This window comes from Megalobrama amblycephala, linkage group LG24 (genome assembly GCF_018812025.1).
Source record: "Megalobrama amblycephala isolate DHTTF-2021 linkage group LG24, ASM1881202v1, whole genome shotgun sequence".
NCBI lineage: Eukaryota > Metazoa > Chordata > Actinopteri > Cypriniformes > Xenocyprididae > Megalobrama > Megalobrama amblycephala.
In genome coordinates, this window is record NC_063067.1 from 15,108,588 (window position 1) to 15,165,781 (window position 57,194).

At 37.9% G+C, this 57,194-nt stretch overlaps 4 protein-coding genes and 1 pseudogene across 8 annotated transcripts; all 5 read left to right on the top strand.

Annotated features, from left to right (window-relative positions):
- The first annotated feature begins 23,938 nt into the window (after nt 1-23,938).
- On the top strand, nt 23,939-33,630 carry lemd1 (LEM domain containing 1). 5 transcript variants are annotated; one of them, XM_048177684.1, is made up of 10 exons: nt 23,939-24,049; nt 27,643-27,748; nt 27,830-27,985; nt 28,960-29,021; nt 30,372-30,440; nt 30,745-30,846; nt 30,956-31,051; nt 31,123-31,209; nt 32,715-32,779; nt 32,906-33,630. In XM_048177684.1, the coding sequence occupies exons 2-10, from the start codon at nt 27,667-27,669 to the stop codon at nt 33,198-33,200; spliced, it is 1,014 nt and encodes a 337-aa protein (XP_048033641.1). In that variant the 5' UTR covers nt 23,939-24,049; nt 27,643-27,666; the 3' UTR covers nt 33,201-33,630. The 5 variants fall into 5 exon arrangements, with proteins under 5 accessions (XP_048033641.1, XP_048033640.1, XP_048033639.1 ...); XM_048177681.1 differs by lacking the exon at nt 23,939-24,049 and adding an exon at nt 24,381-24,748 and having other exon boundaries at nt 31,123-31,203; XM_048177680.1 differs by lacking the exon at nt 23,939-24,049 and adding an exon at nt 24,387-24,748.
- A 251-nt stretch (nt 33,631-33,881) lies between these two features.
- On the top strand, nt 33,882-40,229 carry LOC125259763 (N-fatty-acyl-amino acid synthase/hydrolase PM20D1.1-like). Its single transcript, XM_048177679.1, has 13 exons — nt 33,882-34,354; nt 34,829-34,915; nt 35,443-35,678; nt 35,772-35,858; nt 35,949-36,082; nt 36,167-36,286; nt 37,503-37,578; nt 37,669-37,730; nt 37,817-37,895; nt 37,996-38,067; nt 39,058-39,223; nt 39,376-39,475; nt 39,553-40,229. The coding sequence occupies exons 1-13, from the start codon at nt 34,141-34,143 to the stop codon at nt 39,665-39,667; spliced, it is 1,548 nt and encodes a 515-aa protein (XP_048033636.1). The 5' UTR covers nt 33,882-34,140; the 3' UTR covers nt 39,668-40,229.
- A 6,344-nt stretch (nt 40,230-46,573) lies between these two features.
- Nucleotides 46,574-47,036, top strand: LOC125259765 (N-fatty-acyl-amino acid synthase/hydrolase PM20D1.2-like). The gene is made up of 2 exons (XM_048177685.1): nt 46,574-46,801; nt 46,897-47,036. Exons 1-2 carry the CDS (start codon nt 46,598-46,600, stop codon nt 46,996-46,998), a joined length of 306 nt encoding a protein of 101 aa, XP_048033642.1. The 5' UTR covers nt 46,574-46,597; the 3' UTR covers nt 46,999-47,036.
- On the top strand, nt 46,969-47,542 carry LOC125260742 (annotated as a pseudogene).
- Nucleotides 47,543-48,230: 688 nt separating this feature from the next.
- On the top strand, nt 48,231-54,165 carry LOC125259767 (N-fatty-acyl-amino acid synthase/hydrolase PM20D1.2-like). The gene is made up of 3 exons (XM_048177686.1): nt 48,231-48,276; nt 53,779-53,944; nt 54,041-54,165. The coding sequence occupies exons 2-3, from the start codon at nt 53,782-53,784 to the stop codon at nt 54,142-54,144; spliced, it is 267 nt and encodes an 88-aa protein (XP_048033643.1). The 5' UTR covers nt 48,231-48,276; nt 53,779-53,781; the 3' UTR covers nt 54,145-54,165.
- The last annotated feature ends 3,029 nt before the right edge of the window (nt 54,166-57,194 follow it).

Here is a 57,194-nt window from a genome sequence, read left to right on the forward strand (position 1 = left end):
ATAATATATAGTTTCATATATATTATTTTGATATTACATTTATATTAAATGTATACATGTATATTTAATTTTTTTTTTATATAATTTTTAATATAAGTCAGGATAACTACATTTAAGAATGATATTTAACATTTTTGGGGGGGGGGAAAGAAAGAAACGGTATAAGAAATGTATATTATATTCATATTATTTACATTATATTTAAATAAATTGATATTAGATTGCTATTTATACACACACACTCAAACACGGAGACTCTTGTCCTTCTAGACAAGTTCATCCAGACATGTCTGCTGATATTTGGTATGGGTGCCACGTCAGTGGCGTGCAGCTGGCATGAGCCTCCTCCCCTGCCTGACATTTAGCAACACTTTCACTCCCAGCAAATCCACTAATGTGTACACACACATAAACTGGGGATAATTAGAAATCTGTATACAGAATAATTGTTTGACTCTTCCACAGTGAATTTTTAATGATCTCACACAGTGAATCTTTAACTTCTATCTCCTCTCATCCACACACAGACACATACACAGAAATACTCTGCAGGTTTGTAATTAAAGCTGCACAGTTACAGCAGGGGTAGCATGGACCTGACATTATCCCAGTCTGGGGGATTTCCCAAAGGACAGGCTGACACTACTAAACACTCAAAGGGTACTTCATGTATGCTAGGCTGTACATTGGCATGACCTTGATATTATCTGTGCTCCATTCCAACCAAAGACCAAAATAAAGAATGAAACATCCAAATCTGAGGTTCAGTTTAAACAATATCACATTAGCAACAGCGCTGTTTTGCAGTCACTTAATTACATAATGAAAGAAGAACAATCAAGAAAACCAGAATTAATGCCTATTGGTGAAATGTAGCTCCATACTGAAGTTCACCAAATGCTCTCCAGTGTACAATACAAGCCACAAAAAGGCCTTCCCAAGGCTTTAAAGGCAATAAAAATCGAAACGAGATTTCCAACATCCATTGCGCAGGCCTCAACCACAACAAATCAATCTATTCCACCTTGACACACCAAGGTAGACTATCTATCCCACCGCCTTGAGGCAGGAGCAGGACCATATCCTATGCTTTATCTGAAACCCAATTCCCCTCCTCCAAACAAGATAAATGAGAGGCATGAGATGAGGCTTCGGTGGGGCTGTTTGCAGGCTGGTTACAGGCAGACTGTTCTGTCATAATTAGAGCTCTATAGACTTTACTGTGTTCTGACTGAGATTGAATGGAGTCCTGGAACAGAAATGCATCCTTACTGATGTATCTTTTAGTATGCACCCTAATATTGCTCCATCATGTTTTAGTATGAACGTTTTTGCCTCAGTATGCATCCTGTATCATGTTTTAATAGCCTATTTAAACTATTAGTACTGGGACTATATCATACTTCAGTTAAGTTCAGTATACATCCTTAATCACACTTCATTATACAAACTATTAGCGCTGTATCGTGCTTTAGTATACAAATTATTAGCACAATATCATGCTTTAGTATGCAACCTTTATATTGCTTTAATATAGAAACTATTAGCACTGTCTTATACTTTAGTATAGAAACTAATAGGATCATACTTTAGTATATAACCTTTATCATAACCATTAGCGCTATATCACGTTTTAGTATAGAAAAACTATTAGCGCTGTATCATGCTTCAATATGCACCATTTATCATGCTTTGGGATACAAACCTAAATCATGCTTTAAATATACAAACAATTAGCATTGCATCATAATTTAGTATGCGTCCAGTATCATGTTTTAGTACAAACCATTAGTACTACATGCTAGTATACAAACTAATAACACTATCCTTTAGTATATTCAAATTATAAGCACTATATTATGCTTTAGTATACAATCTGTTAGCACTATATCATGCTTTAGTATACAACCTTTTAGTACTATATAATGCTTTAGTATGCAAATGATCACTATCATGCTTTAGTATACAAACTATTAGCATTGCGTAATAATTTAGTATGCATCCAGTATCATACTTTAGTATACAAACTATTAGCGTTGCTTAATATTTTAGTATGCATCCAGTATCATGCTTTAGTATACAAACTATTAGCGTTGCCTAATACTTTAGTATGCATCCAGTATCATGCTTTAGTATACAAACTATTAGCGTTGCTTAATGCTTTAGTGAACAAACTATAAGCACTACATCATGCTTTAGTATACAAACTATTAGCATTGCATAATACTTTATTATGCATCCAGTATCATGCTTTAGTATACAAACTATTAGCGTTGCCTAATACTTTAGTATGCATCCAGTATCATGCTTTAGTATACAAACTATTAGCGTTGTGTAATAATTTAGTATGCATCCAGTATCATGCTTTAGTATACAAACTATTAGCATTGCCTAATACTTTAGTATGCATCCAGTATCATGCTTTAGTATACAAACTATTAGCGTTGCCTAATACTTTAGTATGCATCCAGTATCATGCTTTAGTATACAAACTTAATTGCTTAATATTTTAGTATGCATCCAGTATCATGCTTTAGTATACAAACTATTAGCACTATATAATGCTTTAGTATGCAAATGATCACTATCATGCTTTAGTATACAAACTATTAGCATTGTGTAATAATTTAGTATGCATCCAGTATCATGCTTTAGTATACAAACTATTAGCATTGCCTAATACTTTAGTATGTATCCAGTATCATGCTTTAGTATACAAACTATTAGCGTTGCCTAATACTTTAGTATGCATCCAGTATCATGCTTTAGTATACAAACTATTAGCATTGCCTAATACTTTAGTATGCATCCAATATCATGCTTTAGTATACAAACTATTAGCATTGCATAATACTTTAGTAGGTATTTGGTATCATGCTTTAGTATACAAACTATTAGCACTATATAATGCTTTAGTATCCAAATAAAACTATATCATTATTTAGTATGCAAATTATTAGCACTATATAATGCTTTAGTACGCAAATTACCACTATCATGCTTTAATATACAAACTATTAGCAGTATATCATTATTTAGTATACAAATTATTAGCATTGCATAATACTTTAGTATGCATCCAGTATCATGCTTCAGTATACAGACTATTAGCACTATATATTCCTTTTAGTATACAAACTATTAGAAGGCCTACTATATTATGGTTTAGTATACAAATAAAACTATATCATTATTTAGTATGCAAATTATTAGCACTATATAATATTTTAGTATGCATCCAGTATCATGCTTAAGTATACAAACTATTAGCGCTATATATTGCTTTGATTTTACAAAACATTAGCACTATATCATGCTTTTAGTATACAAACTATTAGTCGGCCTACTATATTATCCTTTAGTATACAAGCTATAAGCAATGTATCATGTTTTAGTATATGTGCAAACTATTAGCATTATATCATGTTTTACTATACATGCTATTAGCACTAACATGCTGTAGTATTAAAAATAACGCTACATTACACTATAATGTTCAACTGCTGTAACATACTTTAGTATGCACATTATTACTTACTGCATCATGCTTTAGTATTCATCCTATTAATTTAGCAGACTGTTGTGGAAGAAGAGCAGAAGTTGAGGTCTCACATTGGTAAAATCCTTTGGTTTTAGTATGTGAAAGTATTTGTCTTTAGAAACAGATTGTATGCGAGTATGTCGTTTTGTATTTGATATGTAAAGACTCATGAAAGGCGTGCTGGGCGAAAAATGAAAGTAAATCATCTTTGCTGTTCAGCAGTTGTTCAGACTGAAGGAAAACATCTGTGAAGATCTGAGACAAAACCAGGCTTCGTTGCACACAAGAGCAGGTCTGTGTGATGATCACAACGCTGAATACCATCTGAATATGCAGATTAAAAGGAAGATCCTATGAAGGTTTCCGAGAGGTTCAGACTGTCCTCAAACACAGCAGTCTGGCTGAGAGAAGATAAGATGGCCATAATTCTGATGAGACAGCTCTTGTTTTTGGCATCCACAACAGCCACAATTTGTTTTGAGCCTTGCCTTTTAGGACCACATGAAAAACACAGCCTCAATCAGGCTGCCAAATGCCCCACAAAACCAGATTTGCTCATAAACAATCTAGCCAGCCATTTGTAATAGATCTAAAGCATTCAGAAATGTACTTCCATAATGCTTCAAAACACTTTTTATATGCAAGCAGGGTGACTTTAATGATCATCATTTCCAAATAACCTTGAGCAGCGAGTCTATCATAAAGCCATGACCAGATTACCAGCACCTCTGATGGATAATGAATAATTATAGCTTCAGGCCTGGTTAATTATTGACGGTTTTGATATGTGAGGTGAGTGTCAATGGACGGATATGAAAATCTACATGCTGCTTGATCTCATAGACTGTCTGGACGGGTGTTCTGGCCTGCTGATAAGTCTTTCATTACAACACCCTTTCGCCCCTGGAGCCTTCATCCTCCCCTGCTCCTCCTCCCCTCCCCCCGGCTGTGTCCTCGCTTAAAATAGAGCTACAAACAGACTGGACCTGACCAGACTGACAGCTGAGGAAGAGGGAGAGCGGGAGAAGAGAGAGAGAGAGAGAGGAGAAATGAACTCCCACTTTATAAGTGCACAAAGCATCACACATCCCTCTATACTTAAAGGATTAGTTCACTTTCAAATAAAAATTTCCTGATAATTTACTCACCCCCATGTCATCCAAGATGTTCATGTCTTTCCTTCTTCAGTCGAAAAGAAATTAAGGTTTTTGATGAAAACATTCCAGGATTATTCTTATAGTGGACTTCAGTGACCTCCAAACGGTTGAAGGTCAAAATTACAGTTTCAGTGCAGCTTCAAAGGGCTTTAAATGATACCAGACGAGGAATAAGGGTCTTATCTAGTGAAACGATCGGTCATTTTCGAAAAAAAATACAACTGTATATGCTTTATATAAACAAATGATCGCCTTGCATGTGCTTCCGCCAAAACCGCACTTCTGTATTCTTCAAAAAGCTTACGCTGTATGTCCTACGCGTTCCCTATTCTACTTACGGAAAAAACAGAACTGGCACTGCGTTTGTTCCGTAAGTAGAATAGGGAAGGCACTAAAACTGTAATGTTGACCTTCAACCATTTGGAAGCCATTGAAGTCCACGATAAGGAGAATAATCCTGGAATGTTTTCATCAAAAACCTTAATTTCTTTTCGATTGAAGAAGGACATGGACATCTTGGATGACATGGGGGTGAGTAAATTATCAGGAATTTTTTTTTTGAAAGTGGACTAATCCTTTAAAGATCTGTAAAGAGTTCAATTAATGTGGTTTTAAGGTCATCAATATGATAGTGTACTCCTAAATATATTGTCAAAATTCACTTTTAGCAGATAAAAAATATATAGTTTTTATTTTCTCGACAAACAGGCCAAAAAATCGTACAATAACAGGCGTCGCCAAATCTTTGTCCAATCAAATGTGCTCCAGAATGAAAATCTCCCGCCCCCAATACCACCTAACAATAGAACATAATACTGTTTTAAAATCTATTTTAACAAATTAAAGCTTTTCTGTTAAAGTACGAATCTTCACTTCCTCTTTAGGCAATCTAATTTGTGGTGTACCTCAGGGTTCTATTTTAGCACCCACTCTTTTCTCTCTATATCTACTTACTTTTCTCAGTGCTCTTATTACTCTATCAGTGTGTCTGGAAAATGTTAAATCATGGCTTTCCAAAAATTCCCTTTTCTTGAACACAGATAAAACTGAAGTAATTTGTCTTCAGACCTTCTGACTCCAGAACACAAAATCAAATTAATCTTGAGTCTTTAAACTCTTTTATTTCTCCCCACGTGCAGAATCTGGGTGTGGTAATTGACAACTGCTTGAAATTTGACAAACAAATCAGCACTGTTGTAGGTTCAAGTTTATTCTATTTTTGTTCTCTTTCTAAAATCAAATCGTTCCTTCAGAGGGCCTTTTAGAGGTTGCAAATCCATGCCTTCATTACATCTCAGCTGTACTATTGCAACTCCCATTATTATGGCATCTCAAAGACCATCTCAAAGTTAGATTTCTGAAGGGATGTAAAAATTCGACCACATTACACACCTCCTGTGATCCCTACACTGGTTGCCTACCCATTACAGAATTGAGTATAAAAACTTACTAATTGTTTATCAATCTTTAAATAATCTAGCAACTTCTTATCTGACAAACCTACTTCACCCCTACACTCCTGTGAGAGGACTAAGATCAGATGGCAAATTCCTCCTTAAGATCCCCAGAACCTGTCTAAAGACAAGGGGTAATACAGCTTTTGAAGTGGCGGGCCACACTCTTTGGAACAATCTTCCTAATTTTATTAGAATGGCTTCTACTTTATCTGAGTTCAAATCTTGCCTTAAAGGTGCCCTCGAATGAAAAATTGAATTTATCTTGGCATAATCAAATAACAAGAGTTCAGTACATGGAAATGACATACAGTGAGTCTCAAACTCCATTGTTTCCTCCTTCTTATATAAATCTCATTTGTTTAAAAGACCTCCGAAGAACAGGCGAATCTCAACATAACACCGACTGTTACGTAAAAGTCAGGGTGTACGCCCCAATATTTGCATATGCCAGCCCATGTTCCCAACATTATGAAAGGCATTAGACAAGGGCAGCCAGTATTAACGTCTGGATGTGCACAGCCGAATCATCAGACTAGGTAAGCAAGCAAGAACAACAGCGAAAAATGGCAGATGGAGCAATAATAACTGACATGATTCATGATATCATGATAATTTTAGTGATATTTGTAAACTCTCTTTCTAAATGTTTCGTTAGCATGTTGCTAATGTACTGTTAAATGTGGTTAAAGTTACCATCATTTCTTACTGTATTCACGGAGACAAGAGCCGTCGCTATTTTCATTTTTAAACACTTGCAGTCTGTATAATTCATAAACACAACTTCATTCTTTATAAATCTCTCCAACAGTGTAGAATTAGCCGTTAGCCACAGAGCACAGCCTCAAATTCATTCAGAATCAAATGTAAACAATATAACAGTATACAATACTCACATAATCCGACGCATGCATGACGAACACTTTGTAAAGATCCATTTGAGGGTTATATTAGCTGTGTGAACTTTGTTTATGCACTGTTCAAGGCAAGCGCGAGCTCGGTGGGCGTGGAGCAGGAGAATTAAAGGGCCAGTAGCCCTGAATCGGCTCATTTATAATGATGCCCCAAAATAGGCAGTTAAAAAAATTAATTTAAAAAAATCTATGGGGTATTTTGAAACTTCACAGACACATTCAAGGGACAATTACATCTTTTTTTAAAAAAGTTCTAGGGCACCTTTAAAATTTTTTCTTTGGCTTTTAGTATGTAATTTTGTCATTTTTTCCCTCTTTTTTTCCCTTTTCTGTTGTTGTCCCTTAACTGTTTTTTGTTTAATTTATGTTTATTCTTATTTTTTATTGTTGTACAGCAATTTGGTCAGCCTGCGGCCGTTTTTAAACACGCTCTAGAAATAAACCGAACTTGAACTTGAATTTGAATATACCAAATAATAGTTCATCCCTTAGAATATGCCAACTTCCTAACTATAGGTGAAAAACAGTATGTTAGACAAGTAGTATGTCTGAATTCATAGCATTAAAAAAAGGGTGGGCAAAAAGTGACAAAACGTTTTTAACGATCGCAAAGACAGTTTCAAACCAAATGTACTACAGTTTGTGATTGTGGATGCAGCTCATGACAGTGATGTGAAGTAAAGGCTAATGACTATTAAAAAAGGGGGATTTACACTTCTTGTTTCAACAAGAAATACATCAACACAGAAAGTAGTGCTCGTCTATGAAGCTTTAGTCATTTTTATAGCTTTTTATACAACTGATGGAATGCATATTTCTTGGTTTAATTATTAAGTTAGACCTTTAAATTAGATGTTAAAGGGATGTTAAGGACATTTTTGAAGGGATATTATACTCGGATAATCAGATTTTTATTAAAATTGCCACCAAAGATGAGTATGAATATCATTGCAATAAATGATTTCCTTGCCCTCATTTGTTCCAAACTTTTATGACTTTCTTTATTCTTTTGTGTAGAAAAGAATGATTTGTTCAGACATCGCTACTCCTCTCATAAACTCTTATGAACTTGCCAAGCAGAGCTAGGACAGATGTCAAGATTTTCAGTGAATAATGACTTAAATTTCCATCTTATACTTACACAATAATTTTTATATGTCTTCGGAAGAGTTGTAATAAGTCATATGAACCACTTTTTGATGCTTTCATAGTGCCTTTTTGTCTTATTTGCTTGTATTGTATTGAAAAGAGTGGCCATGACATCTTACAAAATTCACTTTTTGGGGCTCCATAGAAGAACATATGTTATACAAGTTTAGACCGATATAAGAGTGAGTAAATAATGACATTTATTTACATTAAAGTTGCAATGTTATGGAAGTAGAGATGCCAGAAAGCTGCTTTTCTTCCATATTGTGACATACATCCAAGTTAAATGGATTATAGGGGAAAAAAAATGAAGGGTGGGGATTTGGTTTGCAACAGTTGTTGATTGGATGGAGGCAGATCTGAATGTGAGCTTGTAGTTGATTGTAAGAAAGGGGTGGGGTTTAAGTGAACTAAATGATTGGAGAAGTCCAGCATACATCACCAGAGAGAAGTCTGATGTTTCTCCGGAAGATCCAGGTTTGATGCCAATTTTTTGTTAAAAAATTCTAAGGTCAAAAAAATTAAACATGAGCATGCATGAATCATTCATAATACGATCATAGGTGCCGTAGAATGGAAAATTGAATTTACCTTGGCATAGTTGAATAACATGAGTTCAGTACATGGAAATGACATACAGTGAGTCTCAAACACCATTTTTTCCTCCTTCTTTTGTAAATCTCATTTGTTTAAAAGACCTCCGAAAAACAGGCGAATCTCAACATAACACTGACTGTTACGTCATTAATATGTATGACCCCAATATTTGCATATGCCAGCCCATGTTCAAGGCATTACACAAGGCAGGCAGTATTAACGTCTGGATGTGCACAGCTGAATCATCAGACTAGGTAAACAAGCAAGAACAATAGCGAAAAATGGCAGATGGAGCGATAATAACTGACATGATCCATGATTACGTGATATTTTTAGTGATATTTGTAAATTGCCTTTCTAAATGTTTCGTTAGCATGTTGCTAATGTACTGTTAAATGTGGTTAAAGTTACCATAGTTTCTTACTGTATTCACGGAGACAAGAGCCGTCGCTATTTTCATTTTTAAACACTTGCAGTCTGTATAATTCATAAACACAACTTCATTCTTTATAAATCTCTCCAACAGTGTGTAATGTTAGCTTTAGCCACAGAGCACTATCAAACTCGTTCAGAATCAAATGTAAACATCCAAATAAATACTATATTCACATGATCCAAAGCATGCATGCAGTATGCATGACGAACGTTTTGAAAAGATCCATTTGAGGGTTATATTAGCTGAGTGAACTTTGTTTATGCACTGTATTATAGTCGAGAGCTCGGGGGCGGGGAGAGCGAGGATTTAAAGGGGTCGCAGCCTGATTTGGTGCATAGTTAATGATGCCCCAAAATAGGCAGTTAAAAAAATCTATGGGGTATTTTGAGCTGAAACTTCACAGACACATTCAGGGGACACCTTAGACTTATATTACATTTTGTGAAAGAACGTTCTAGGGCACCTTTAAGACACATTAACAATAAAGATAAGGTAAATTTCCACTGTACTCAGGACTTTTTTAGTAGTAACCTAATGGAATTAGGCCACTCATACCAACAGATGCAAGTTTAAAAAGCCATTCAACCCCAAGCAAGAAAGGCCGTCCGGAGATCTTACAATTAGTTTGCTGTAAGAAGCTTAACATAAACCAAAAATGACAAGTAACCAAGTACAAAAATACAGCAGAAAAGTGTTACTAACCAAGCCTAACAGACCAGATCATGTGTAAAAGGATTTTCTCTCTCATTTCACTTCTCAGTCAACAACATGAGGCGGGGTGGCGGGAGAGGAGGAAAAACTGCAGGAAAGGTAATTCGCAAAGAGTGCCGTCCTTGCCAGGAATTTGGCACGCACGAACAAAGAAATACCTCCAAGAATTTGCAAACACAACTGTACACATTCTCTGCATCGACCCACACAAGCAGACAGAAAAGGCATCCAATGACACTCTATCATGTAGTTTTCTTTCCATGCATTTCACTCTATCTGTCAAATTCCATCAAAAGCTTTGCATCAAAAAAAAGTTCTTTAACTTGATGAGAGTGAGTGCAGAGAGGCACGCGGCTCCTCAGGGGAAGCGGCTGGTGAAGTTGAGTGTGCTGGAGGACTCACATGGCTAACCTCAGTGTACTCGCTCTCTCTCCTCACCTCAGCCCTGCTGCCAGCTCTCTAGCCAAGCGAGACAGATCACTCCCCAGCAAACGCTAGTAGAGGGAAAATGGTAGAAAAACAAAGATCGGGGGTAACACAAGAGGGATTCGCTGAATGGGATAAGACGGTGTTTTAAGATGGTGGGAGAGGAACTTTGAGATAAGATTCGAGACAAATTCAGCACATAACTGTATCACGAGCAACAAAAAGGACAGACAAAGGAATATATTACATTGCTGCTTATTGCGTCACAGTTTTTGGACGAGGGGAGGTGGAAGAATGTTTTGGATATTTCAGAATGGACGAAGCTTTAGAGACAATCCATTTCAGATTAGATGCAACAAGCCTGTTTTTTCCCCTCGCTCTCTCCCTCTCTTAGTAGGGTAGCGTTGCGTGTCTTAGGAAGACTTGGTGAATAGTAATGAACTAAGCTTGTGTGTCTATTTGACAGAGCAGAAGAAAGGGGGAAAGAGGTGGGGGCTGTGCAGCATGTGTGTGTGTGTGTGTGTTGCAAGGAGAGCTGTGAGAATAAGGCAGAGGGATGCAGAGGAGAATGGAGACAGCCTTCCCATTCCTCCACTCCTCCCCTCTCACTTCTGCTTTTCCCTGTCAGAGGGAAAGGAGTTCTGAAGATGTACTACTGAATTCTTATGTAATCTTATTTTGGGTTTTTTTTTTTTGTCCTCTTTCCCTTCAGTTTCTTGACAGGCGTCTACTGGGCTTCTGTGAAAAGAGGCATTGAGAGAAGAAGAGTTGTGAAGATATACTACTGAATTCTTTGTTGAATATTTATATCTCCTTTCCACTAGTTTCTCAGCTAAAATATGCTGGATATGTTTTTCTGTAAAAAGAGATATTTCAAAGAAAGAGAAAAAAAAGAGACTGAATTCACCTCAAAGATGCAGAGCACCTGCACGGAGACCCTCGCTGTTCTGTGTTCCTCTATCCGCCTAAAGGGGCACCAGAAAGATAAAGATATATGGAGGAAAACATTAGTAGGTAAGAAATATTTTTTATCAATTTATCTATAAAAAGATTTACTATATATTTATATAGTTATATTGTTGACTTAATATGTAAACTATATATAATACTTTATATATAGATAGAGAGATAGAAATATAAATCGATGTTGTTATATATAAATTGATTTTTTTGATCAATTTCTCAATAAGATTCACTATATAATATTTATAATGTTATATATATAGTATAAAATTTATTATATTTTTTCTTAATAAAAGTTTCACTATATATAGTATAGTATAATATTTAATATGTTTTTATACAGTGTATATTTATAGTTATATTGTTTACTTAATACGCTTGATATAAATTGATATAAATTGATGTTGTAATATATAAATTGAAATAAACTGATATAAATAGATTTTTTATATAAATTTCTCAAAAGATTCACTATATATAAAGTAAAATATTTACTATATTTTTATACAATCTATATTTATTGTTATATTGTATTCTGAATTTATTATTATATATTATAAAATTTATTATATAAATATCTATATCTAATTTACATTTATTACAACAATTGAATATTACATGTATTATTTATTATATTTTTATGATTATTATTCATATAATTTTCAATAAATATATTTTTTAAATATTTTTCTAATCTACATTTCCAGTATAGTTTTGTCCTAATTAAAATTTTGTTGTAATTAAAATTACAACATTCTCAACAGTTGGTAGAACATTTTTAATCAATTTTAAGATTTATTGTATATGGTATAATATGCATTAATCATTATATATTTACATTATGTATTAATATTTATGTTTTTGTTTATATATATATATATATATATATATATAATATATAAATATATTATATTATATTATATAATTATATATAAATATAAATATAATTATATAAATATATATATTTATATAATTATTAATTAAGAATTATATAAATATATATATACTGTATATTATTTAATATTATTTATTATTTAATAAATTTAAAAAATGTAATTATTTATAAATATTTATAATAAATATATATGATAAATATCCAGTATAGTTTTGTTGCAAGTAAAATGCAAGTCATTAAAATGTGTGGGGAGATTGCAATGGCTTGTTCTCAACAGTTGGGAGAATGACGGAGAAAATGCCCTCCGCATTAAATGCCACCTTATCAATCTTGCTTTTTAACGTCCCAGCCCTAGACATAGATGTTGTGCCCTTGAACAGGGCACTTAACCCTGAATGGCTCCAGTGGGAACCCTCTGCTGAACGTTGATAAACGCATTTGTGTTCAGATGAGAAAATTCACCTAAATGGGGATTCTGATGCTCCTTTCTGGAGCAGATCAAACCGCTGGAGTATGAAGAGTGCAGCATCCGGTGTCTGTGTAACTCAAACAGCAGTTGTAGTGTTGAGACGAGGGGGACACATACAATAGCTCTCCCCCTCCCTCTGCTTGCTCTTCATCTAAGAGGCACCGGCTCAGTGCCAAAACAGAAGCACAAGGACTCATTGAAGAAAGTAAGAAAGAGGCTTGGTTAAAGATGGGGCCCATCCTTACCCTTGTTTCATATTGTAGCCTTTAAAAATGATTGAATGTATTTTTTCATGTCACTTTTTGCTTTAAAGAAAAGAAACATATGACCGGATTGAAACCAATTTGTTTTTTCAGACTCTCTTGGTCTCTTTTTTCTAGCTTCATATCCAGTCGGTTGTCCGTTCCCACATCCTCAGTCTGGTGAGCAACTCATTTCTTCCTGTTTAATGTTTTCTTAAGTCTTAAGCATCCTTCATTATGTCTTTTTAATACATACACAAACAATGAGTGTGCTTTTATGTTACATTAACAACTTCCATTTGACCAAGCACTGTAATGTTTTTGTCTAATTAGCTTTCATGGGATGTGACTTCTATAGTGATTTGGCAGCGAATCAGAGTTAACAGCCAATCAGAACGATCGTAAGAGCCTCTAAACGGACTGTTTTGCTGTGTTGCACTGGCTTGGCATAATGATCATTAGTGCATGCGTCTGTGATAATGTGAGTAATTAGAGTTATGTCTAACGCATAAACCTGAATCACTTCATTTAACTCTGTGTTGTCTCACTGGCCTGAGCAAGATGCAAATCTTTCCTTATCCCTTTCCTGAGGCTGAATTATAATGCTTGTGAAACCAGCCTGTCAGATTACATTTATGGACAGATTTTATATTTATATTCCGGTCACACAAGTTATTCTTGACAACATTTTAATTGGCTATGTTTGCTGTTTGTGATTAAAGCTGTCACCTAAAATATATAAAAATGGTAACAGAGTTATGGTACTGTGATTTATTGCAGTTGTTATTGTTGCTAGTTATTCTATGTGAATTATTGTCCCCGAATAATCATCAGAAATAGGGAGAAACAGCCTTGACTTCCAGAGACTTAATGAGCAACATACATACGCTGGAGTACCCTAATGACTAAGAATGACAACTTTTCAGGTTTGCTTTAATAGCCTTATTTCTGACCTTATTTCTATTTGCATTGAAAAGATGAATATGATTATTTTCAGTATGGAACAGTGTTATATATTATTTAGCTATATACTATAATATCAATTCTTATATAAATATTTCCAGTTTTAATTTTAGTTTTATGTGCTTTTGTCCTTTTTATTATTTTTTAAAAAATATTTCTATTTAATTAGTTTTCATTTATTTTTATTTCAGTTTTAGTTTAAGTGATTTTAGTACATAAACTTATTTTATTTATAAACTTAACTTATTTAATTCTAGTTATTTGCCAAGGTCACATTCCTAATTTTCGTTTACGTTTTTTGAAATCAAAATTGATTTTTTTTATTTTTTTTTTTTATTGCAGTATTTATTATACATGATTTACAAGCACGTTTTTTTTTCATGTGCCCTTTTAATCATTCAAAAAAACTCTTGCAGTGACAACTCACATGACATTACAGCATAGCAAACCACAACCATCCAGCGATCCAATCAATTCCCTATGGACAAAATCAAGCCTCGGCCTACATTTTTTCTTGTTTGAGAAGCCATTTAATTCAGTTAGGGTATATATAGGCTAGTTTACAGTAGGGAAGAAAAACTTTAAGTTGTAAGTTAAAACTTTAAGTTTTTCATCTTCTGTTATTTTATTTCTGCAATTAATAAAAAAAACAACATTTAAATAGTTTTCAACCAAAAACGGAAATCTTTTTATGCATTTTAGCTGTTCCTTTACACGACAATGCCGTTTTGGTGGCCTGAAAACGCAAACTTTTGAAAACGGGTTTCAAAGTGCAAGTTTTTGAAAAAGGTCTCCGTGTAAACACCGAAAAACGTGAATCTGTGATTACGATGACGTCATGCACATGCGCATTACACGTTCAGTCTACAGTGATTCATCGCCATCTAATGGCCTGTCAGCAGAATACAGCGTTTTTAGTCATTTCTGGCCCTGCATTCCATTCGGAAGGGCTCATCCCTATGCCCTAATCCCTTCAAAGGGTTTACCCTCCGGAGTGAGAGCTTCGAAGGGTGTAGGGGTCAAAAAAACTATTTTTTGGAACGCACTTCACGTCATCTTAACGAGACAATCAAGGAGATGCCTTCATCTTTTTTCGCCTGGTTTACTGTATTAATACGCATTCATTTACTGTAGTAACATTATAAGCTACTGCCGGTCTTTTACTTTAAATATAATGTATATTGTGTCTGTGTATTTGAAACATTTGAATGGACTGATAAATGGAGCTGTAAAGTATTTTTGTTGAAGTACAATGTCATTTTGACCATAATAATGTACCAAATCTAACTCGTATAAATAAATATTGCAGTATGGAAAATATATACACATTTATAGGTAAAATCTCCTAACCTCCTGTACCTATTCTGTGATGTTAAACAACTTCCCTGTGCAAAGGATCAATCTTTCATTCCGAAGGGCCCTTTGAAGTGTTTTAAGCACTTCGGTTTGGAACGACCCTTCAATATGGCGGCCCTTATCCCGTTTGGAACGCACCGATAGATTTGTATGAATGGGGATCGTTTTACAAATAGTGTCATCTGTACGCAGAAAACAAAGGGAAAACTTCACCATTTTAAGCACATCGTTGTCGTGTAAACGTACCCTTAAGTGGGAAAATGTAAACCCAGCCATACAAATTCCCACAGGAGAATAATGGGAATATGCATGGTTGGGTTTACACATACCCACTATCACCCAATGTCATTAAACCTTATTTTTCAGCAAAAGCAATGTATAGCTAATATGATCCATATAACATGCTGTTCATAATATAAAGAAAAATTTGTGTTTCTTTGCAGCAAAAACTTCTTTTTTTTGCCCCCTTTCCCTTGTTCACAGAAACCATTAATAAACCAACAAGCAGGCATCACTTTTGCTCAAGGCCTATTCCTCAGATTATAAATCTATTCTTGCCTATTTGGAGAGACATGTTGATTACATCCAGAGAGGGATTTCATTGCTAAGTGTAATGTCTGAACCGAACATGCTCAGATAACAGGGTAGGAAGATTTTAAAAAGCACAATGTAAATATTTTTTGTGATGTGTTGTCATGAAACACGCACAGGTAGTGTCTCTTTCCCATTCTGGCAAGCAATATGTTGTCAGAATACATTATGCTATGAATATAAATGTTAATCAAATATTAATCAGCTCTGATAAACAGCGGAATTGATGACATGTACACACACACACACACACACACACACACACACACACACACATTCTCTCTCTCTCTCTCTCTCTCTCTCTCTCTCTCTCTAATCAGCTCTTTGCCAGATATTTATGAGGATGAATGGTCAGAGACGACCAATGCATTATTATTGCCAGAGAGAGAGAGAGAGAGAGAGAGAGAGAGAGAGCTGTCAAAACCGACAATCTTGGCACAGTGAACACTGACTCATGCAAAACAACTGTTTATTTTGATTGGGAAGTAATAAATAGGCCTAACTAAAATTTTGTGAAAATATTATGCTAGCATTCATATATTTGATTTGCCAAAGCCTTTGTGTCTTGTTTGCATCTTTAGTGTTTGTGAGAGCTAATTATCCTATCTGTCGCAAATATTGATGTGCTGATTTTCAGAGCAAATTGATTTTATACAGCAGTTCAGTAAACAAGAAAATATTGAATAACTTACAGTAAAGTCACGCGCTGTGATGTTCGGCATCGCGCAGTAGTGACGTTGCTGAATTTACGGCTGCATCCAAAAACTTAGGCAGCTGATTTGTTGCCTCGCTGACTTTGCAGGCAGCGTTAAAACAATGGTCAAATATGTAGCCTACATTTACACACAAACTGACCACCAACCCAAAATTTCGGACGCCATCTTTATTTTTTAGCTCAACAGTCACAGATTGGAAAGAATCAGATGAAGGCATCTCATGAAACAGGAAGTACAGATAACTTTAGATTCAGACATACCTTGATGCCTTCCTACCTTGGAATGCGTCCTCCAAAGGCAGCATTTTTCAGTTTTTGGATGCAGCCAATGAATCATTAGTGTTTTTGATGAATAATTCAATGACTCGCTGATAAAGAGTCACTTGTTTTGTTCTTTAATGAATCAGTGTTTTGAAGGAATCGGTTGAGTGAATGATTTAAAGACTCACTCATAAAGTGCCACTAACCCTGTGTTCCATTCAGAAGGGCTTCATCCCTATGCCCTAATCCCTTCAAAGGGTTTACCCTCCGGAGTGAGAGCTTTGAAGGGATAAAGGGTGTAGGGGTCAAAAAAACTCTTTTTTTGGAATGCACTTCTGCGTCATCTTAACGAGACAATCAAGGAGGAGTAGACTTGTGCAAGCTGCGGCCTTTGTTCAACGTTAGTTTATTTAATTATTTAGGTTTATTGCACCATATTGTATATTTTGTCTATGTATTTGAAACATTTGAATGGACTGATAAAGGGAGCTGTAAAGTAATTTTGTTGAAGTACAATGTCGTTTTGACCATAATAATGTGCCAAATCTAACTCGTATAAATATTACAGTAGTACAGAAAAATATTATACATACATTTATAGGTAAAATCGAACTCCGAGCCTCCTGTACCCATTCTGTGATGTCAAACAACTTCCTTGTGCAAAGGATCATGGGGGCCCGAAGTGTCCATCAGTTGTACCCTTCGAAATCCTTCATTCCGAAGGGCCCTTTGACGTGTCCGGTTTTGAGCACTTTGGTTTGAAACGACCCTTTAATATGTCGGCCATGATCATTTTCACTCCGAAGTGCCCTTCGAAGGGCAATATATCCCACTTGGAATGCACCGTTATTTCATTCCTGAATGAATCAGTGTTTTTGAAAGAATCAATTGATTGAGTGACTCATTGACTCACTCATAAAGAATCAATTGTTTTGTTTCTGAATGAATCAGAGGCTGCTTCTGAATCGCATACTCTCTATTTTGAATAAAAAAGTATGTAATAGTATGAATGTGTGTAGTATGAATGATTGCAATCTGGATGTATACATTCGCCATATTGTCATTATCATGTGACCAAAGTCCCTTTAAGACAAGTAATTTCACTCGGCGGCCATTTTTGAAACGCCTCTCGGGCATCCTGGGCATCATGCAATCTCTTTGAATGGGGAAACATCAAATTCTCCAAAACTGTTCGCCAACCTTACGATTAAATTTCATATTTGAAATCACCAATGAAATCTAACAACAACCGGCTCATAAATTTAGTTTCTAAACGCTCGAATCATGACAAAAAAATGTATTTTTCAGGCTGGATCAAGCTAATGCGCATGCACAGACCTAAATGCGCGTCTCTTCGGAGGCGCGAGTCTGATTGTTTCTATAGAAACCGGTGCTTCTAACGGCCGCTGAAGTGACGCGATGACTTTACCAGTCGGCGATTGCCTCTTATTTAGAAGGCGGGACTTATTCCGCCATATTGCGCGTCACACTTTCTCCCATTCAAAACAATACGAGTGACACGTTTTGTGTTATTCTATAGTCTTTGATGTGACCTATCTGTTGCATTACTTCACTGCCATTCACAAATCCTCTCCTGTGGCTTCATGGGATACTAAAGCATCCATTGAATGCACACTTCAGAATCTTGCAGGAGGTCATCCGAGTATAGCCTACTTTTTGCCTAATCTATTATGAGGACTGTGAATTTGGACATACTTATTTTGTCACATTGCCTACTGTTTTTCACCTACTATGTAGTAGGGAATTCTTCTAGGATTCTAAAAACACCTAGTTATGTGAATAAATCACAGCACCAACCACAGACCTCAAAACAAAACTCAGATTATAATGTGCCATTTTCATTAGGCATTTCATTAGCGTCTGAACGGCAAGTTTGTTTAACTGTTTACGCGTAGATTGTGTTCATTAATCAGATCTGCTAAACTCCCTTGAGCTGTGATGTAAAAAAAAACAAAAAAAACGTCTTTTGTCAGAGGCAGAAAGTCAGCTAGACTTCTGGAGTCTAATTGTAAATTGAATGTTTGCATAATCCCCTCAGCATTCACCAAGGCCACAGTGGAAATCACAAAAGCCTTTTGATTAGTGCTGTACCTTTTTATTTTTTGGCATCGTTACAGCGTCTCATCAAAGACTGTTTGGAATGTTCTGAGAGACTGATGGACTAAAAAAACACATCTCATACTGAAGATGAGGAACTCATAGAAGGTTTAGTGCAAGAAATGAAAAAGTAACCCATAAATAAATCAAGAGAAAATCCCAGAATTTCCCCAAGGAGGAACTTTAAAAAGAACAATGAGATACAAACACTTTAATCCTCCCAGGCCAGAAAAACTGAATAATAGTCTCTCTTTTGTTTAATTATTCATGATGATGTGAGTTTTTTTCTCTCTTTAATCTTCTGTGCAGACTGCAGCTTGGCTCAAGTGGTTTAAATAGAATCTGTTTAGCTGTGAAAAAGATGTAATAAAAGGACAAAAACACAGAGGGTCTCATGGTGGTTTCACCTCAGAACTCAACACTACTGTGCTTTATGGCTTTCTATTCCTATGTGATTTTGATATGGTGTATCATGTAGGGTTCAAAGCCATTAGGTACAGAGTGGCTTATCAGCAGTGGATGTAATCAATCAATCTAATATATATTCATTAGAGGTTTTGCTACTACACATTTGTTGTAGTTTATGCAAAATTGTCTGTTGAATGGACTACAATGGGCTCTAAAATATGACGAGAGCTGAGACGTTTCATTTACAAGAAATACGCCGCAACATAATAATGCCTAAATAGATAGCAGTTTTATTGTTTAACCGAGTGTCAGTTTTGAATGTTAAACATGCAATTTGCGGCACCAGTCTCGGGCTGGCTGGGTGAGCGTTGGGGTGATGGTATATTCACATTTGCCCTCCCTTGCATCATGGTTTCCTGGGAGAAGAGATGCATTCATTTGAGAATGAAAGGAGAAAAAATTAAACAAAAAAGATGAGAAGAGAAACACAGAAAGACGGGGAGAGGAGAGGAACGTGGGTTATGCATGTTGATGAGTGAATGAATGCCACACTAATCTGGGCAACAGGCAAAGCGTTGCATTTCTAGAATAGACAAGCAGAGTGAATCAGAGTTCATCCACTAGGAATGCACCTTAGTGGTGAAACACACAGCATCTGTGCCTGCGCCCGCCACTGACATGAGGGAGACAGAGCGCAGTTGTGATGCACAGCACGTTTACTGTTGGCAGATCCTTCTGGACTCTTGAAGCTTATTAAAGTGGCTTGTAGTACACGATAATCCTTTTGCTAGGAGCCCTATGGAGTAATGTATCAGCCTGGTGAATAACCAAGATGCAGTTTATAGCCAGCGTTCAATTGAAAACCTGCAGTCTGTGAAGAATAAGAACATTTTTTGCAGTTACTTGTGTTGCCAACTGTGTTGCCAACTGCTTTCAATTGAAAGTAGCTAAAACTGTTGCTAAATGTCGCTAGATGACGTCATAATGGCGAGTTCACTGATCTATATATGGATCAGTGGACAAGATAATAATCCAAATAAGGTTTGTCCAAGAAGTAGTTAGATTTGTTGCTAGGCTTTTATATCTTTCAAATATTTTGCCTTGCATTAAGAGCAGCTCTAGTAAACTGGTCATTGTGCAGCAGATGTCATTAAATTAATCTTTATTGTTACAAAACTTCATTATATTGATCTCTAGGATACTTTATTAATATTAGTCAGTTGCAACACTGAAGGATCAATTAATTTTGCATGACCGCTAAACTGGATATTTCACAATGGCAACATACCAGAGGTCGTAAGATTCTGCGGCCTCTCTCTTTTCATAAAGTTAGCATTTTAGCACTCTGATTCCATCATCCCAAAGGATTTTGGTTAAAAGCCTGAAATAAGGTCTGTGGTGAACACAAGCTCAAGTAAGACACATCAGTAATACCCAGCTCATGTTTTTTTTGTTTTTGTTTTTTTAAGCTTTTACGTGTCTTGAAAAAGACGGTTGCTAACAGGTTGCAAGACATTGTTGAGGACATTAAACTTCATCCGGCCGAACAGCAAAACTCATAATTTCGCTCGTTTATAATTGTGCTCTTGCAAACTATATAGACTGAAAGAGATTAGTGGTGGTGATGTTGAAGTCGAGTGACCGTGTGTTGTTCGTTTATAGCCTAAAGTTAGCTTTTTTCTGGCACTTGGTAGGGTGCACACTTGGTAGGGTGCACACTTGGTAGGGTGCACACTTGGTAGGGTGCACACTTGGTAGGGTGCACACTTGGTAGGGTGCACACTTGGTAGGGTGCACACTTGGTAGGGTGCACACTTGGTAGGGTGCACACTTGGTAGGGTGCACACTTGGTAGGGTGCACACTTGGTAGGGTGCACACTTGGTAGGGTGCACACTTGGTAGGGTGCACACTTGGTAGGGTGCACACTTGGTAGGGTGCACACTTGGTAGGGTGCACACTTGGTAGGGTGCACACTTGGTAGGGTGCACACTTGGTAGGGTGCACACTTGGTAGGGTGCACACTTGGTAGGGTGCACACTTGGTAGGGTGCACACTTGGTAGGGTGCACACTTGGTAGGGTGCACACTTGGTAGGGTGCACACTTGGTAGGGTGCACACTTGGTAGGGTGCACACTTGGTAGGGTGCACACTTGGTAGGGTGCAATAAGCTAACGATATCTAACCCTTCCAAGTGTGCACCCTTGGAAGGCTCTGAAAGATCAACTTGGACATGACAAGGTTCTTCCTCTGCATATCCAACAGTGAACATAGAACCACTCAATAATAAAGCCCATTCAATTGTTTCATCTAATGTCCCAAAATAGAGTTGTTTTTCAAAGGCTCATTCAGACTGCCAGAAGATCTTGAGTATGGTCTTCTATAAAACGGTTACCTTGGTGTAACAGAAGTTGTTGAGCTCCAAGAGGAAAAACTGCTGCTAGATCCATCTCAAATGGGTCGGTTATTCTGCAATGTCTGCCGTGTTGTCTCAAAGGAAGAAGGGCGATGATCTAAATGCAAGCAGTTTATTCCACACTAAAACAGTCACATGAATACAAACTTGGTTCCAGGCATGACAAAGTAATCCACAGATTAGCAAGGAATAAAACCAGGCATGGCAATAACATGAACTCCAGAAAAGACAAGGAATGAACTCCAGAAAAGACAAGAAATGAACACCATGGGAGAACACACAAACACTAAGTTAAGGAAAGTTAAGTTAACTCAAACAATAACCACCAAACTTAGACAGAATCAGGGATCTATTTATACAGAGGCAGACTAACAAGATAAGGAGGAAATGAGGGGCGTGGATAATTGTCAGTAAAATTAACAAGGGTAACTATGGCAATAAATAAGGCAGTTAAAGCAGGCACATGGTGAAGCAAGACATGACATGACAATGAACTTCAACATAAAAGTCCATGCAGAGTTCCTTACAGTGAGATGATAATAGATATATTAGTAGGCCTATATTATAATTGAATAAACATTTAAACATTACCGCTTTATTATATATATATATATATATATATATATATATATATATATATATATATATAAGTATAATATTGTATATATAACTGCAACTATATAACAAATTTAGTTACATTAATATAACTATATTAATTATATAACACGCATCTGAATATCTCTTAAGCAAACTAACCTTGGAACATAACCTTCTCCGGAGCAGGTTATGTTCAGAGAGCAAGTTGCTATGGCTACTTACATACCCTGAAAGACAGTTACCTCTGTTTTTGGAACCGAAAGTTGAGGTTATCCGCTTACTTACTCTTAAACATACCCAGGTATGTCACATAACCTTCTTTCTGGAATACCCCCCAGGAATTGATTGGATGGTTGTGGTTTGCTATTGCTGTGATCTCATGTGAGTGAGAGGATGTCCCGCCCTCACGCCGGAAAACACGTCATCAGAGAAGATATGTTGAGAGGGAGGGGAAGTTATTTTCTTAAAGATTATGAGAGCACATGAACTTAAAATCATTCATAATAAATTCTGCAATATTCCATACAAAATAAGAATTTTCAATTTTGCTTTCATGGTGACTTTCAGGTAAGTAAGAAATAATAAAAAATCAAATCAGTTTATTATTTCTTCCTGTAGGCCTGTTTATTAAAGGTGCAATATGTAAGATTTCTGTCCACTAGAGGCCCATTCAAAACAAAGGCGTAGCTTGATGAAGGCAAGATTGAGCGCGGAATCTTAGGACATGTGGTCTTCACATCACAGCTGGTGGAAAGAGTCAGGATAGGACTCAGGAAGAAATCATGTTCATGGATGAGATCATTAATGTTACTGTAGTATGAAGCAGAGCAGGACTGAGTGTTGTAGGAGCTGAATGAGGACGCTGGAACGATTGCGCAACACACGCCTCACAAGCAGCGGGACTTTTATTATGACACAGTCGCCGGCGCCGCTTCCTCTTTTCCGGTAATGAGTACGAGGTAACACAGCTCTGTTTATCATATTAGATAAATTTGAGTGTTTTGAAAATTATGTTATAACAAAATTCTGTATGGCATGGTAAAGCATTGTACTCACAAAAAATCAAGAAAATTTGATTTAAACAATAAGACTAAACGTGTTGAGCTATATAACAACAATTAGTTTTCTGTTTATAAATATATCAAAACAGTTGTTCCACTGCCTAAAACATGTAAATATTAAAGCGTCATTGGTGTTTCCATGGTTTTTACAAAATAAAACCAGAAACCGAGGGTAACGCGGGTATGACGCAATTGACAGGCGACTCCTCACACATCCCGGAGCCTTGGTTGAAATTGTAATTTCTCACGATTTACAAATGGATGGAAACATTTGGGATATTATAAGTATTCAAGTGAACAAAATATATAACACTAATCTCAACACACTATTTTTGTATATTTTACTGCAAAAAATCTTACATATTGCACCTTTAATTTGATCATTATCACATTCTCACGAAAATGGTCATCTAACACACTATCCCCTTACATAACAGGTTTGATTTTTATGTATTTTTAATAGCTAAAATACATAAACACTAACGATAAACTTATATCTTTTGCAGCTGACATTACGTTGTAGAAATGGCGGGAAAACATCCAACGTGTGACGTTGCCATTAATCATCAGAGGACGTCACGTCAGCGCGCGGACATTAAAATACTATCCAGGTAAGGTGGCGTCATTAAGGCTTGTTTAAAACACCAATGGTCAGGAGTGAATAGCTTTACAGCTTCTAGCGAGGTGAGTTTGCAAATATGCTCGTTTTCAGTTTTTCCCCCACGTTAAACAGGTCAAACGCGCAAACAATGACCAAAAATACTAATTTACCATTTATTACCTGCAAGAAGCTACTCACATTATTGACCTTGTGAATTAATATCCGCGCGTTTCTGGTCTCTTGTGACTTATGTGTTGATTTAAACTTGTACAGTAGTGTTTTAAATAGTTTGCCTGAACAGGCCGCATGAATGAATGAATTGATAGGCGTTTCACACGCAGAGCATATAAGGAGACCCCGGCGAGCAGCTGCTGGTGGTGTGACACGGTTGTTTGGACTCTCAAAACTCGCTGAGCTTCCAGTTCTTTTGTAATACAAAGCCGACGTTTCATTCGAGCATCGGAAATCATTTCCTCAGGGCTTGGGTTTTCAGATGCATTAGCTTTCCACACCTGACATGCCGGTGTTTGTGGAAGACCCCTCTCAGTTCTCCAAAGAGAGGCTGAAGTCGGAGCTCATAGCGCATAATGTGGATCTTCCCCCACCGGAGAGCAAGAAACACGCTTATGTTGAGCTTTATCTGAAACATGTGAGGACAAACGGCACAGATTTCTCTAGTGATGAAGAGGAGGATCATTTTAATGCCAACGTGAGTTAAAAACGCCGGTTTAGCAGCTGTAGAGGTCACGTTATTAATCTTCATATCTGAAGACTGTCTTTCTGCTCTTGACTCGCAATATATGTGTTGCATCTTGCAGACAGGTTTGTAGGATTCCCCAAACTGTTTCCATATCCACACGTGTCTCTCCAATAGTTTGACGCAAGGTGGCGTGATTTAAATAGATTTGATTTGTGCTGTGAATATTCATACCCATATGTTCTTTGCTTTCAAGCTGTTGACGAGTTTGTAGGTCATTGCCTGTCAGCTCCCAACTGCAGTGAAATACAGTTAAAGCATGCATGCATCTCAAAACATCAAAGACTGTTCTGTCAAAATGGGGAATTATTATTTTTTTCTCCCTTGAGTGAGGCTGAAACATGATTCCTCAAAGTTGTCGAATAGGGCTCCAGCTGTCTCATGCACTCTCTCTGGCTGTGTGTAAGACCACTGCAGGTGTGTGTGTGTGTGTGTGTGTGTGTGTGTGTGTGTGGGTCGGTCAGGGGCCCACAAAGGGGGCTGGGGAATCTGGGTTAGAGCCATCTTAGACTCTGGTGTCAAATTCTCAGTTTATGATTAGAAGTGTTCAATGTGTGATGACCAAAGTGGTTTTACCCTGGAAAGTAGCATGGTTCAGGGTTCACGAGTTGGCTATTTATTTTTTTTATATTTTATGTTAACAAACCTTTTAAATTACAAACCCTTTTGAATTGTATCTCTTACTGCAGGGGTGGGGAATGTTGATCCTGGAGCGCCATTGTCCTGCAGAGTTTTGATCCAACCCTGAAAAAAAACACTCACCTGCCTGTAACTTTAGTAATCCTGAAGACCTTGATTAACTTCAGGTATGTTTAAATAGGGTTGGAGCTAAGCTCTGCAGCACAATGGCCCTCCAGGATCAATGTTCCCCACCCCTGTATTACTGCCTCAAATTTAGTTAATTGTAAGAAAATGTTAAGAACTTTTTTTGAAGAGTGAGCAACTGTTGAAAAACCGGCAATATATTTTGTGACTATTTTTAGTATTATTAAATAAAACTATTAAATCATTTTGGTAATTGAAATAAAGCTTAAAATATAAAAATTGGAAAAGTTGCATTGGCAATTAACTGAAATAAAATAAGTTTAAGTTAAAGCATTAAAATTACAATTAAAAAAAAAAAAAAATCTGAATAAAAATACTACTAAATGGTATAAAGCACAAAATTAATAAATTTAATTAAAATGAAAACTGAAAATATAAAAATATAGGCTAATTCAAAGTATTAAAGGTGTAATATGTAAGAATTTTGCAGTAAAATATCCAAAAACCACTAGGCCAGTGTTATATATTTTGTTCACTTGAGTACTTACAATATCCCAAATGTATTCAACTATTTGTAAATCGTGAGAATTGCACTTTTAACCAAGGCTCCGGGACGTGTGAGGAGTCGCCTGTCAATTGCGTCATACCCGCGTTACCCGCGTTACCGGTTTTATTTTGTAGAAACCATGGAAACACCAAAGATGCTTTAATATTTACATTTTTTAATAGACAAGGGAACAACCGTTTGGTTACATTTATAGACTGAAAACTAAATGTTATGTAGCTGCACCGGGACTGAGCAGCCACCGAGCAAACGCACAGAGTAACGGTATAACATTTTCAACACACTCAGATGTATCTAATATGATAAACAGAGCTGCGTTACCTCATACTCATGATGAAAAAGCGGAAGTGGCGCTGGTGACACAACACTCGGTCCTGCTCTGCTTCATACTACAGTAACGTTAACAATAGCATCCATGAACATGATTTCTTCCCGAGTCCTATCCCAATTATTTGCCATATTATTTATATATATATATATATATATATATATATATATATATATATATATATATCCCATATTATTTTTTATAGTAATATATACAGTATATATATATATATATATATATATATATATATATATATATATATATATATATATATATATATTACTGTACACACACATACACACATTATACACTCCCAATGACTTCTTTTTAAGTGTTTCTCTTGTCTCACTTGAATAATGTAAGTGTTTTGGTCTAATGTCTTAGCTAGCAAACAGTCAGCTCATTTAGGGTCATTAGCTGAAAGTAGCCTTCTGATAAATTCCAATTAAATAAGCACAAAACTGCTGTCGAGCTTTTTTGCTAGAAAAAATATGGATATTATTGGTAGCTCAAGGCAGGATCAGTGAAGACTAAGAAATGAGACTATTAGTGGTCTGCAATTTTTGTTTTATTGTTGAAGTGGTCTGCCACCTAAAAAGTTTCAGAAACAGTGCTAGAGGGTTTTCTGACTAAACGCTACATTGAAACGGCTCAGATAAACGTCATCTGTTCTGATCTATTAGCACTGCTTTGCATTTCTGCTGTTTTTACATAACAGTGCAAACCTCAAATATCTGTAACACTGGTTTTTTTTTTTTTTACTTTTTGTTTTACTAAATATGTCACAAATGTGTTGACTTTTTGTCTGGACTCACTTTATTTGGCTCTTTTCTCTGCACCTTATTTTGTGAACATGGAAAGCATGCTTAATTCTGCTAAAACGTGAAGAAGTTTCTTCAGCCTGAGGTTGGTATGTGTTGGGAAACTGCTACAGCAGCTAATATTGGATGTGACCCCTTTTCAGAATGTGTCAGTGCAAGATGCAAAGGCGAGAAAGCCTCAAAACAAGAGTCTATTGAGGATTGCGTGAGCCAAGGTTCACCCTTTGGCAAGCTAGTGTCAGCATATGTTTATTAGATTATGCTAAAATGTGCTGATTCCTCACTCTACCATGATGAATCGCTATAATTTCACTGCCTCCAGAGGATTTGATTAAATAGTTTGTTGTGTGTTTATTTCACTGTACAGGCCGAGAAAGAAGAAGCGGCAGACATGGTAGACCTGAGCTTACTGACTGATGATCAGCTGAAAGCCAAACTGCTCCAGTATGGGGTTAAAGCCGGACCCATTGTAGGTCAGTCTGAGTCACGTTTCAAAACCGATTAGGCTATAAATTCAAGTTCTTATGGTGTCTGTGTGTGTGTTCTCTGAGCAGCCTCCACTAGAGGTTTATATGAAAAGAAGCTGAAAAAGCTGCTGGATTCTTCAGCACAGACCTCACAGCACAGAATCAACGGCACAGGGGATGCAGGCCTCTACTCGGACAGTGAGGAAGAGGCTGAGAGGGAGGAAGACGAGGACAAGGACTCTGGTAGGGAGCAGCATTGATTCTCGAATATTCATTGAGTTGTCTGAATGATTAGTCGATTTATCGGTTTAACAAAGCCAAGAATAAATAAGCTGAACCCAATTAGAGGACTTCAAAACTTCATATAGGATGTGTTCTTGTTCAAAAGCACCTTGACGGAAGGGCACAAAACGCTTGAGACATGTTTGCATGCTAACTAAAGCTGTGTCTACATTAATGCGTGTACATTTGAAAACAGCATTTTCCTTTCAAAACGCTCTCTGTCCACACTAGAGCTTTTTCAAGTTTCTCATTCACACTGAAACATCAGATAATGCTAAAATCATCTTACTGTGCATGCTTAAAATGTAATAAAAGCTCACTGAAATGATACAGAGAGACCAGACATAATACAGTTCTTACAATATTTTTCTGGCATGATCATTTTATTAGCATAATATCTTACCATTTACTGGTGTCTTTTATTTATTTATTTATCTTTTTTTCTCCTGTCATCTTTGCAGGAATGTAATATGAAAATTGTACAAAGTAGTAGCATTTATCTTTAGCAACACTGTGAAAGTGAATAGCTCATAGCAGGCAGACACAAACTGGTATAAACATAGATATCTATCGGTACAATGTGCGTCACATGACTAAACATGCATGTTGTAGTCCACACTACAACATGAAAACTGTTTTCAAATGTACCCACTTGGGAGAGCGTCTTCAAAAGCTCAATTTTCGACGGACAAGTCTGGATGAAAGGCCGAAACTGAGAGAAAAATATGCATTTTCAAAGGTATCCAGATTAATGGAGATGTAGCCAGAAGAACTGGCACTAAAAACATGACTTCTAAGAATTGGACATCTTGTCAACCATTGTGACCCATCACTAATTTATAGTAAATGTTTTTTTTATTGTCTGTATTGCGTTTCTCAAAGACTCTTGTTATTGTTCTTGCTGCTAATACCTTTTTATTTTGCATGTATTCTAGACTCAGAGCAGCTTCGGTCTGAAACGGTGTCCCGTACAGAGACCAGCAAAACAGGAAGCAGAGTAAGTGGCTCTACATGCACCTGAATCCGTCCTTTGTTTCCCCCTGAGACTGAAACATGATTCATCCATTATCTCGACTGGCTCTCCATATTCTGCTATGAGTGTTTTTCTTTTTTTCTTTTTTCATTAACATGGACAACATGTTGCTTGAGTCTTTCTGTGTAAAGAGGCAAGGCAAACCAGCTGTCCATCAGTTTAGTTGTGTAAGGCTATAAATTATGTATGTGAGACTGACACTTTTGATGTAGCAAAGAGGCCCTTGATGGTAACTCAAGCTCACTTGGTGGTATGATGGAGTTTAAAGCTGAAGTGTGTAATTTCAATGCCACCAGCATCATAACATGGTGTTATAAATAATGACAAACAGATAATCCTGCCCTAAAGAGCCAATGTTGCAGTATTTGGCTGCTCGGGACATTCCAGGGTTCTCTAGGTCCTTAAAAAGAGTCTTAAATTCAGTTTTTGTCAAATTTAAGACCATAAAAAGTCTTAAATATCCTATAAAAAGGAAGTTCACTCTATTTTCTAAATGCATGATATAGATGTTATTGTGAACAATTTATCTGTGGTTATGTTGGTGACTGTATTAATATATAAGTACATAAAACATTTTCGATACATATTGTATAAAATGCGCATTGAGTATTTTAAACATGCAGTTACCCTGTTTTGCTGATAAGCAGTTTTAAGTTCCCCTTTGAATGTGTGCCATAGCCTGTTCAATTGAGCAAAAGATTCTGAGATGCATTATTGATTTTGACATTGTATCGATTTCTTCTTAATGGACATACAGTATTTTTGTATTTGTGCAGGTCTTAAAAAGCCTTAAATTTGATTTTTTTTGTTTTTTGTTTTTTGTTTTTGCTGATACTCTGTACTGAGCAGAACTTCAGTTGTTGCTGTGCATTTAAACCCAACTAAGTAGAAAAGCCATTGGAATATATTGGTATTTTTTTGTCATTATTGTTAAGAAAATAGCTTTAGCTTGATAAATGTCAATTTTGAGCCTTTTTCCTTCCACATCCAGCTCTCTTATATGGGCTTTATTCAATTTCTGGAGCTTGCATCTAACCCAGTTGCACCCACATACTAAAGAGAGGCAAGCACCAAACGGCTAAACAATGTTTAGCACCACAGAGCTTTGTTTCAACCTACAGAAACAACCTACTAATAGTTGTTTCTGCATATTAAGCTGGACAGGATAAATATTTTAACATAAAAAATGACGCACTGCAGCTTTAATGTCTCAATGTGGTTTTCAGTAGTGTGAACAATGGTACCACTCTGTGGTTAAAGTTAGTATGGCATTAAATTGTGACGTATGTTGTATTGCATTTTTCACATCCACAGGTGGGCGTGTTCAGTAACAGCAGAGATTTTTACCCACGCTGCTTTGTGCCCTCAACTGGATTTGTAAATGTACAGTATGAACCATTCTTATTGGGCACAATTTTAAAGTGTCCATCCTGATCTTTTCTGCAGGGGGATAAAGGGGTCAACGGCACTATAATTTGTTTCTTCCACAGATTTTGTGGTGTCAAAGATTTAAGAGAGTAGTTATTTTTTGCCATATGCACTTTGTTTTTTGTTTTTTTTAGAAATGTTTAATTCCATTGCACTTGGAATTATGGGCTTTTGGTGCTACATCTGATTGACTGTTCCAGATGTTGTACTGCTTTGCATACATCCTACTTGTGCATTATTCAGTTTGGTTCTCTTGCAGGGAAAGATTCAGCACAAGTCTTTAAACTCCACCCAGAATGGGTCTTTGGGTCAAAGTGGGTCCCAGTGCAGATCCTTCAGCATCACTCAGATGGTGGAAGAGGGGAGTGTGTGTTTGAGAGAGTCAATAATTGTGGGATGATTGGCAGCTATTTTGTTTTGATTGGTTGTAGTTTTGAGTCTTGGTGTGATTGTATTTGTTTTGTCTGCAGATGGAGAACAGATTCAGTTCTCAGTCAAAACAATCAGAGATTGAGAGGAGATCTGGTCAGAGAAGCAAGCAGACGGTGGACAGCAGGGACCTGCGGGTTTGTGCTACAGATAATGTTTTCTTTAACAGCAGCGCTCAAGTCTGACAAAAGCTCTTATTTCTCATCAGGACTACATGAGGCTGGATAAAGACACCATGACCGGCAGATCTCTTTGTTTAACATCTCCATCAACCCATAAGAAAAAAACTGTCAGAGTAACTGCTTTTTCCCTCTCAGCCTTGCTCCTCTCTCCTCCTCAGGGTCTGCCTCTTTGTTTGTCCTCACTCTTTCGGTGGATGGTTAATTCAGCAGACATACTGCATTGCCAGACATCTAATGGGCTTTTACACTCCCTCTGTCCTTCGGGAAATCCCTCTGAGTTCTCTTTTGTTTCTTCATTTTCTCACTTTATTGCACTGACTTCACATACCTGAGAGCTTTAACCTCTGTTAAATGTAAAAAGGAAAAACCAAGGAAAATGCTTCTTTTCAATTTAATTTTAGTATATTTTTAGTACTCCTTTCTTTCTCCTGATTTAAAGGTTAAAATGTACTGTGAAGTGCAGTCACTGCATTGATGTTTGGTAGGTCAGAGAGAGGAAAGCGCTCATGAGTTCTATCAAAGGCCTGGCTTTCTTGTTTCTGTATCTTAGATCTTAATGCTGTGCGCATGAATGCAGCTCACATGATTCTTAAACCCTGTATGGCTGAGCTACACTGTTACACTCTTAATCACCTGTTTTAACCCGAAAGCTTTAGGAAAAAATGTATTGTACTTTACAAATGTACCAATCATTGTGATAAGAATGGGAATGTTTTTCCCCTTTATAGTAAGCTTCTGAGAATTTGAGGAAATATACTTTAAAATCACACAAAAATGAAAGTTCTGTCATTTATTACTCACCCTCATGTCGTTCCACACCTGTAAGACCTTCATCTTTGGAACACAAATTAAGATATTTTTGATGAAATCCAAGAGGTATATGAGCAATATAATCAACACTTTAAAGGTCCAGAAAGGTACTAAAGACATCATTAAAACAGCCGATGTGATTGCAGTGGTTCAATCTTAATTTTATGAAGTGACGAGAATACTTTTTATGCGCAAAAACAAAACAAAAATAACGACTTTATTCTACAATCTCTTCTCTTCCCAGTCATTGTGCTTATGCAGGTGATGCAGTGAGCACAGTGAAGGCTTCCGTGTTTGCGTCTGAATGCCGGCTCAGTATTGGCCAAAGCTGATCATGTGAGCAGCACGACGCATGCGTGTGATGCTGACGCAGGAGCCGGCCAATAATGAGTCGGCGTTCTGATGTAGAACCTGGAAGCGCTGGATGTTAATAACATATGAGAATGACACAGAAGAGAAGATTTTGTTGAATAAAGTCGTTATTTTTGTTTTATTTTTGCAAAAAGTATTCGTCACTTCATGAAATTTAAGGTTGAACCACTGTAGTCACATAACCTGTTTTAACAATGTCTTTAGTACCTTTCTGGACCTTGATTACATAAGTGGTGATTATATATCAAATGACTTGCTAATCCGCTCCATGTTTTTCTTGAGTCTAGGCTGGTATTCCTCTTCCTTTTCACTCTATCCTCCCATATATTTCGTGGTTTTTGTGATGTCCCGATTCACTTCTTTTGTAGACTGCACCTTTACATGTAGGTTTTCTTATTCAGACTTTTTTTTTTTTTTCTTTTTTTCTGGCCAATAGGAACCTGTGACGGATGTTCTTTCAGAGATGTTCCCTGACACTGCCAAAACCCCCACTGGAATCTAGTAAGTACCATCTGTGATATTTTCTCATACTTAAGTGCTACCATTGTTCGCAAACTATTGATTAGCATGCCTCTAATTCAATTTTGACAGTGTAAATTAGTCCTAATGTCTTTTTCCTTCCTGCAGTGCTACAAAGAGACGGCCTATAAAGGGAGCCGCAGGCCGCCCTGTGCAATTTAAATACCCTGAAATGCCGCTACTGAGTCCGACTACACTGGAGAGGCAGGAGATTCAGCAGCGTCTAGTGCCTCTGTGGGTTCAGATCATGGTATTTCTCCTGGTGGCCTGCCTGCTGTTCCTCATCTACTCATCCATAGAAGAGCCACTCTCCAGTCCTTTCACTGCGCTGTTCGATGGTCTGCATGATGCTGCTCTTATATCCACCTCACAGGACTCCCCCGCCACTGACGATACAGCTTAACACTGATGCCAAAGGAAGTTATTGCAAATTCATCTCAGGTTCTAGTCAGCAAGATGTCATATGATTATCTTTTATAAAGTGGTGTCAGAGGTTTGTGTGTTTGGACTAAATGAAACTTCAACCATACCTGCCTTCAAAGACCTCCTAGGATTTTAAACTTGAACTGATGGGATGTGTAGTTGGCTAGTCCTGTGCATGGAGTGTTTGTTTTCTCTGATTGATCTTTTACTACAAATGTGTATTTTATACAATTTTCCTTGTTTTCGGGTTGTTTGTGCTTTTGTCATCAGCTACCTGAACTCATGCAGGAACACTCACATTCTTCTCTTACATCTTACACAGCTGGAATAATGAGTAATGTATGGTCTCTTTCAGTTTTTAAACACGTACTTTGTTTTATTTGTGAATAAATAAATATGTTCTCCTAAAATTGTTCTTTGAAAGCTTATAAATTCAATTATATTAATATAATCTCTAGATGTCAAATTTTGTGCAAATAGGATGAGTGGCCTTAAAAAAAAGCTTTAAAAGAGCATATTTCTGAATGAATAAATTGGCTTATTAATAGCTGCCCTGTGTGAACCCCTAAAATATCAGAAAATGATTTACAGCTGCTTTTTTTCTATTAAATATGACCTTACAAATATGTATTGTAATGGTGTAAAGGATAATTAAATGATTAATGAAGGCAGATACTTGGAGTACTGCAGCTCAATGTTCTGCAAATTACTTTGTTGTTCATTTATTTTAAAGCTTTCAATATCTCTGTTGTTGATTACTCACAACACATCAGGTGGTCTCATTTTCATCTCATTTGCTCTTCACGTTTGTGGTTGTCTCTATCACACCAGCAGGGGCCCCTTATGTTGCATCACCAGAGAGGCAATAAAAATGTGAACCATGATCATACAGAGATTCATTTCTCTTACACTTCTGAAAGATGAAGACCAAAATCAATAAGAAGTCTGTTTTGAAGTTTTCTGGAATACTGCTGTTAATCCTCCTCCTTTCAGTTTTAATTTTGTTTTCTGTTGTGATCGGTAAAACATATACATTCAAAGTGAACACAGAACTTGGACAATGGGAAAATACAACTACCATTTATCCCGATTTAAGTCCAGAACAGAGAGAGAATCTGCTGCAGAATTTCAAAGGTAAGGAAAGCTTGATCAGTTTTATCAAAAGTCTAACTGCTTAAATATTTAAATGCTTCATAAATGATGAATATAGTAATAACTATAAATAAATTAAATGGTATTTGATATTTGTGTTATTTGGGGAACAAAACTTGCAGACATGCAGAATATTCCGAAACAGAATTTGATCATTTTCAGATTATGGAAAAATAAAAATCCAATTAAATGCGTTGCTGTAATTTTATATATATATGTAGTTTGATGATACATCAGGTTTTTATGGCTCATATAGTACTATTGAGGGGAATATGGAGCTACTTGCAGGCTTTTGTCTGTTAAGGAGATAAGTGAGAATTGAGATCAGGGCTTGAAAACCCAATGTTAACCCTTTTTTTTTTTTTTTTTTCAGAAAAAAAGGCTAAATCAGAATTTTGACTTTAATCAGAAAATAATGTGTTCAGATTCTCATGTTTTCTTTTCATGTTTCCATAGTGGCAATTCAGATTCCCACAGTGTCATTTTCCGAGTCGGATCAGAACATAAGCGCCCTGCAAGAGTTTGACCAGCTACTAAGGAGGGGTGAGGAACTGATGATGCCCAAAGCATGGGAACTTATAGATTCTTCTTGCATATTTTATATGTAAACCCAGTTTAGAACTCAGAATGTTCTCACAAGGTTCTCCTAAAGTTCTGAACAAACGTTCTCAGTAACATTAATATAATTTTTGTTCTAAGTTATCTGGTCTTTAATAATGCTAAACAGCACAAATACATTATTTATACATCGTTCATGGAAGTTTTTTCCAACACAAAGGCCGAAATGCTTTAGCTGGACGTTCGTTTAATGTTTTTTTAAATGTTGCAGCTTGTTTCAGAATGTTTAGAGAACATTCAAAAGTTACGTTCCCATGTTTGCAAAATTATAAAACTGAATCTTAATGTTCGTACATCCAAGAAAAAGTGTTTTTAAGACATTTGATAAACTGGATGTTTTGAACATTCAGAGAACATTTAGAAATAACATTTTCAACATATTTTTGTTAGCTGGGAAGAATGAAAATTTTTTTTTCATTAAAGATTGTTAATAATTTATTGTGCTCTTTCAGTCTTCCCAAAGGTCTTCTCGTCCAGCCTGGTCAAACATGAGCTGGTGGGAAACTACAGCCATCTGTTCACGGTACCAGGGAGAGAGCCTGATCTGGAGCCTTACATGCTGCTGGCTCACATTGATGTAGTGCCGGCCGATGAGGCGGATGGGTGGGACGCTCCTCCTTTCTCTGCTCAAGAGATCAATGGCTTCATTTATGGACGAGGAACCATCGACAACAAACAGTCTGTGATGGTACAGTGAATATGCACTGCATCGGTTTTCATTGGAACAATTGCACACTGTTCACTCCAACTTGATACTAACTGTAATGATGTGCTCTTGAAGGGGATCCTTCAGGCGCTGGAATACCTGCTGGAACGAGGTTACACCCCTCGGAGAAGCTTCTATATTGGTTTGGGTCATGATGAGGAGGTCAGTATAAGATCATACTGTATGTTAACCATAGTTCATCTGCTGAAATCAAAGCTTGTCTTAATGCAGCTGTTTAATTGATTTTCTCAGATTAGTGGCACAGAAGGTGCTGTGAATATTGTGAAACTGTTGAAGAGTCGAGGGGTGAAGCTTCTGTATGTTTTAGATGAAGGTCTCACAATTATGGATGGTGTGGTAGATGGCCTCAACGAACCTGCTGCCCTGTGAGATCATTGTTTTACTGTATTAATATAATTATTTTAAGACTGAATTATAGTGTGTAATTTATACCTTGTGTGTTTTCGTAGAATTGGTGTCAGTGAGAAGGGTCAGGCCACAGTAAAGCTGAGTGTCAGCAGCGCTCCAGGACATTCATCCATGCCGCCCAGAGAGAGCAGCATTGGCATCTTGGCTTCAGCTGTCAGAAGGCAGGAAAATATGTTCAAATTTACTGTAATATGAAAACTCTAATGATAATCTTAATATAAATATTTTCTTTGCACCTGTAACGGGGAAGTTCACAAAGGACTATATTGCATTTTCAAAAGCAAGAAAGAATGGAACAAACCCAATGCAAAAGCCGTTATCAACGTTCGTCTGGCACATTTACATCTAACTCTCAAAACTACTGTATTATAGCAGATTATAATCAGTGTTGGAGGTAACACATTACATGTAACGTGAGTTACTTAATTAGATTACTTTTTCAAGTGATTATTAAAGTACTGCATTACTTTTAAAGGGGTCCTTGATTATGATTTCACTTTTTTAACTTTAGTTAGTGTGTAATGTTGCTGTTTGAGCATAAACAATATCTGCAAAGTTACGACGCTCAAAGTTCAATGCAAAGGGAGATATATTCTTTTAAAGAAATCACTTTTTAAGGACAACAACAAATGGCTGGTAGGGACTACAACACGCTTCTTTCTGGGTTGGTGACATCACAAACCCCAAAATTTACATAAGGACAAAGGAGGCAAGGGTGTGTTGGGCTGCTTTAGAGAAGAGGTTGTTGTAGTAGAGTGTTGTTACCATGCTGTCATTTTACGCCAGACCGCTTCACAAACGAGTGTCGATTCAACACTGGATTTGCACAAAAGATTAACATGACGGCACATGCTAGTCGATGAGTTGAATCAGTTCCACAGCAACTACATAAATTTATCCACTAACCGTTCAGAAACGTCCAGTTTCATTCTAAAAGTTGGAACTTCTTCTTGAGTCTCTCCATCAGTGTCCGACTCCGGTTTGAACAATGTAAGGCTGAAGACCATTACTGACAATCGTCATTTTGGCTGCGTGAGATTCTCCAGCTTTGTTGTTGTTGAGCAACCGAAGCGCGAGCTGTTAAAGCTCCGCCCTCTTCTGGAAACGGAGCTGGGAGCTGTAGTTTATTTGCATTTAAAGGGACACACACAAAATGGTGTGTTTTTGTTCACACCCAAATTTGACAAGCTATAATAAATGATCTGTGGGGTATTTTGAGCTGAAACTTCACAGACACATTCTGGGGACACCAGAGACTGTTTATTGTTTTAGATCAAGTATTTTTACACATTTTTCTGTTTAATTCATCAGATTGCATAATGTTGATGTTTACTGATAGATTAATTAATTATTTTTTTGTTATAAAAAATTTCTCAGTTTGGAGAAGAACCGGATGCCCAATCTTTTTGGTCATGGTCCTGAGCGTGCCACATTTGAGCACCTGGCACATAAGGTGATTAATCAAAGATGATTTAAAATGCTTAATGACACTCCTACTCCTACAAATACTGAATTGCTTTATACTTTCTCTTTTGCCTTCTAGTTTGGCTGGCCACACAGAATGATCATGTCTAATCTGTGGCTCTTCTCTTCACTGCTCAGCGGGTAGGCCACGTTTTTGCTCAATACAGTAACTAATATTTCTTAAGTCAGTACATGCTCTTATCTGATCTTTCAAATCACATTTGCAGTATTTTGGAAGGACAGCCTGACACAAATGCCTTTGTAAGGACAACAACTGCCGTCACAATGTTTAACTCGGGTGTGAAGGTGGGCTGTTATTCTCATCATTTTCTGTTTATGCACAATTTTATATAAAAAAATACTCTTAGCATGAATGGAGATCTGACTATTTCTTTCTCTCTGACAGATTAATGTCATGCCGGCATATGCTGAGGCTTTTGCCAATTTCCGTATCCACTCATCCCAGACGTTGCAGGAGGTTAGAGGTCACGCTGTAGCCACAGCATTAGCACATTTAGTTAGCTCATACTTTTAACTAGATTTGCATTGCTTGACAACAAAGGAATTTTTTGCTCAACCCTGAGTTAAAGCTGCAGATGCTGGAATATACTGATACAAAACTCACATACAGACAGACATTAATAGTAATATGCAAATGGATAAACAGACAGAAAAGACCAATCAGATTTCAGAATGGTCTTTTCTTTGTTTACGTCTGTTTATCCATTTACTTTCACTCTCAAAACTACTGTATTATAATGTTATAAAGTAAAAAAACTACGAAACTACTTTGCATTTATTTTGCCATTCTACTAATTTCATTCCACTCATCAATTTCGTATACATTTACAAATGTACTAGTAAAAACATATTAAATGAAGCCAGTCTCTCTACTCTCTAAATAATCAAACTATTAAGACTTATTTAAGAAATATTAAACTATTAAGAAAAAAATGTTTTTTTTTAAGTTTGTAAAGTAGCTATTTATTTCAATTATTTTTGTATTTTACTTGATTTTATACTTTTTTGTTTTATGTATTATTAATTCCCTCCTAGTATTTTAAGTAGTTTTATACTCATCATCTTGTATAATATTGACATGCAATTAATAATTTAACAATCCTTAATCAATTATTAAATGAAATTGCGTAAGGATTATTCAGTTCAATTTGATGGAATTATTAATTTACTATTATTTAAATTGCGTAAATCTTTAAAAAAAAAATGCTCTTTTTTGGATTTTGAGTGAGTTTACTGATAACTAAATTAATTGAAAAAGAAATAGATGTAAGAAAGAACACCTATCAGAATTGAGATTGCAAATATTAATTGCTGTTGGTTACATTTTAAATACAGAATGTTCTATTGTTGTACGTCAGTGGTAGATTTTCAAACTTTAATATATTAAGTTTAATATAAGTTTACTAAAACCAAAAGTTTATTAATTAATTCCCTATTCACTTTCTAGGTTCTAAAGCTGATTGAATCCACCATATCTGATGAGCGTGTGAAGGTAGAGTTTGTGAGTGGATTTGACCCTCTGCCCGTCAGCTCCTATGATGACGATACATTTGGGTACCAGATCATAAAGAAAACTGTGAAGGACATTTTCCCTCAGGTCACTGTATCTCCTGGTAAGGCTTTCAGCATTGTCATCATTGTTATATTTGCTCTCTATCAAGAGCTCAAGGGGTTTAAGTGCCTCTTGCAGACATCATTGACTCATGAAGAGCTTCTCTTACTCTTAGTTTTGTCAACAAACCAGTTGTACGATTTCCTCTCACAGGGATCTGCGTGGGTAACACTGACAGCCGGCACTACACAGAACTGTCTCCAGACATTTATCGCTTTGCCCCATCATGGTACAAACCCGGTGATACTGCAAGGTATGACACACGGAATTGGTACTCTATCTGAAGCTGTAAAAGGAACTAAATATTAAACAGCTTGCACTTACCTTTAGATTCCACGGTGTGAATGAGAGAATCTCCATCCAAAACTATGAAGAGATCGTGCTGTTCTACTTTCAGCTCATGCAGAATAGTGACATTAGGAACTTGCCGGCTCCTCGCACCTAAAATGAACAGATGTCATGCTTTGGAATTCTGTGGAATTTATAAGCTTTGTTCTGACTGAATGAACGTGAATATGAAATCTCCACAAAATATATTTTATTCTATGTTCATGTACAGTACTCTTCAAAAGGGGTCAGTCAAAAATTATTGTAAGTGCAGAAAATGTATGTCTTTTATTTTGTATTTTTTCTTGTATGTATTTCCGGGTATGTTGGTCACGCGCTGGTTGGTGCAGGTATTTACGTAAGTCTTTCCTGTTTTTGAATGTAGGTGCGTAGAGAGGGGGTGGGTAGCTGGGAATGCTCACTTTCTGTTGACTAACATGTAGCGGCAACCTATAGCCGCTGAGAGGCTAAGCAGCAGCCAGGACAAAACTGTGTGACGCGTTTATTTCTCATGCATTTAAAACCAAGTACATTTTATTGTTGTTTTGATTAAATATAGTCAATGAAAAGAAAATACTTGAAACTGTAGACAGGTTGAGAATGGTTAAAAACGGTCAACAGAAAGTGAGCATTCCCAGCTACGCACCTACATTCAAAAACAGGAAACACTTACGTAAATACCTGCACCAACCAGCGCTTGACCAACATACCCGGAAATACATACAAGAAAAAATACAAAATAAAAGACATACATTTTCTGCACTTACAATTATTATTTGTTGTTGTTGTTGAAAGAATACTTTTATTCAGCAAGGATGCATTAATCTGATCAAAAGTACAGATATTTATAATGTAACAGAAAATTCTATTCATCACAGTTTGCACAAAAATATTAAGCAGCACAATAGTTTTCATAACATAATAACAAGAAATGTTTCTTGAGCAGAAAATCAACATATTATGATTTCTGAAGGATCATGTGACACTGGAATTTTCAGTGTCACATGATCCTTCAGAAATCATAATATGTTGATTTTCATCACAGGAATAAATATAAAATATATACAATTAGAAATATACAATTAGAAAACCATTATTTTCAATTGTAATAGTATTTCACTATATTACTGTTTTTAATGTATTTGTGATCAAATAAATGTATCCTTGGTGAGCATAAAATACTTCTTTTAAAAGCATAAAAAAATCTTACTGACCCCAAACTTTGAAAAATGACTGTAAATATATTTCCTTAATTTGCTTGAAATGATGCATGTAAAATGACATGATTGATAATAAAAATAATTTTCTTGCAATTCCTTTCTATAGTATATTTGGATAGTTTTCACTGGATGAGTTATTTTAATTACAAATCACTAGGTTCTTTGTTAGAGCGCCCGACTCCCATGCGGACGGGGAGGGGTTACATTGGTGCCGTGACCTGGATGGGAGTGAGGTTTAGGGGTATGAGGATAACGGACATAGGCCGGTAAAAGCTGTGTGTGAAAAAGTTCCAATATTTTTAAATCTCAAGATTTTCTTGTTATTGAAAAAAAAGCTATTGTGTTAGTGCTGGGTAACTCAAGGTTAATTCTGAGGCCAGCAGCAGCACACACAGAGTAACTCTGTAAACGAAGGACGTCAGGTCAGCTGGGTTTACAGTTTGCACACACAACCTCTGGCTTGCCTACACTCTGCTCCTCTTCACTGAATAGAATATCTTAGCCTTCAGGTTATTGCATTTTTTATGTAATATTTCACAAGGAGTCTTCTGTATGTCAAGAGTTTGTATTTTTGACTTTGCTCTGTCACACTGTCAATGATTAATAGTCAAATGTTACATGAAAAGTATTCAGTATTCAGATGTTTATGGAGCTGGCTGAGACAATAGTTGCCCTATACAGAACTACTGTAGACTCCTGCAAAGTCATCAAGATGCAGAGAGAAGATAAAGACTCCTCCAGAAGGACATTTTGACACCGTCTTTATGTAGTTTATAACCTCATGTATTTGACCTTTGTTTCATTGCTCTCATCTAGTAAATATTTTCCCTGGTTGCATCGCCTTACTGGGCCTTAAACATTTTTGTTTATTGGTTTAAAGAGTAGTAAAATAGGCATTATTCATTAAAGCTGCTGTCCGTAACGTTTTTTGTGTTCAAAATTAACAAAAGTTATATAATGAGCAAGTACATAATGAATCCATTTTCCAAACTGTGTTTTTGTCTTATCCTGAATCACTATGGAACACCTATAATTGTTTATATTAGGACTATTTTACACTGGTCGGATCTGCACTGCTGCGGAGTAGCACAGTACCTTCATGACTCGTCATAGACAAACAGAGAGATGTAGCTCCGGCTACAATGTTCTTCCACAAGATGCATGCAGTTCTATTTATTAACCTCTAGAGCACCAAAAGTTACAGACTGTAGCTTTAAATTATAATTGTAGTATTGGAGTGAACACCAGACTCTCTCACTCACACACACACAATCCATCCCTTTTTATAGGCTACCAAAAATGGTGCCTTTGGAGGGCACTGAAGTGTTTAATTATTATCAACATATAGTTTTAATAAAAATAACTCTAGAAATGAGTTCCTATGACACTTTCCAGATAGCAACTTTGTGCTGGGCAAAATCAGGACCACATCTGCCATGCATGGTATGATGATCTGAGCCATGTGGCGTGGAATGATGGCACTTGGGTGGACTACTCTTATTTACCAGATCTGAGCCAAAAGCAGGCCATAGCAATGCCACATGTCAGCCAAGAGCAAAGAAATAAAGAGGAACTGGACCTTATCTGAGCCACAAAGTCTTTATATGTTATTTATAGAATCATCTTAGCATTAACAAGCCTGTTAACAAGCAAAATCACTGAAGGAAAGAAGAGAACAGAAAAAAAGAGACAAGAGAAACACTAGAGCTACAAATGACTTCAGTCACACCCTTAGATGAAATCAACTGAAGATAAAAGAAGACATTAATTCTCTCAACTCCACAAACAGCATTACAGCTTCACATATTACTAGCCAGACTGACTTTATTTCTGTCATTCATTAACGGAAGATTAACACTCATGTTTGTTTCATTTGAAGTTACCATAATGGTGACTGGTGTTTCCATTAGTTGGGCTCTTAACTCTTATACTTCTCTATAACTGCTCTGACAGTGTATTTATCAAACACATTTGCAGTAACAAAAAAAGCTGAAAAGAGATCAGATGATGATGATTTTTAGCTGTTGATGGTTTTATAATCATCATGAAATAGGCTGAATCACTGAATGAAAGTGTTTTGCCATTAACACATTTAAATTATAAACCCCATTTTACTGCAACAGGAGTCCGCATTATATTTTAGAAAACAAATAAGATTTCTTAAGTTAAAAGAAGAGAACAATATACTACAGTGACAAAAACAGATATGAGCAATCAGTGTATGAATCTCAACAATGGTGACAACTAAATATTCAGACAATCAGATCAACTCTGGACATGCACAAAAAGCTACTAAAAGACAGAACAAAAACCACAACACAAGTTAAAAGCAAATAGTTGGAATTAAAGAAATAGAAATAGGACAGTTCAGCTGCATAATTTGTTCATGCTGTGATGCATGCTGGGAGTTTTGTATTATTGTTCCCAGTATGCAATGCGGCTTGACATTTTTGATTGTCACCATTGTTGAGATTCATGTGCTGATTCTTGATGTCTTTGTGTGTCATCTTAGAATACATTTTCAGTGTTTTTAATCTTCTATCTGATCTCTGCCATGTACGATGATTTCATATTGCAGAAACAGAGTTTGTAATTCAAATGTATTACACTGAAAATATGTTTTTGTTGTATAGTGCTTTTCCAGTCTAAATATCTAAAAATTCTTAAATCCAGATGCTTTTACTAGATAAGTAAATTGACATAAGTTATTTTTTCTTGTTAATAGAATGCATTGCGGCATGAAGCATGTCACCATTGTTGTGATTTGTATTTCTACATAAGAGGGTCTACGGTTGGAAAGATGCTTGAGAAGCCCTGCAGCAGTCAACCTGGAGCTTTCACCTGCATACCCACTGAAGCTAATCAGGGTTGAGCCCAGTCTATCTGGGTAGCTGTGGGAAGAGGGTCTGATCAACCTGTGGCCTGAGTGGGTTCTAACACCCCAGTACAGTCGCAATAAGCTGTACTGTATAAAGGGTGTCACCCTGGTGTAAAATAGGCCATACAGCACATCACATACTGCCCAACGCCCCAATACAGTCACCATAAACTGTACTGAATAAAGGGTTAAAATAAACCCCAGAAAATAAGGGGTGTAACCCTGGGGCAAAAATAATCCCTACATTACATCGCATACCATGCAGTTAGTTAGATAGTTTCACATCACAAATGATATAGTATTTTAATTAGTTCTTACAACTGACATCGAAGCACTTTCTTTTTTTCTCATTACTATTTTTAATATTTTTGAAAGAAGTATCATATGCTCATCAAGCCTGCATTTATTACATCAAAAATACAGAAAAAAAGTGTAATATTATTACAATTTAAAATAATTGTTCTCTATTTTAATATACTTTAAAATATTATTTATTTCTGTGATGCAAAGCTGAATTTTAATCAGCCATTACTTCAGTCTTTAATGTCACATGATCCTTCAGAAATCATTCTAATTTTATAATAAATGTATTATCAGTATTGGAAACAGTTCTGCTACTTAATATTTTTTGGAACCTTTGATACTTTTTTTTTTTTTTAGGATTAATTGATGAATAAAATGTTAAAAAGAACATAATTTATTCAAAATAAAAATATTTTCTAACAATATAAGCCTTTACTATCACTTGTAATCAGTTTAACACATCCTTACTGAATTAAATTAATTTTTAATTTTAATTAATTTTGTTTAAAAAAGAAAAGGAAAAAAAAATGACTGACCCTAAACATTTGAACAGTAGTGTATATTGTTACAAAATGTTTCTATTTTGGAAAGATTATATATTTTTACTAAATATTTCTAACTGCAGAAACATTTCAATACACAATTAGTAAACTACTCTGCTTTATGATGATGATGATCACTTGATCCTTTTTCTTCTGGGTTTTCTTTACAACAAATTATGTGTTTTGGTAAACACTGTTACAAAAACTCACACAAAAAGCCAAGAGTCAAACCCAACCATTATTGAAATCACGTAACAGAACAAAACAGACCATCATTGAAATCTCGTAACGAAACAAAACCGACTGTCTTTGAAATCTCGTAAAAGAACAAAACAAACAAAACTGACCGTCTTTGAAATCTCATAACCCAGCAAACCCAACCATTATTGAAATCTCGTAACAGAACAAAACAGACCATCATTGAAATCTCGTAATGGAACAAAACATAGCCTACTTCATTGAGATCTCGTAACTGAACAAAACTGACTGTCATTGAAATATTGTAAAGGAACAAAGCTGACCATCATTGAGATCTCGCAATCTAACAAAACTGGCCATTACTAAAATCTCATAACCAAATAAAACCGACTATCATTGAAATCTCATAATGACACAAAACTGATATTAATTGAAACATCATAGCAAAGCGAAACCAATTGAGATCTTGCAACCGAACAAAACTGACCATCACAGAAAAATGCTGAAGGCTATTCACTGAAAGGCTTTTTTATTAAATAAAGTAACCAAAAACACATACATGTAGTTAACATGTAACTGTAGTTAACAGTTAGCCTATATGCATGTGTGCATTATCACATGATGATGATGTTAACTGTCAATAACTCACTTTGACAATGATCTCTTACAGCATCAATGCACTTTAGATGTGTTTTATATTCGTTTTAATATTGTCAGGGGAATGTTCTTAAAACATTAATAATATCATTCCTTATGTTCTCTTCTGTTTACATAATATGCATAACACTCTTAATCTAATGGGGATGGTAAGGAAGGTGGTTTTAGTCTTTTTTTTTCAACAAGGGGAATGGCATCCCCCTGCATCCCCCCTCAAATCGAAGCCCTGCCTATTGCCTCTAATCTTGTATTACCTGTTATTTATGATTCTGCCTTAAAGTTGATTCTTATGTTGAACCACTGTAGTCAGTTGACTATTTTAATGTCTTTACTTTTCTGGACCTTGAATATGGAAAGTTCGTTGCTTTCTTTGGGGGATAAAAAATATCTTAATTTGTGTTCCGAAGACGAACAAAGTTCTTACGGTTTTGGAACGAGATGAGTTTGAGTAATTAATGACAGAAATTTCATTTTTAGGAGAACTAACCCTTTCTGTGGCTGATTCACGTGATTCTAATCCACAGCAGCAGAGGGCGCTCGTGCTGCGTCATCAGTGAGGTATTAGATAAACATGAACCCTGATTATGAAATGACTCATTCGTACTTCCTGAAACATGACAGGCCATAGCACTCACTGGAAATTATTTAAGTTTCTCAAAGTGCTGCTGTTTAGTGCCATATTAATTGCGATTACAGTTTTGTTCCTTGTTGCCACAGTTAGGACAGTTCGACGGGCTGCTGAGGAGGGGTGAGACACCATGAGTTACAACAACATCAAACAGTGCTGTCAACACAAAATTACTGCAACCTTCCCCTGATTGGTGTCCCATTACCTTTTTCGAAAGTTATAAATACATACAAAAACCATGTTTTTCCCATTACAAATAGTGAAGCATTTCATAAAATTGGTCTCAGAGGCTTTAGACGTCCTACATTTTGGTAACAGGATAACAACAAATTCCAAAGCTTATAAATAAATAAAAATACAATTTAAAAATATAAACAAGCATTTTCTGAAGGTTAAGCACTTCATTTCACTTGACACTTATTCATTATTTTGTAATCATTTTTTTTAACTCTATTTTTCATTGCAAAACCTAATATTACTAAAGGAAAAGTAGGCCACTTTTCCCTAAAATGTAGGATTTAGTAATATTAGGTTTTGCAATGAGTGAAACTAAAGGAGTGTTATTTAAGACTGGTTTCTTTCTCAGTCTTCCCAAAGGTCTTCTCATCCAGCCTGGTCAAACATGAGGTGGTGGGAAACTACAGCCATCTGTTCACGGTACCAGGAAGGAAGAGAGCCTGACCTGGAGCCGTACATGCTGCTGGCTCACATTGATGTAGTGCCGGCCGATGAGGCGGATGGGTGGGACGCTCCTCCTTTCTCTGCTCAAGAGATCAATGGCTTCATTTATGGACGAGGAACCATCGACAACAAACAGTCTGTGATGGTACAGTGAATCTGCACTGCATTGGTTTTACATTGGAACAATTGCACACTGTTCACTTCCAACTTGATGCTAACTGTAATGATGTGCTCTTGAAGGGGATCCTACAGGCGCTGGAATACCTTCTGGAACGAGGTTACACCCTTCGGAGAAGCTTCTATATTGTTTTGGGTCACGACGAGGACGTCAGTCTCAAGTGAATTGACTTGTAGTCATTTATAATACTTATTTTAATGCACTTATTTATATGGTTATATGTCAGGTGAATGGCTTACCATGGTGCAGTCAATATCGTGAAGCTCCTGAAGACTCGAGGGGTGAAGCTCCAGTATGTTTTAGATGAAGGCCTGGCAGTGCTGGACGGTGTCATAAGTAGGCCTGGATGGACCTGCTGCCCTGTGAGAATGTTATTTTGAGCAAGCTCTATTAGCAGAGTCATTTATTATTGAATTAGTATATAATATTTGCCCTGTGTGTGTTTTGTAGAATAGGTATCAGTGAGAAGGGTCAGGCCACAGTAAAGCTGAGTGTCAGCAGCGCTCCAGGACATTCATCCATGCCGCCCAGAGAGAGCAGCATTGGCATCTTGGCTTCAGCTGTCAGAAGGCAAGCAGAAACCCCTAAAACACTTTATTATTGTAAAACAATTGGAAATACTGAAAAATGTATCTTTTTATTAGAGGTTTTTGTGATTTTTTTTTATTGCTATCAAGTTATTCTCAAAACAGTGATAAACTGAGTTAAAGACTTTATTTAAATGATGTTTTTGGTAACATCTTTTCTCAGGTTGGAGGAAAATCGGATGTCCAGACTGTTTGGATATGGTCCTGAGCGTGGCACATTTGAACACCTGGCACATAAGGTAAAAGTGTTCAAGCAGAGGATTTTACAGGCTATGTTTTATGACATACAGACTTACTTTACAACAAACCATTTCTCTTATTTATTTTGTAGTTTGGCCTTCCTCTCAGATTCATCATGTCTAATTTGTGGCTCTTCTCTCCGCTACTCAGCAGGTAGTTCATATTGTTGTCTTAATGCTGGCTACAGTAATCAATATCATATCAAAGTATATTTTATACAGGATTTTTCCTGCACTGAAAATTGTTTGGACTACCAAAGTTAATTTAAAGAGGACATATTATGTTTCTTTATTGTGTAATGTTGCTGTTTGAGAATGAAAAATGGTCTGCAAAGTTACAAAGCACAAAGTCCACTCCAAAGGGAGTTATTCTTTATATCAGTAGGCAGTTTCTGAACTCCCTGAAACACCATGATTGAAGTCTTCAGAAGATGCTGCTGAAAGAATTCAGCTTTGATACAGGATTTGTAAAATATTTAACATATGATTTACTGTATTATTGATTAAATGCAACAAACACTAACTTTGTAAATAAGCATCTAAGTAAGCTTGTATATACCCACATCCTGAAGCTTTTGTCAATTTCCGTATCCACTCAGCCCAAACATTGCAGGAGGTGAGAGGTCACGCTGTATCCACTCAATGGCTCATTCATCCAGGCTAGAGTTGTTATAGCTCATCTATTATCTTTTGCTCTTCACACCTTCTCAACCAGTTTCACATGAATCACTCTAAATAAAAAACTAACACTAGAAGGATAGTTCACCCATTCAAAAATAAAAAAATGTTTGTGACTGAAAAACTGTATGACTGTCACGGCTACACAACCGGCACCTTCAGACACGGACACTTACGCCACGCCCACTCGTTCACAATCACCGGAATACTGAACACCTGTGCATCATCACCAGAGCCACATATAAGCACACCAGTTCCATTCACTCATTGTCTGGTCTTGCACCGATCCCTACACGTCACTCGACCTCGTCTTACCTGAACATTATACCTACTGTTGTCTTCATCGTCTTCATCTCCAGTCCTGAGTCCTCCGTCTTCATCTGTGTCACCTTCGTCATCTGCCAAGGAAAGTTATCACTGTTATACCTATTGTCAGTTCTACGTGTCAAGATTCTCTACCTGTGTCATCACCTGTGTCTGAAACCTCTGTTAATAAACACTGTTACACTTTACCTCCTCTGTGTCCTCGTCTGTGTCTGACAGAAGACCAGACCCGATGCAGAGCTCTTCAGACACAGGCGGGGACCGCACAGCGGATCCCTTCCTGGCACTGGTCAACGCTGTACGGTCCTCACTCCTTCAAAATACCACAACCACCGCACCGTCATCATCAACACCCACTCCACCGCTCACTTCTTCAGCTGCCCCTGCGAGTCCCATGGCCAAACCAGCGACATACAGCGGCGCGGCGGAGGATTGCAGCGGGTTCCTACTACAATGTTCTCTTTACATGGAAGCCAATACTCATCTATTCACTACCGAAAGAAGCCGGGTGGCATTCATCATCAATCTACTATCAGGTAAAGCCCTGCAATGGGCCCAATCATTATGGGAAGCTAATTCTGCGATCCTTGGTTCCGTGTCCTCATTCTGTTCCCAGTTAAAGGAAGTCTTCGGCCAGCAGACAGCTGACTTATCCATTCACGATCAGCTATTCAACATTCGACAAGAAAGGAACGAGACTGTGAGTTCATATGCCGTGCGCTTCCGCACCCTCGCCTATATCAGCGGCTGGAATGAGACCGCTCTCCTCACAACCTTTCGTCATGGATTACGCGAAGAAGTTCAACAATTGATCGTGGTATATGAAGATTCCCTGGGATTAGAGAGTTTGATCCAAAAAACTATCCGGGTCTCCCAACGACTCGCTGCTTGCACTCACACCGCTCCCGCTGTAAATTCTCCGCCCGTCTCACCATCTGTCGCGCCTCCAGCACCTGAACCCATGCAAGTTGATACATACCATCTCACCACCTCAGAACGACAACGCCGCATCAACTTAAGGTTGTGCTTGTATTGTGGGGGAGATGGACATCAACTACCCACCTGTCCAGTTCGACCTCCTCGTCCAGCGGTGAGTACCATCCAACTACCTCCTCAAACAGCACGCTTAACTAAAACCTGGGTGAACCTAAGACATTGTCAATCTTCTGTTTCAGTACAAGCCCTCCTCGACTCCGGGTCGGCGGGGAACTTCATCAGCCAACAAACCCTCAATCTCCTGAATGCCAAACGTCAACGCAGCCCCGTCGACCTGAAAATAACGACCATACAGGGAAAACCGCTGGGCCGAGGTCATGTCCGTTACTTCTCCCCCACACTCATCCTCCGCGTCGGTCACTTGCATGTGGAGGACATCACATTTATGGTGCTGGAGGAGTCAACCGCTGACATTATCCTGGGACGCCCATGGTTAAACCAACACCAACCTTACATCCATTGGCCAACTGGTGAAATCCTCAAGTGGGGTAAGGACTGCCATGAACACTGCATCACCTTACCTGTAAAAGTTCTTCAATCATCCTCTTCATCCAGAAAACCACCACTACCGGTCCAATCCACCTCAGTTGAAAGTCCAGAAACCCAAGTCCAAGTAACCATTCCTCCAGCTTATCGGGCGTTCCAGGATGTCTTCAGTAAGCGGTTGGCAACCCAACTTCCACCTCATCGGCCATGGGACTGCGCCATCGACCTCCTGCCTGGGGCTACGTTACCTAAGGGACGAGTATATCCATTGTCCATCCCGGAGCAGAAGGCCATGGAGGAGTACGTTCGAGAAGCCCTTAAGCAGGAATTCATACGACCATCAACTTCCCCTGCTGCGTCGAGTTTCTTCTTCGTGGCCAAGAAGGACGGAGGCTTGCGGCCGTGTATTGACTATCGCCATCTCAATTCACAGACAGTTAAGTTCAGCTATCCCCTTCCTCTGGTCCCTGCTGCCCTGGAACAACTTCGTGGAGCCACCATATTCTCAAAACTGGACTTGAGGAGTGCCTACAACCTGATTCGCATACGGAAGGGGACGAGTGGAAGACAGCGTTCATCACCCCGTCCGGGCACTACGAATATCAGGTGATGCCGTATGGGTTGTCCAATAGTCCGTCTGTGTTCCAGAATTATATGAATGAAGTTTTCCGAGATTACCTGAACAAGTTCGTCATTGTATACATCGACGACATCCTCATCTACTCTCATCGTTATGAAGACCATGTGAACCATGTCAAACTCGTCCTCCAGAAACTCCGTGAACACCAACTCTACCTTAAACTGGAAAAATGCGAATTCCACACCTCCTCAGTCCAGTTCCTGGGTTATGTCATCGACCCCAATGGTGTGAAGATGGACCAGGGGAAGGTGGAAGCCATCACTCACTGGAAGCAACCCAATACCATCAAGGAGCTTCAGAGGTTCCTGGGCTTTGCTAATTTCTACCGCCGTTTCATTAACAACTACAGCATGCTCAGTTCACCACTCACCTCTCTTCTCCGTAACCGGCCCAAGTCTCTGTCCTGGAACCCCGCGGCCACGAACGCCTTCCATCAGTTGAAACTCGCCTTCAAGTCCGCTCCAATCCTGATCCATCCTGACCCAAACCACCAGTTCATCGTTGAGGTGGATGCCTCTTCCACCGGGGTTGGAGCGGTACTGTCCCAGCGGCAGGGGGATCCTCCACGACTCCATCCATGCGCCTTCTATTCCAAGAAGCTATCCCCGGCGGAGCAGAATTACGACATTGGCAATCGTGAGCTCCTGGCGATTAAGCTAGCCTTGGAGGAGTGGCGACATTGGCTGGAGGGAGCGAAACTACCGTTTGAAGTCATCACTGACCACCGCAACCTTGAATATCTACGAGACGCTAAAAGACTCAACCATCGCCAAGCCCGATGGGCTTTATTCTTCACCAGATTCAACTTCAAAGTTACCTACCGTCCAGGAGATCAGAACAACCGTGCGGATGCTCTATCTCGTCTTCACCAGGCAGATCCCGATCCCGAAACTCCAGAACCTATCCTCCCTCCAGCCATGATCGTAAGCCCTATCCAATGGACCATCAACCAACAGATCCAACAAGAGAACCTTCTCCAACCTGCTCCGCCGGGAGGTCCAGAGGGTAGATTGTACGTTCCACCTCATCACCGGATCACCCTCTTGGACTTAGCTCACTCATCTCCGGGCTCTGGACACCCAGGCAGGAGAAGGACCCTCTCGCTCCTTCAACAACGTTATTGGTGGCCATCCATGCCTCAGGACATCTCCCGGTACATCAGGGGCTGCTCAGTCTGTGCCATCGCGGATACCCCTAGGAGATTGCCTGAAGGAAAGCTTGTGCCTCTGCCCATCCCAGAACGACCCTGGACCCACATTGGAATAGACTTTATGACAGATCTTCCTTCCTCTCAAGGATTCACCTGTATACTCGTTGTGGTGGATAGATTCTCGAAATCCTGTAAGCTCATTCCTCTCAAAGGACTACCCACGGCCTTCGAAACGGCAATGGCACTCTTTCACAACGTCTTCCGCCACTTCGGTTTACCTGAAGACATCGTTTCTGACCGCGGACCACAGTTCATCTCCCGGGTCTGGACCGCATTCTTCCGCCTCCTAGGGGTATCCGTCAGCCTCTCGTCAGGATACCACCCTCAGACCAACGGCCAGACTGAGCGGAAAATCCAGGAAATCGGGAGGTTCCTGAGGGTCTACTGTCACCGTAACCAGGACTGTTGGAGCCAGTATCTGCCCTGGGCCGAATACGCCCAGAATTCCCTCCAGCAGTCCACCACAGGGCTCACCCCGTTCCAGTGTGTGTTAGGATACCAACCTCCCTTGTTTCCATGGTCGGGTGAGCCCTCGGAGATCCCAGCGGTAGATCACTGGTTCCGACAGAGCGAGAGGGTCTGGGACTCAGCTCACGTGCACCTCCAGCAGGCAGTCCGGAGGCACAAGGAGCAAGCTGACGCCCGCCGACGACCCACTCCTCAATATCAACCAGGACAAGTTTGGCTCTCCACTCGGGACATCCGCCTCCGGCTGCCTTGCCGTAAGCTGAGTCCCCGGTACATCGGACCATTCACCATCGAGAGGCAGCTGAATGAAGTGACCTACCGTCTCCAACTCCCAGCACAGTACCGCATCTCACCATCCTTCCATGTTTCACTTCTCAAACCCTTCACTGACCCTTTGTCTCCTCCTTCCACAGAGCCTGGTGATGATGCCGTACCTCCTCCTCCTGCCATCGATGAAGACACCAACATCTACCGGGTGAGAGCTATCCTTGACTCGCGGCGACGTGGGTCCCAACTGGAGTACCTAGTGGACTGGGAGAACTACGGCCCAGAGGAGCGATGCTGGGTCAACCGCCAGGATATCCTTGACCCCAGTCTACTTACCGAGTTCCACCAGGAACATCCCGACCGTCCCGCTCCTCGAAGCCGTGGTAGACCCCGTCGCCGCCGTCGTTCCCAGCCGTCAGGAGCCGCCCGTGGAGGAGGGGGTACTGTCACGGCTACACAACCGGCACCTTCAGACACGGACACTTACGCCACGCCCACTCGTTCACAATCACCGGAATACTGAACACCTGTGCATCATCACCAGAGCCACATATAAGCACACCAGTTCCATTCACTCATTGTCTGGTCTTGCACCGATCCCTACACGTCACTCGACCTCGTCTTACCTGAACATTATACCTACTGTTGTCTTCATCGTCTTCATCTCCAGTCCTGAGTCCTCCGTCTTCATCTGTGTCACCTTCGTCATCTGCCAAGGAAAGTTATCACTGTTATACCTATTGTCAGTTCTACGTGTCAAGATTCTCTACCTGTGTCATCACCTGTGTCTGAAACCTCTGTTAATAAACACTGTTACACTTTACCTCCTCTGTGTCCTCGTCTGTGTCTGACAATGACTTTCTTTAATGATGTGTGTCCATACAATAAAAGTCCCATTGTTTTTCAAAATATCTTCATATTTGAAATGATGTGAGGGTGATTAAATGACAGAATTTCATTTTTGGTTGAACTATCCCTTTATATCAAACTCTTGACTATAATCACTCACTGTTTGATCACATCACATCCCCTTTTATGTCATCTTTTAGGTTATGGATTTGGTCAAGTCAACCATATCAGATGAGCGTGTGAAGGTAGAGATGGTCAATGGATTCGACCCGCTGCCCATCAGCTCATATGATGAGAAGGCTTTTGGGTTCCAGGTCATAAAGAAAACAGTGCAGGTCATGTTTCCTCAGCTCACAGTGGCCCCTGGTAAGTGAAGTCATGCATTCCTGCTTAAGTGCCACTTACGCACATCATTGTCTCGTGAAGAGCCACTTTTAGCTGCTCTATGATTTCCTCTCACAGGTGTATGTGTTGGCAACACTGACAGCCGGCACTACAGGGACATCACCCGAGACATGTATCGCTTTGCACCAACGTGGTTCAAACCAGGTGATCCTCAGAGGTAAAACACAGGAGAGTGGCTCTTTATACTAATGTTTTTATCATTGTGCAGAAATTTTTCAGACAGCATCATGTCTATTCATAAAGACATCAAGATTCTGCGTATGATCCTCAACAATGGTGTCAAAATTTTCAGATTAACTGATTAACTCTGAACATCACAAAACAAGCTACTAAAGCCACAAAAAAGATTTTTGTTTATTGTCACCATTGTTGAAGATCATACGCTGATTCATGATGTCTGTGTGAGTCTAAAAGACACTGCTCAAAACTCTGTCTGTATAATGAATAAAAATAAAAAAAACTGATAAAAAACTAAACATTAAAGGTCCCGTTTTTTGTGGTTTTTTGATGCTTTGATTGTGTTTATAGTGTGCAATATAACGTGTTCATGTTTTGCGTGTAAAAAAACACCGTATTTTTCACATAATTTACTTATCTGTATACCGCTGTTTCCACTGTCATAAAAACGGGCTGATGACTTCCTTGTTCTATGAAGTCCCTCCTTCAGAAATACGTAACGAGTTCTGATTGTGCCAGCGGTTCCTGTGTTGTGATTCGACAGCAGCTTAGCGCACCTTGCCCGGAAAGGTCACGCCTCTTACCATAACGTGGAGATGCATGCGCTCAGTGTTATTGTAAACATAGTTTTACATGTGGATTATAATTTTCGGGAACCGAGTTAAACATAAATTGTAACCATTGATCTCTAAGTACAGCGTCCCTGGGAAGGCCAAACAAAGGTGATTGGACTGCGGGATGAAAACAACGACAAACACACTCTACAAACACAACTCTTGCTCTTCTCCGTGGGAGCGCAACAAGACCACGCCCCCTTTTTTGTGTATTCCTGTGGGCAGAGGTTAGTCAAAAAACTGTTTTAGTGACGTCATTAAAGAAGGAAGTAGAGGGATGTAGTCCAAACTGGCCATTTGATGTAGGTGACTTCTGTTAAATAAAATATCTCGCTTGGCATTGAACTTTGAGCTTTAAAATTTTACAGATTTTATTTATACTCTAACAACAACATTACACACTAACTAAAGTTTGAAACATGGGATCACGAAGAACGGGACCTTTAATGAATGCAAAACTAACAGATAACACACTCATAGTTTAGACTCTGGAAAGGATCAGTGAACCAGAATTCTCCATGATGATTAAATCAACATCATTAAATACCAAATTCATCTAAACAGAAATTTTCTTGCAATTTTTGCTGTGTATTTTGGAAACATAGTAAAAGCAGGCAGAGAAAATCTAATGTTAAAATATCTAGAATCAAAAGCCCATCTAAAGCAAATGCTCACCTCCATAACAGTGACTTCAAACTTTATTATTTTCTATAAAACTCCACATCGTGACCGTCTCTGAACCTACTGGGAACGTTACTAGACAATGTCCTTAACACCACTGGGGATGTTTTGGTAACCTGTCACCTAGTAACGTTCCCAGAACGTTCAGAGACTGTCACGATGTGGAGTTCTTTTAAGGGTTTGGGGATGTTATTTGGTGGATCTCCAAGGAACGTTTGGGAATGTTTAGGGAACTATTACTATAGGATGATATCTGATAACTCATATCGGGAATGTTATTAAGTGACTAACAGAGGACCATATGGGAACATTCTGTTAATGTCCCAAATGTCCTCTTTGTAACTTTCTTATGTGACCATAGAATAACCAAAATGGAACGTCCCCCTAAAGTCATATAAGGAACCTTAAACTGCAGCACTTTCATTACTAAAAGAGGACGCTTTAGGAATGTCCCGAATGTTCTGTAAAGGTTTGGAATTTTCATCACCTTTAGAGAACTTTTAGGGAACGTTGCTCAAGGTCACAAGAACATCGCCTTCTACATAGGAGAATTTGCATCACAAAGCTGCAGCTCAACACAGTTGTTGTTTTTGGTTGTTAGAATGTTACTTTGAATTCTTAGTTATTTTTTGCACTGAAATGGTCTGATTGAAAATTACTGTAAATGTTGTTTATTGATTATTTTTATGAAATTAATTTAATTCCATTAACAGAAATGTTAAATTAATAATAAAAAAAAATGTTAATACAAACATAGATTTGTGTTCTTTCTTATTCTGTATTTTTTTCCTGATAAATATTCCAACATTATCTTAAAAAAATATCTTATCTGGTAAGATCGAAATTCACAGAAACTGTCACAAAAAAAGACCCATGCAACAAAACAATAAAATTGCTAATCTGAAGAAAAGATCATAAAGAAAGGACATAGAAATTTCCCTAGTCTTCTCTGCTCTCCCATTGTAAACCTCCTTCCTCCCTCTCCACTCCTTTTCTTATCTCTCTGGCTGAAAGTTCACTAAGAATGTTTATATACCACATATGATGTACTGTATCTTGTGCATCTATTTCTTTTTCCCTTTCATGTTCGTATAATTTTAAAAGGCCTTCTGTAATTTACAATTTAGATCTTTTTTCTGATCTGGGTATTTAAAGGAAAGTGGTCAAACAGCCTAAAACAGGTAAAACTGTGATTCTGCAACCAGAAAACCCCCGTTCAGTGCTGTCTGAGTGTCTGGAGCTCTGCATGCAAAACACTGACACACTGCTGTATGCAGTATGCATCTCTCACTCTTAGATTCATCTTGGAGCAATTGATGTTATGTATTTATAATTTCTGAATTGGATTCTCATTGTTTAATTATGTAATTGGCATGATACATTGTTACCTGACAAATAAAGCTTTATATTTGATTTATTCTGGGCTCTTCTGAAATCATTATGACTAGTAGATTAATTTTTTTGGTCACCCAAATAAATAGATTCCCTCTGGTCTGCCTTTACAGAACTCTGTGTTGTGGAAAGCAGAGGACCCAGAAGCTAAAAGGCAGTTAAGATACAGTTTATTAATAATAACAGGAAATATAGCTGCAAGCAGCGATGGCGGACCCAAGCCCAGTGGCACCGCCAACCCGGTGGCTTCAGGGCAACTGTGCACATTTAAAAGGGGTAAACATAAAAGGACTATGTCAAAGTTATTTGAATACAACACATTTACTGCAGCAGCTGGTGCCCATATG

Excerpts from the sequence above, each read along its gene's own strand:
- lemd1 (XM_048177680.1), top strand. The coding sequence starts at position 24,557 with ATGCCGGTGTTTGTGGAAGACCCCTCTCAGTTCTCCAAAGAGAGGCTG. Across the intron at positions 30,441-30,744 it reads CCTCAACTGGATTTGTAAAT|GGAAAGATTCAGCACAAGTC; the intron begins GTACAGTATGAA and ends GTTCTCTTGCAG. Across the intron at positions 31,052-31,122 it reads TGGACAGCAGGGACCTGCGG|GACTACATGAGGCTGGATAA; the intron begins GTTTGTGCTACA and ends ATTTCTCATCAG.
- LOC125259763 (XM_048177679.1), top strand. The coding sequence starts at position 34,141 with ATGAAGACCAAAATCAATAAGAAGTCTGTTTTGAAGTTTTCTGGAATA. Across the intron at positions 34,916-35,442 it reads TGACCAGCTACTAAGGAGGG|TCTTCCCAAAGGTCTTCTCG; the intron begins GTGAGGAACTGA and ends GTGCTCTTTCAG. Across the intron at positions 35,859-35,948 it reads GTTTGGGTCATGATGAGGAG|ATTAGTGGCACAGAAGGTGC; the intron begins GTCAGTATAAGA and ends TGATTTTCTCAG.
- LOC125259765 (XM_048177685.1), top strand. The coding sequence starts at position 46,598 with ATGAGGTGGTGGGAAACTACAGCCATCTGTTCACGGTACCAGGAAGGA. Across the intron at positions 46,802-46,896 it reads ACAACAAACAGTCTGTGATG|GGGATCCTACAGGCGCTGGA; the intron begins GTACAGTGAATC and ends GTGCTCTTGAAG.
- LOC125259767 (XM_048177686.1), top strand. The coding sequence starts at position 53,782 with ATGGATTTGGTCAAGTCAACCATATCAGATGAGCGTGTGAAGGTAGAG. Across the intron at positions 53,945-54,040 it reads TCAGCTCACAGTGGCCCCTG|GTGTATGTGTTGGCAACACT; the intron begins GTAAGTGAAGTC and ends TTCCTCTCACAG.